The 60,948-nt window shown below is 36.3% G+C and overlaps 5 protein-coding genes across 10 annotated transcripts; 1 reads left to right on the top strand and 4 right to left on the bottom strand.

Moving 5' to 3' along the window:
* The first annotated feature begins 1,431 nt into the window (after nt 1-1,431).
* Nucleotides 1,432-16,352, top strand: eef1da (eukaryotic translation elongation factor 1 delta a (guanine nucleotide exchange protein)). Of its 6 annotated transcripts, none has more exons than XM_030159997.1 (9): nt 1,457-1,523; nt 1,914-1,944; nt 6,987-7,110; nt 10,350-10,403; nt 11,848-11,929; nt 12,765-12,859; nt 12,974-13,174; nt 13,693-13,887; nt 16,231-16,352. In XM_030159997.1, exons 3-9 carry the CDS (start codon nt 6,994-6,996, stop codon nt 16,267-16,269), a joined length of 783 nt encoding a protein of 260 aa, XP_030015857.1. In that variant the 5' UTR covers nt 1,457-1,523; nt 1,914-1,944; nt 6,987-6,993; the 3' UTR covers nt 16,270-16,352. The 6 variants fall into 6 exon arrangements, with proteins under 6 accessions (XP_030015856.1, XP_030015858.1, XP_030015857.1 ...); XM_030159999.1 differs by lacking the exons at nt 1,457-1,523; nt 1,914-1,944 and adding exons at nt 5,132-5,745; nt 9,639-9,710; XM_030159996.1 differs by lacking the exon at nt 1,914-1,944 and having other exon boundaries at nt 1,432-1,523.
* A 112-nt stretch (nt 16,353-16,464) lies between these two features.
* LOC115436963 (tripartite motif-containing protein 16-like protein) lies at nt 16,465-32,603 on the bottom strand. Its single transcript, XM_030159993.1, has 7 exons — nt 31,967-32,603; nt 20,465-20,551; nt 20,143-20,376; nt 19,768-19,927; nt 19,625-19,675; nt 17,898-17,957; nt 16,465-17,817 (listed from the first exon to the last, which is right to left on the bottom strand). Exons 1-7 carry the CDS (start codon nt 32,522-32,524, stop codon nt 17,291-17,293), a joined length of 1,677 nt encoding a protein of 558 aa, XP_030015853.1. The 5' UTR covers nt 32,525-32,603; the 3' UTR covers nt 16,465-17,290.
* A 6,275-nt stretch (nt 32,604-38,878) lies between these two features.
* On the bottom strand, nt 38,879-49,864 carry LOC115436966 (E3 ubiquitin/ISG15 ligase TRIM25-like). Its single transcript, XM_030160000.1, has 7 exons — nt 49,168-49,864; nt 44,142-44,237; nt 43,803-44,036; nt 43,556-43,715; nt 43,376-43,477; nt 39,609-39,707; nt 38,879-39,341 (listed from the first exon to the last, which is right to left on the bottom strand). Exons 1-7 carry the CDS (start codon nt 49,762-49,764, stop codon nt 39,274-39,276), a joined length of 1,356 nt encoding a protein of 451 aa, XP_030015860.1. The 5' UTR covers nt 49,765-49,864; the 3' UTR covers nt 38,879-39,273.
* Nucleotides 49,865-51,491: 1,627 nt separating this feature from the next.
* Nucleotides 51,492-55,021, bottom strand: LOC115437791 (protein THEM6-like). The gene is made up of 3 exons (XM_030161135.1): nt 54,914-55,021; nt 52,953-53,457; nt 51,492-52,768 (listed from the first exon to the last, which is right to left on the bottom strand). The coding sequence occupies exons 2-3, from the start codon at nt 53,451-53,453 to the stop codon at nt 52,661-52,663; spliced, it is 609 nt and encodes a 202-aa protein (XP_030016995.1). The 5' UTR covers nt 53,454-53,457; nt 54,914-55,021; the 3' UTR covers nt 51,492-52,660.
* A 1,611-nt stretch (nt 55,022-56,632) lies between these two features.
* Nucleotides 56,633-60,097, bottom strand: LOC115437981 (protein THEM6-like). The gene is made up of 3 exons (XM_030161406.1): nt 60,059-60,097; nt 57,665-58,170; nt 56,633-57,552 (listed from the first exon to the last, which is right to left on the bottom strand). Exons 2-3 carry the CDS (start codon nt 58,166-58,168, stop codon nt 57,445-57,447), a joined length of 612 nt encoding a protein of 203 aa, XP_030017266.1. The 5' UTR covers nt 58,169-58,170; nt 60,059-60,097; the 3' UTR covers nt 56,633-57,444.
* Nucleotides 60,098-60,948: the final 851 nt, after the last annotated feature.

Below are 60,948 nucleotides of genomic sequence, written 5' to 3'. Positions count from 1 at the left end.
ATAATGCAAAGACTTACAAACACAAAGAAGAATAGACAAATAATAATAATAAAAACTTAAATTATACAGATCTAAGAAAAATAAATAAATAAATACATCAGAAAGTAAGTTCAGTCCATTTTAACCCTTTCATGCATACTGGTCACTACACTGGACAGTTATTCTACAGCTGTTTTCTTGTATATTTATGGGTTTTGTTGTTTTAGTTCCATATCAGCCAACACGGTGGACACTTATGCACAATCCCATAATACGCTGACATTCAGACCATTACTGTCAGTTCGCTGTTCTTCATAAACCTGATCTGCACTAACATGTTTGAGTGTAAATCACCTGTTATTTGTTAGACACAAAGGTTTTTTTTTTTGCATGTAATCTCTATGGAGTGAGTAATAACTAGGACTAGAATATGTTAAAATGTGAGAAAACATCAGATTTTCAGCATTAAAAATGCTTTTATTTCATTGTTCTCATATTACTTTCTTACGGAACAGGATTAGGGACACTGGACTTTAATGTCAGAATTCTGACTTTAAACTCAGAATTCTGACTTTTTCCTCAGAATTCTGACCTTTTTTCTCAGAACTCTGATTTTAATCTCAGAATTCTGACTTTAATCTCAGAATTTTGACTTTTTTTCTCATAATAATAATAAAAATATATACATATATTAGACCTTATTTTAATTTATTGTATTTTTTTCCTGTGGTCCTAATCCTCTTCTGTACTTTCTGATATTAGGTTTTAAACACACGTTTCTTTACTTCAAAAATTAAATGCATGGACATGTTTGTAACTCCATGAAAAAAAAAAATTGATCGCATTGTTTTTTTTTTCATGTTTAAGGAGGAATAAAAACACTCAAGAAATAATATGATAATAATAATAAATAATAATAAATAATAATTCATGCAGGAAAGGGTTAAAGAATTTCTTATAAACTGCCAGAGTGTTAAGTGATTTTTTTTTGTTAAAGATGAATTCCAATGATTAAATATATTTTCAAATTTAATCAGAAAGACTTTAAAATTTGGGTGTGTTTTGGCATAGTTATTTTCGTGTATATGAATTTTTTATTTTTTTATTTTTTAATTATCAAATTAACAATAAATTCTAAATTACACATATCATGTTCTTCCTTTCACCGAAGGGGAAAGGACCACAACCACCAGATGAACTCATCACCCAGACGGTCTTGAGGAATCACGGGAAATGTAGTCTTTGGCAAATAAGGGTCGTACCATTCATAGCTACGACAAAAACACCATCGAAAACAACTTTTAAAATATTGATATTCAATTATTCCTGTCCATGTACATTTATTTTTCATCCAAATTTTCCAAATCGTCACATATATATTGAAATAATCATTGTAGCGGAGGACAAACGGAAGGCCGTCCCCCCCCTGTAGGTACAGAATGGGGTGGGTCCGTTAATGCTAGTCCTCTTCTACTGTCGGATTACAGCCGAGGCAGGACGACACGGACCCTCACTGAGCCATAAAACATCGAATAAAGCCACAAGTAAGTGCCCTAAAGTTGATTTTTACAGCTGAAAACACGATAAAACCTACCCAGCTAATAAACCCGTGTTATATTTGTGAATTAGTAGTTTTATTTGTGCCACGTGGTGAAGTGAACTACAACTTGGCGTGGTTGTCAAAAACTTGAGTAGAGTACAGTTAGTGGAATGTCAGGGTCTGCACGGGACCCTGAACGCAACACGACATCTTTTTAGTGTTATTACTGCACCTGGTTTCTGAATATCAACTGAAGTCAAATAATTAAAAATTTGAGTTATGTTTTTTTTTTTTATGTTTGGAATCCTCTAACAGATTAAATCAATGCCCTGTGTAACGTGAGGTGTTTTATTTTCATAATGTGTCATTTCTTTGTTGGGTTTTGGGTTTAAAGCTCATTCAGCTTCCCATTCCAGTTTCCACAGGTGAGTATTGAAGCTGCTCTCCAGCTGATGTTCTAACACATGCCCTGGTCTACAGCAGCCTTTTGGTTTAGTGGAAGCAGTTCACATATTCACCAGTTTATGGAGAACAGTCAGCTACAGCTAATGCAATGTGGTCCAACCTTTGTGAAGTTAACAGCGTTTATGGAACTATTTATTTATTTATTTATTTATTTATTTATTAACACTTTATTTAGAAGAATAGTTTACATGACAAATACAGACTTCCATAATAACCATACAAAATAAGCAGATGTAAAAGCAGTCATTATATAACTGCTCAGTTGTAATCACTATACAAAAATAGTTTCCTTTTTTTCTTACAGGGTGGGGAAGCAAAATTTACAATATTTTGAGGCAGGGATTGAAAGACAGTGTATGACCAATTAGTTTATTGAAAGTCATGAGAATTTATTTGCCACAAGAAAATTTACATAATAGAAAATATTTTTATTCTATGTGTCCTCCTTCTTTCTCAATAACTGCCTTCACACGCTTCCTGAAACTTGCTCGAGTGTTCCTCAAATATTCGGGTGACAACTTCTCCCATTCTTTAATAGTATCGTCCAGACTTTCTCGTAATAGTTTTGCTCATAGTCATTCTCTTCTTTACATTATAAACAGTCTTTATGGACACTCCAACTATTTTTGAAATCTCCTTCGGTGTGACGAGTGCATTCAGCAAATCACACACTCTTTGACGTTTGCTTTCCTGATTACTCATATGGGCAAAAGTTTCTGAAAAGGTATGGATAATAGTGTTAGGTATGATTATGACATCAATATATGTTTGGTTTCAAAACAGTTGACGTAGTGCCTGCTGAGAAAAAACAACTAAATGTTCATTGTAAATTTTGCTTCCCCACTCTGTATATCAAATACACAAAAGAAAAACATCTGCAATAAAGGACGGTTTACAAACGCTTACCTACAATCATGCATAGAAAGGACAGACGAAAAAGAGGATAGGAAAGACAGGAAAAAGAGAAAGAAGTATGCCAACCTACACCAGGGGTATCAAAGTTCAGAATTCAAATGAATATACCAAGGGAAGTACCAATTTCAACACTTTTGATGGCCTTTCGCTTTTTAGAATACCAAATTGAGAGAATGTATTGTTCGAAATAATTATAAAATGCAGTAAAGCGTGGCTTTTTTGCCAAATATTTACAGTTATGAATGTGAAACTTCGACATCAAAATTAAAAGGTTTTATCAAGTATAGTGGTTCACTCTTGAGCAAGCTACTTTCAGATAGGCCAAACAATACATTTGTCCAAAACAGCATAAAATGTCTTTCAATGTTATTATGAATAAAATCACAAAGTTTTTGCCAAAAAGTTTTAACAATAGGGCAGTGCCAAAATAAATGAACAGTCTCAGGACATTCATGACAAAAGCTACAGTTTATATAAATATCTTTTTTTAAATCTATTTTTAATATAAGATTTAGCTGGATAGAATTTGTGAATGAGTTTAAAGGATATTTCTTTAACTTTATTGGTAATCATATATTTGTTAGGGAGAAGCCAGACCTTTTTCCATGGTATATCATCTACCAACCTATTCCAATGAAATATAACACAGGGTAATGTTGTAATATCTGTTTGAAATAACACACGTATAGAATTGTTGTTATTGACAGGATAACTAGAGAAACCAATTTTTCCTGCTGGTGTTTCATGTGGAGATAAAGGAGTCAGTTCGTGGAACTATTTATTGTTTCCAGTGTTTTATCTAGAACAGTACATTTCATAAATGCTTTCAACTTAAAGGAATCATTACAAACTTCATTTAGGTTGGATCTCTGAATGACTTTGTGTTAAGATGGAATAACTTTGGCTATGCATTCTAGGTTAAATGAACTAACAGTGCTATGTCGTGCATTGGCCTTGTTTGCAAATCAGTGTTTTTATGATATTATGTAGGATTCTTATTTTGTATGCATGACAAAATGCATAATGTATTTTGGTTTGGGATTTGTTTTCCTGTGTAAATACTGTGCATCTCTGGAAGAAGACGGGATTCTTTTTTCTAACATTATAAATAAATAGATTGAATAGATTTGCGGTTATGTAAATATTTTATTTCACCATAGGTAGAGTACATTTTCTTATGGCATGTCAAAAACAAATGTGAGTTGGAGTCTGACACAGATTGAGAATTTGCAGTTTGTTCTATGTCTCATCAGTGCTTCCTTGTTCAGTAGATATGTCAGATCGCCTTGTTCTGCCATTATCTGAGTGGTATTACTTACCCTCTTTTTTTCAAGTTGAGATTGTAAATGCTGAGACTGTAAATCTGAGATGGTTTAAAAAAAAAACAAAAAACTTAACCTAAATATCGGTGATTTTCACATGCTGTTTGTGGAACACTTGCAACACATCACATTTCGCATTGTTTGTCTTGGCTTTGCTTCTTTAAAGTCCAATGTGAGATTGATCAATGACCTGTTTTGCTTGTTACACCATCAAAAAAAAAAGAAGTCCTTTTGCATTTTAACGCTTGGCTGTTTTTAGTATGTCAGCGTAGCTCATTTGAACTTTTGCGCTTATAAAATTGTATTTAACCAGGTAGGGCAGATTTAGAACACACCCTTTAAAGGTCCAATGTGTAAGATTTACAAGGATTTAAGGGATGTAATTAAATAAACTGTATATATTTAATCTTAATTATAGTTTCATCATTCTGTAATCACCTTTAAAATATGAGCTGTTTGTATCTGCAGAGGGAGCAGGTTGCTGTTCACGGAGCCCAGAGTGTTGCACATGTTTCCGCAGTAGCTCAGAATGGCTTTTTCCTCATAAGGGGCATTCAACATAAAAGCACATCACTGTCTCCAACTATGTCTAAGTGTCGAACAGGGTTGATATCCCAGAAAAAGAATTGTACAGTCTGCAGCTTCACTTCTAGATCTTGTTAAATGTTACACAATGAACCTTTAAGAGAAATAAGTTACCATTTCCAACAATAATAACAGATTTTTGATCAGTCTATCTCTTTGTCTTAAAGACCACATTGGCGCCACCCATTTTCAACTTCAAACCTTGCTTTATGCTTCTAACACGCTCCTTCCTTGGTAATCATAACTTCACAGTGAACTAACGGCTGTAGCTTCCACTTTTTGCCTCTTTTCTCTCCTTCTAAACACAAGTGAGTAGAGCGGTGACCCTGTTCACACTGAAATGGATCGGTCTCGGACAAACCCCCAACAAGGAGGAGCTCCCCAGTATTCACTACCTGTTGGGACCCCCAGACAGGGTGCTGTTCCCGTTTTGGAGAGGGGCATTATTAGTGGAGATAACGTTCAATTTGGGAGACTGCGGCGCCGCACACGTTTATCCCAGTCAGAAAGTCAGAGCTCTGGGGCTGAAGAGGAGTGGCTCAGCTCCTCCCTGGAGGCCGGCGGCTCCTACGGCAGAAGCCCCGTCCTCCAGGGAATGCAGGCAGAGCAGGTCTGGTACAACCGCAGCACCTATGAGCAAGCAGAGGGCAGCTACCAACGCCGGCTCGCCTCCGGTGGCAACGGGCCACTGTCCTCGTCTCCCAGGAGCCCGAACGCTAGAGGCCACTTGACCTTCCACTCCAAGCGAACCCACGGTCAAGAGCAGAACCCGTCTCACACTGTGACCACCGTGAAGTCCTCCGGTACCCCCCATCGGCAGATCAGCAGGGGTCGCTACCGCACGTCCTCTGAGAACGAACAGAGAGGCAAAGGCAGCAGAGGGCCGACCCCAAGGAAGAGAGGACTGTCTGAGACGGAAAGCAGGCCCAGATGGGACAAGTATGACACCTCGCACTCTGGGAATGGGAGAGACTTGATGTGTGTCTTTTGGTTTATTTGACATGATGGAATTAGTTTTTATTTGTCGTCTGTCTGCTTCGCCTTTATCAGTTGTGCTAACTTGTGTATCAGGTTTTAGGTGGATGTTGAACCTTTTGGACAGGGATGTTTTCTTCTGCTGTTTTTTTGACTTGTCTCTCTGCCCGTAGTCCATTTCAGCATTTGGACAATAGAAGGTAATTTAACAGACTTCTAATTGAGGCTGTGCAGTTTGATAGTTGGGATTGTGTGGCGAGAGGAAAATGTCTTTTTTTTTTTATCATACAAAATGTGAGATCTAATTTGTGCAGGGCATTGAACTCAGAAGCATTCCATGTGTGGCTTTTCTATGCCAGTATTTCTGTTGCTGCTATAATTTAGTTTTTATACACTGTTTGGTTTTGATATATTTGACCATATCCACATCATAGGGCTATGTTCATTCTGTTTGCAGCTATAGTTGATCACTGTTTTGTCTTTATCACTTTATATTTTCTATTTTGTCTACATTTATCACATGCTAAACTCAAAAGTTTGGAATCATTTCCTCAATAAAAAAAGGAAAGAAAACAACATGCATATGAAGTGACCGATTTTTGTAACGTGAGATTTTGATCATTTGATGTACACATTTGGGATTCCTTTGGCAGTTACACTGTACAATGCACTCTTGCTAATACTGGGGGTGGGGATAGTTGGTTGTTGTTGGGGGGTATTGAGCAGCCTTTTGTTCTATAATCCAGAGTTTGCAGACCAGGCAACTCTGTTTGACTGACTGAGGAATGTGTAGATGCCTTTCGGCTATAGTAACAATCAGCAAAAAAAAAAAGAGAAGTGGAAGTAAAGCATGTACACAGCAGTCTTTTAAAGCCTTTTATGTCAGGTTTTATCCACAAACTGATGCCTGTTACTCTTAACTATAACATTATTGTCTATTGAGTCTTATGATTTGATGTCTGTCTCCCTTTTCCACCCACAACTCCATTTGTGGCTCTGCATGCTCTTAACATATACTTAACGCATGTACAACGTCCTGGTCAAACGTCTAATCACGCTACAGCTCATTCCCTGTCGCTCACTGTCATGGCTGTGAGAACTAAACACCTGGTTGGTCATGGCTGTTCATGGATACAAGTGATAAATACTGCTGAATGTGCTGTGCTTTGTCTTATTTCTTGTACATTTCTTACTGCCCTCTTCAGTACCAACATGAGCGGACTGCAGTGCCTTGCCACGGAGAACATCTGGTTCGACAAACAGCGCTACGATGAAGCAGAGAGGCGTTTCTACGAGGGAGCCAATGGTCCTGCCGTTCAGCAGCAACAGGCAAGAAACCTTATCTTTATCTACTTGACAGGAAATTTCGCATTTGGTTTTGTGTTGAATGTGTGTCAACTTGAGGTAGGGCAACACGTGCTTTTCGGACACCTCTTAATTGCTTTTCATGCAGTGTTTTCTCTGCGTGTCTGCCATGTTGAAACTTCCTCCACATGGCAGCTCCCCACCTCATGCTGCCTTGTCAGCGGCTGCACCATGTCCTGTCAGTCAGCGGCCCGCTGGTCTAGTAAATACTTACATCACGGCGGGTCGCAGTGCTCAGCAGCTCAAAGCAGCTGTACGCATGTGAGTCAAGCCTCTCGATTTAGAAGTGGGTCGTCCTAGCGAGAGCAGTCAGGTGGTTTGGCAGCTGTCTCTGCCTCTCACACTAGAGGGCTTCCACACAGGCCTGTGGCACAGATCATTTCAGGTGTTTTCACTGAGTCACAAACATTGTATTTTCTTATTTTTCTTGAGTTATGTTTAGTCAAGCATGAAGTGTTTGTCTTTGTAACCTCCTCAAAAATCTGCACTTCTTCAGTTTTAGAAGGGTTGAAACTTAAAGCAGCATATGATTTTTGTCACCAATTTTTCATCAAATCTGTAAAACCTGAGTCATAGCCTAAGTATCACAAATCAGTCTTTAGACACTTTAATCACGTCTCTCACGGTGAATAACTTCGAAGTTGACTCCATCACAAGCCGTCCATTTGTTTACATACAAAACTGATATGACACTAGGGCCTTTTCGGAAATTTTGTTGCAAAGTGCATTGTGGGAATGGGAATTCGACGCAGCTGCAGTATGGCCGCAGCAGCAGCAAACACGGAAATGGCTTCATTGCTTCTTGCAGCTGCGTGGAATTCTGAAAAGGCCTGAGTGATGGTTTGATATGTAAACAAGTGGACTGCTTGTGATGGAGTACACTTCGAAGTTGTTCACCATGAGGGAAGAGAGTCAGGTGTGTAATCACGGAAGACTCAGATTTTACAGATTTGATGAAAAATTGGTGACGAAATTCATACGCTGCTTTAATTCTATGAACTTTTTAAGCATTTAGCAAACCTGACATTATGACCACTGACTGGTGAAGCGGTCATGTTCAGTCTTTGGTACCTGTGGGTGGACTATAATATAAGCAACAAATGAACCTTTAATCTTCTGAGCTGATGTGTTGGAAGAAGCAAAATGGGCAACACAAGGACCTTAGTGAGTGTGACATAGGTCAAATTGTGATGGCCATATGTGAGATCAATCAGAACACAACAAGTCTTGTTGGGTGTTTGCAGTCTGCAGTGGTTAGTGCGCAGGTGTCAAACATGAGGCCCGGGGGCCAAATCTGGCCCTCCAAAGGGTCCAGTCTGGCCCTTGGGATGAATTTGAGAAATGCAAAAATTACACTTAAGATATTAACAATCCTTTTAGTTCAGGTTCCACATTCAGACCAATTCAATCTCAAGTGGGCAGGATTCGGTAAAATACGATCATAATAATCTATAAATACTCACAAATCCAAATTTCTCTCTTTGTAAATGTAAATGTTTTCATGTATTTACACTAAAACAAAGTATAATTTCACAAAAAATGTGAGTAACTTGAACAAATATGAACAACCTGAAATGTTTTAAGAAAAGTACAATTTTAACAATATTCTACCTGATATTAAATGTTTTGTGTATTTGTAGTGATCTGTAAGTTAGAATGAACATGTGTAAATGACAAACTGAAGCTTAATATAGTTAAAATTACACTCATTTTTTCAGTTTGCTCATGTTATTCACATTGTTTGAAAGGATAGTTTGTACGATGTAAACATTTTCATTGTTTAGTTTGACTTTTTTCATTCTAAAATATAGAGAAAATTTTGGAGTTGACAGTATTTATATGTAATTATGTTATTATTTTACTGTCTCGGCCCACTTCAGACCAAATTTAGCTGAATGTGGCCCCTGAACTAAAGTGAGTTTGACACCCCTGGGTTAGTGCCTACCAAAGTGGTCTAAGGAAGTCCAACCCAGGCTCAGTTCACCCAGGTATGATGGGATCTCGACACAGTCACATCAAACTTAGGATCGAGCAGCAGTAACCACCATTACCACCGCCCCTGTCACTGATCATAACGCTATGGCTGAAGGGTGTGTATTGTTTTTAGAACATCGATCCCAGTGAAGATGGTTACCGTTTCATGACACTTGCACCACATCATTAGCAGTGATGGACTCATTAGTTGTCAGTATGACCGCCACAGGATGGAGTTGGTGTTGTCCATTTGTGCAGAATAGATCTACTTTGGGCAGACATAATAGTGTTAAGTAACTGCTAATTTATGCTAAGCAGTTTTGTTTTCCTTGTTGTTTTTGTGCCTTCATGTAATTTAAATGAAATTGATTCTACTGATTATGGATTGGAATCCTCCTCCATTTTCAGATTCTTCAGGATACAGTGTTCTCTGTGAATAGTGAATAGGCCAGCTTACTGTCCTGTTTTGTTTGTCACTGCTACCGCTTCATTGTTACTTTACCCACACATGCCTTCAGGACAGAGAAGCTAATGCCATCCTGCAGGACATTGCTAAGTCTCGACAGAATATCCAGAAGTCCCTAGACAGAGTGAGTACCGCATTACAAATGAGCCGCGGGCCCACCCCCTGTAGTGGCAGGGCTGTACTCAATCATGTCCTTGTACTGGCCACACAGCGGGGGCATAGCTGTTGTAATGGTGCACAGAGGAACGAGTCTTGGCTCAGTTCAGTCCCAATAACGGCACAAGGTTATTGTCTGCTGATGACATGAAATGCTAAATTAGTGCTGTGCTCCCTGGTGAGAATACTCATTCTTCTTCTTCTTCACCTCTGCCTGTTCACTTTAATAACTCTGCAGCCTTTTCAGTGAATTGTCTTCACACAAAAGGTGTCTCATTGTGTGTTGTTGTACTGTAGCCAGGCAAGTTGCTCCAGGAGACTGGTTTAATCATAGAATTCTATTATAAATCTAGAGAGCTGTTCCTTGTCACCAGATTACACAGATCAGAGTGGAGCTGATTTGCCATTTCATTCGTCGGTTTAATATTCAGCATCTAATCCTGGCCGTTTCTCCTCCAGTTTTTCTAATCTGTTTCTGATAAATGCAAAGCAGTCCATGGTGTAAACATGTGGCATCTGACTCCTACAACCACCACTCTTTTTGTTCCGTCTTTTCTCCTTCCCTTATTCCTTCCCTTCACCTTCACCCTGTGCATTGTGGGTGCAGGTGAAAACAGCCCTGCAGCAGGCCAAAGGGAAACAGAAGCGCCAGCACAGAAACGTAAGTCTGTCTCTCCCAGCTTTTCCTGCTCAGCCCTGGGGAAACGCTGCATGGCTGTGGCGGTCAGGTGTGCTGGCTGTGTTCATTACTGCCTGGAGTGGAGTGTGCCAGTGTTGTCACAGCACTAAGACGTGTCCTCCTGTACCACCGTATCGCCACCACACAGCCGTTTAATGCATCGCAACACTGCCAGTAACCGCTCACGATGAATAACAGTCAGTCTAGGGCTGTTTCTCAAAGTCAACGATCTTTCCTCGTTAGTCTTCCTTCATAGAGCAGACAGGAGTTCTTCTCTCTGATCAATATATTCATGAGTGAATCAGTCTAGCAGTAGAAAAGGTCCCACTCTCAAATCAGTGAATCAGTAACACACACACATATATGACAGTAGGATTTAATAGAAAACTAATAAATATATTTACAGGGACAGTAATGAAGGTGATGCAGTTTTTTTTCCTGCTCTGCTGTAACATGAAACAAATTCCATTTAACTTTATCCCAAGTGTAGATATTAGTAAAATCCAAGTACAGACATTTCTCTTTTCCTTCAAAGAACTTTAATTATATTATACTTTTATAATGATTTAATCTATTCTATGCTTTCTTTTCTCAATCTTTCTATCACGACTTATGATTTTACTTTCTTCTATATGTTCCATTTATTTTAAGTACACTGAACTGTCCTTGGGTCTTAATTGCTCTGTAGAATATAGATGAGCTTGTCTCCTCTTTCCTGATAAGATAACCTCATAATTATATTCAAATGCATTTTTGCACATTATTCTTTGTAAAAGGGACATTATTTTATGCTATGAGCTCTTTTCATTTGATGGCAAAGGGCTTGTGCAGAGGATTGTGGGTACTTAAACATTGCAGAAGACTTACAAGGATCCACCAGAGTATCTCTGAAAATTGTCCAAAGCAAGGGTTTGGTTCCTAGAAGGATCCTGGATTTAGGGACAGTCCTCTGGAGAAATGTAAAGTAATCTATAAAGGATCTTTCCTTGACTTTGACAAACATCTTCAGTTATTGGGCTATAAGTTGTGATTAAGTTAATGATTATTATCAAAGCACTTTTTTCTATGTTGTATGTTAGTCTCCTTTCGGTGTATCTTTGCTGGCGGTTATGCATACATGAAATTACCAAAGAAAGTAACTGTTGTAATAAACATGAGTTTGTTTGCATGCTTCTGTAATGAATCATTAAATCTCATCTTTAATGGGTATAAAATGGAGCACTGTGTGTGTTTTGAACTTATTTTAATGATTGTTGTGGTCTACATTCTAGCCTTGCATGGCTTTTTCAAACCACTTTTGACCACATTGTTTTATTTGCTTGCATCTTCACTTCAGGCTTGGACTCAACATAAAAGCACTTCATTTATTATTTTAATGCCGTCCTGCAACATGACATTTGCTAACTGTGTACTTATCTTCCCACAGTCATCCTCACATGGAGGAGGAGACCAGGAGTTGATTACACGCATGAAGAGCTTGGAACTGGAGAACCAGACTCTGCACAAAGGTGACAATGTCTTACCTCTTAACATTTGTTCATTAGTTCACGGGTGTGATTCTTACGGATAAATCCAGAATTTTGGACATGCGGTAGGGATGCAACGGTACTCAGGATAGTACTGAACTGTTCGGTCCACACTGCACGGTACAGTCCGCCCTTATGGACCATGGGTTTTCAGTGTTGCAATTGATTTTGCGCTGGCACTTTATATACTGCTTTACAGGCCATGGAGTGTGTGTGTGTGTGTGTGCCTTATCCAAGCAAGCAGAAGGCCTCTGTCTATGAACATGCATGTAAGCATGCAGCGCTGGGAAGCCCCGCCCCACAGTGAGAGACAGCAGACAGAGAGGCAGCTTTAGACTCAACAATACCGTAACACAGTATTACAAGGAAATGCATACAGTAGATAACCGTGGTGTTTTTATACTGCTGTTTTCTTTTACATCCTTTTGCAGAACAGGAATTTATTTATTAAATAAATATAAAAAGGGCACTTTTTTTAACGAGGCAAAAAGGGCAGGGGCTGAAACCCCCTTTGGGCCCTGTGTGTGCACATTCCTGTTTTATACTACTGTATACAAGTAGTCAAGGAATAAGGGAGTGTTATTTTATTCAGTACAGTGATATAATTTGTTCCTACTGTGAAATTCTCTTCACACACGTGTACCGAAACTGTGGCCCAAAACCTGTGGTACATGGAGGACCATGGGCTCCCTGTACCATTGCACCCCTAGTAGGTGCGCCATATATTTTCCTGCTTTTTTGTCCTTTGCCAGTCACACCTATGTTAGTTATAGCAACACAGAATGCATGCTTAAGTTTCTTTTCCTGTGTGTGTTAGTGGTGGAGAACATGCGGGCAGCCCTGGAGAAGCTGGAGTCCAGAGTGGCAATGCTCGAAAAGACCCCCGCGTCAGCAGCTGTCCCATGTGCCAAGGTACTATAGATGAGTAGGAATGGAAAAACTTACCTGCAATCATTAAAAAACAGAATGATGCACAGCTTTGTCTGAAAACATCCAACATACATAGTTCTATTTCACCCTTTCCAGGCTGCTCCAGTTCAGCAGGCAAAGGTGACGAATGGCGGTGGCGATAAGGCAGATGATGACGACTTTGACCTGTTTGGTAGTGATGAAGAAGATGAGGAGGCAGAACGCATCAAGCAGGAACGTGTGGAAATGTATGCAGCCAAGAAGGCCAAGAAACCTGCCCTTATCGCCAAATCATCCATCCTGTTGGATGTTAAGCCGGTACGTAGCCAGACTGTTAATATCATTTGGCAAATTATGTTATTTCCACTGCAGTCATGCTTAATGTCGGAAGCAGAGTTCTGATCAATGTGAGAAAGTCATAGTCTGTCCTTGTAGTTTCAGGTCAGGCCATTAATATGCAGATAAAATGATGGGGCCTGGGAACCAGATGCATTTGCCTCAGAGTAAATGTTCATTTGCTGTGGCAGATCAGTCCGGTACAGCTGCCATTCAGATCAATTTCCACTTAGCCCAGATTGGACTGAACCAGTCACCGCTTATCTGATATGGGGCAGGTCACATGTGGTTTGATACAGTGACTGCTGCCTTTCCAACATTGGCTTTTGTCTGCGAAGAAAAGCCTAGGAATGTTACAGTAGGAGTTACCTGTGAACACAACATGAACTAGAGATTTAGAAATGATTCACCCAGCAAATTTACCCCAAAACTTCTACCCAATGGTCCTAGATGAAGTTTTCGCCTATGCATTTATCTAAGCGTCCACTCTGGTCTTTTAGTGGGACGATGAGACAGACATGGTACAGCTGGAGCAGTGTGTGCGCTCGGTGCAGATGGACGGGCTCCTGTGGGGCGCCTCCAAACTGGTCCCAGTCGGTTACGGCATCAAGAAGCTGCAGATCAACTGTGTGGTCGAGGACGACAAAGTGGGTACAGACATTCTGGAGGAAGAGATCACCAAATTTGAGGACTACGTAAGTAACTATTACATTTGGGAGGCTGTGTAATTTGTAGTTTAATCAAATTTTGTTTATATAGTGCCACATCATAACAAGTTGTCTCATGACACTTAACATTTAGAGCTGATCTAAACCAGATCCTTAATAACCCAATTCAGACACTCAGCAGAATCCTACAGGAGCAAACCCTTGATGACACTGGTGAGGAAAAAATTAGATTCACTGAAAATACTGCAGTGTAGAAGAGGCCACACTAATACACATGATTTATATCGGCTGAGGACTGAGACAATTACTGCCAGTGTTGCAAAGAATGTGTAGCACCATAGCATTTTAAGATACAACACATCTATCCACAGCGGTCCCTCTTAAGAGCCTGTTCCTGTCAACTGTAAGAGACTTATGTTAGTGTTTTTGGTTGGAGCTACAAATGACATAAATATTTCAAATGCTGTTTAAAAAAAAAAAAAAAAGCAAATATTTGATACCTGTAGTGAGTTCTTTTTAAATACACCTCTAGCCACCAGAGGTTGCACTAGACATTTTTATTGTCTGTCATTTTGACAGACAGGGTTGTAAAAATTCCATCATAACACATTATCCATAATTTAAAATTTAATTTTTAATGAGACATATTCATTAGTATTTAATGTTCAAAAACATCTCAGTGATGCAGTTACTGTAGTTCCTGCTGGCTGATGATTATCATAATTACTTGTTCTTCATCCTTCACTGCATCAGTCCCTCTTTTTTCACTGCATTTATGAATGCCATCACATTTACTGGGATTTTTAAAATAACTAAGGAGCAAGGTTCTAATGGTTTTGGATTTTTCATTATAGTTTAGTTTTACTTAGTTTTGACTTTTTTTTTCTCTAATTCAGTTAGTTTTGATTAGTTTTTAGAACAGGTTTGCTAGTTTTTATTAGTTTATTTTCTAAATGCTTAGTTTTAGTTTCTTTATCTTTTCTCTTCTTCTTCGTCATATTCAAATAAATCCCAGACAGGACTCTGCTGCTTTCTCCCAACTTTAGTTTCCATGTTTTCAGGTAGAGTGGGGACCAGAAGACGACTGGAAACCACAAGTGACAGACCCTTAAATATCATATGGTGCCAGCAGATACAGTTGCTTGAGGGAAATAAATCGATTTCATATCAATCCGACATTGACAAAGACGAAAACGAAGGGAATTTTATCCATAATTTGTATACGTTTAAGTTTTGTAATCACACAATACAGTTTCAGTTATCATTTTTTTCTTTCAGTTATAGTTTTTATTTATTTCAGTTAACGCAAATGTTTTTACAATTCTAGTTTTCGTCATTTTGTTAGTTTTCGTTAACGATAACCTTGCTAAGGAGACTCGGCTGTCTTGATATTTTGCGCTAGCAAAGTAGCATATAATTTCAGCTAAAGTAAGCTCAAGACAAGACTTGACAATGAGTGATGAATATGCATACTTTTCTTCAACCAGACCGGGGGTCTACTACAGGTGAACTAAAGTTGACTCATTTGACCGAAGTACCGGTGTTAGTCCTGCATGGGTCCACTTTCCAAACCCGGTCATACCCACGTACATTAGACCCAACCCATGATTAAACACATTATCTACACAGTAACTCATTTTTAAAAGCTTTATTTTTTCTAAAACTCATCTCAATGCTGCTCAATGACATCTGTGGCTGGATGTAAAGCTCACTTAAAAATAAAACAAACCAGCTGTGGATCAACCACGGTTTCATCCATGAGTCTTTATTTTTTCACTTCCTTGACTGCTACCTATCCGCATTTTGTTTAATTTTACCTGTGCCTGTACCCCTGAAAAATTTATTTATTTTTTACCTCATCCTTGCATGTTTTGGCGGGACACCTGTTGGATACCCGACCTGGTTCAGGACTCTGCTGTGTTGTATTCAGCGTAGTTCTGAACAATGGCGCTGTAGGGTTATAAACTGGTAGGATGCCGTTACAGACTGTTTGATTCCTTGTTAAGAGACAGACCAGCAATCCAGTGAGCAGGTTCTGTTCAGTGTTGTGTGAAACTTTCTTTGGTAGATTACCTTCAGAATTTTAATCTGTCAAAATGACAGGCAGCCTTCAGAATTTTCTGTCATCTTTAAAAAAACAAAAAAAAAAAATCTGTCAATGAATATTTTCTCGTAACGCGACCTCTACTATCCACAAGTTTATCTCCATTCAAGACAGGAAAAATAATATATTTTAATAAAGTCAGTTTATTAAATGCTTTGTTGATTACAAATAGGACTTTAAAATACAATCACCATGAAATGATAAGTTCTGTTTACATAAATATGCACCTGTACAAACATTCGCCTCTGTGTTTTTGTCCTCTGCAGGTCCAGAGTGTAGATGTCGCTGCCTTCAACAAGATCTAAGCGCTACCTCCTCACCTGCACCAAAGTGTTGCTGCTGCTCTCGGCTTTGCAAGATTAATAAATTGCTAAGTATTGAGCACAAATACCTTTCTGTCTCTTACTTTCCATTATGAAATACTAAATATTGCACTGCATTTACACGTTTAATCAGACTTAATAATTTGAAAGTGTAATATTGAACATCTTGTCATTAGTTCCTTTTGGTTTCCTTTAAAAAAAAAAAGGTGAATTATCATCAGTGGAACCAGTGTTTTGTCATTTTAGCAAAGTGAATATGAGCACACACAAGCCTAACGGACAACTATTGTACTTAAATACTGGATATCACACTGTAGAACATAAAGTCCTGAGTTACTGAGGAAACATGGTGCAGGAGGATATCCATATGTAGAATCTATTCATTCAAAGGAAATGAATTCACCACTTCTCATTTTCGGGTCTGTATTAAAAACCTAATTATGAATATTATACTCTCAGTAATAAGATTCTGTTAAATCACCTTGAAATATTACACACTGGACCTGTAGGGGAGTGTCTGCAGCTGGACTGGGTTCTGTGCATGGCTCTGATGGATACACTTTGTTTTGCCATGTCTTCAAATGGAAATATTCAAGCATCCCTGAATGCATCACTGAAAACATGAGAAGGATCTGAACATCCTTCACACTCGAATCATGAGTATAACATATTTTGTTGCTGGTCCAGGTCAGGTAACATTCACAAAATCACACCTGAATCGGTTTGCAATCATGCCTGTATCCTAGTAAACTTCAGAAAGACGAATGAAATCAATCGCAGTCGGCATATAAGAGAGGGTAAGTGAGTCCAGCCTGCACCTACCGAAGTCCATTATGTTACTGATTTGTCTGATGGGGTCTTCTTTTACTCTCTGCCCCATATAACTGTATAGCTTTAAGGAAGGCATCTATTTTAGTTCTTACCTTCGCATGAAAAGGACAAATCAAAAAAAAAAAAAACATGCTCATAACTAAGTCATGCACTCACTCTGCCCAGAGTGGGTTTATAGGGCGCACAGCTTCAAAGAAGAGCCCAACCCCACCCAAAATCCTGGGTACAGAGGCTGTGTGAAGGTGGTCTTGGCTTTATGAAGCAGAACCATCGTGTCTGAAACGCTATAGAAAGACAGCGTCCCTCCCCTGAAGTCCAGATACACCCCTATCCTGCTGCAACAGGGAATGCTGACCGCTGTGCTTTCCTTGTTATGCTGAAACGAACACGCGGAGTAAGAACAGTCCAGACTCCAGGACTTGGAGTTGTGCCCCAGCTTGCTGTCGCTCGCCCCTCCGCTCCTGCTCATGTTTTTGTAGCAGACGCCGACGGACACCCCTCCGTTACCGGCCCACTCCACCTCCCAGTAGCAGCGTCCAGCCATGCCGGCCCGACACAGAACCTGAGCCCAGCTGGTGAAGCGGTCGGGGTGGTCTGGGTAGGGCTGCAGGTCAGAACGGGTGGTCACGCCTCGTCGACCGTCCGTGAACCACAGATAAGGATTGGCTGTGTTTGGATCCAGGGTTATGTCGCTGTAATCTGGACAAAAAGATAATTACTAACTTTATCATCAAGAAAACTCACTGTGTTATTAATATGTTTGACTTTTTTTTACTCACATTGTAGAAAATCCGGTCTTGTCTTTGGTTCTGAGTTGTACGGTATATGCGTGTCTCTCACTGTTGGACAGACACATGGGGTGACAAATTAAACTGCTGACAGAATGAAGGATTAACATAGAAGTGTGTATTGTGAAGAATCCACCTATGGTACAGGGGTCAGTCACTCAGTGTACTGTAATACTACAGGGGTTGGACAAAATAATGGAAACACCTTTACCTCAAGATGATAATGCCCCAATCCATACAGCTAGGATTGTTAAAGAATGGCATGAGGAACATTCTAATGAAGTTGAGCATCTCGTATGGCCGGCACAGTCCCCAGACCTCAACATTATTGAGCATTTATGGTCAGTTTTAGAGATTCAAGTAAGACGTCGATTTCCACCGCCATCGTCTCTAAAAGAGTTGGAGGGTATTCTAACTGAAGAATCGCTTCAAATTCCTTTGGAAACAATTCACAAGTTGTATGAATCAATACCTCGGAGAATTGAGGCTGTAATTGCCGCAAAAGGCGGACCTACACCATATTAAATTATATTTTGTTGATTTTTTTTTAAGGTGTTTCCATTATTTTGTCCAACCCCTGTACAAGGAGAGGCTATGGTTTTTATTTTTGCATCATCCTGGAGATCCTGTTTTCAGGTTGTACACTGTCTGATTCTTCTAATACAATATCACAGGAACAGCTTAATAGAATGTCTTTTCTTCTGATGAAATGATCTGAATTTGGCAGTCCTAAAAAAACAAAAAAACATCTGGCTGCAAATCAAGAACCCATGGGCTAATTATGGCAACATTACAAACAAGTGTGAAATAAATTACAATGGTGTGGAAGTGGATTTGCAGTAAAGGTAAACTTCCATAAATGATTATAATGTTTAAGTCTTTTCTGGCTGTTATTTCACACCGCAGTCTGTAAGTGAAGACGGCATGTTTCTCACTTGAAAATATTCACAGGAGTCTTATACGTCAATACAAAAAAAGATAAAAAATACATATAATACCTTTTATTAAACTGCTTTAAAGTTAAAGTATTACATTACACTGATATGAGTCTTTGTGACATCAGTCTGGACAGACACGGATGTAAAATGAAACCTGACTGGCTGGTGGAGGCATACAAATGTAGGGAAATGTATTATTATAGGGGGGTTTTTTTGTTAGTTTTTGGGGTTTTTTCATTTGTTTTTATTGAAAGAGGTGACAAAATATCTACAACATTACCGTTCATACAGGTGTTATCTATTAGAGTCCTTTTCATATTTTATACATACAAAAGTGTCAAAAAACCAAACTGGGTGCTTACAGTTTTGGTATTTCTCACTTAAAATCAATCATAGTATTACAATACCTCTGGGTTCTTTAAACATTACACATGTTTATGCAGGAAAACAAAGAATAAATACAAGGAGATTATAAAAAAGAGGACATTTTTAGAGGAGTAATACAAATTCTGGGCAGCTCGAGGATATAAAAATAGTTTTTTTTTTAAGGAAAATTTTGATTATATAAAGAACATACCACTGTATACATAAAATCTGATTTAAAACAGTGGCGAAGTGGTCGAGGATCGATTATGATTATATGTTGCTGTACGAGCCTTAAAAACAATGTATTATGACTGAATGTTTCCCATGAGTCTTTGCACTTAATTAATGAGCTGATCATGTTTTTAGGAACTGGTGCAGTATCACTAAACATAACCACAGAAATTCTTAACATACCTTGTGTTTTTTCAGAAATACTCTGATTGCTAGATTCCTTCAGGGAAATCACTAGAAGGACACAAAAGCAATGTTTTATGAATAAATTATAAGGTCTAAAAACCAATTAAGGATCTTTATGGACATCCAATATAACTCCTTACCCTTATCAGAGATTCTATTGAATTCTCTTTCCAGTGCCTGGTCCAGAGTGTCCTTGAGGTCGGCCAAGGCCCCTCTCATGGACTTATACATCATATATGTGAGTTTGTCAGTGCTGGGCATCTCCACAGACTTCACAGGGAAATGAAGAGACTTGCACTTCTGCAATTCAGTCAAAAAACACACGAAAGTAGCAGCCAAATTAGAGAGCTACTGTCATTTGAATACAAAAAAAACAGCACACAGGGATCATATAGTGTCATGGAACTGTCATGCTGTGCTGCATCCCACTGACTGCTGGGTCTGAAGTCTTCCTGCAGGGATAAAGACACATGAACAGACTGTGCTTTTGTTCTGAGGGAGCACTAATCTCCTACCTGGAGGAAGTGGATGTGGTCGTCGGTGTGACGGAGCTTCTCCAGCTCAGCGTCAGTCCTCCGGAGCTCAGCCATTTCCCTCTGTATCTTCTCCAGCAGCTCCTCAGCCTGAGTGACAGCCGCCCTCTCCTGCACCCTCATCAGCTCCCTCAACTCCATGCTTTGTTTCTCTATGCAGTGGATCAGCTTGGAAAAAATCCTCTCGCTCTCCTCCACCGCCGCCTCCGTGGAGTGCTGTGGGTGATAAGGCCCTTTGTGCTCTTCCTTTACTCGTTTTAACTGGATACTGTACGTCACTGACGCTTACTGAAAACAACCTCACCTTGATGTATCTGACGGCATAGCGAAGTTCCTTCTCCACATCCTTCATTTTCTGGATGGACTTCAAAGAGGCATCTTGTAGCTTTTTCTAAGAGAATGATGAAGATGAAAGATGAATATCACACAGTGTGGTCCCTCAGGCTCCCGGCTCAAATTTCATCACAGTTGACTTTCATGATGGAAAGTTTTGATTTTAAAATCAAAGAAGCGGGTTGTGCCGGAAGGCCTTTGGACTATCGGCGTAAACTTTCAACGCACATCTAAGCACGAGATAAGACGGCAGGACAGGCGCTCATTCAACCTTCCCTGTCTTCAGATTTCTGGAAAGCACAACCCTTGTTATGGTTTCTCTGAAAGACTTGTCCTTTATCTCAGACGCCAGAAATGCTAAGAGTGTCCCCTGTGTCCCACTGTTTCTTTCCACAAAGATGAGGACTTTCTAAGGCAGATAGTTTTGGGGCACTTGAACTCTTTGGTTTAGATGAAAAAAACAACCTAACAATAAAAAAACTAGATTCAGTCCCATAGCGCACAACAATACTGTCTTGTAGACGGCTCTCTGGTTTTTCATAATTGTAAATTTACAGTCATTATTAGACTTATTTACTAGTCAACAGGAGCAAGTGCTCAAATACAATATATTCACATGCAAAATGCTAAAAGTGTCCCTTGAGTCTGACTGTTTCTTTCCTCAAAGTTGATGACTTCCTAGGGCAGATAGTCTTGAGGCACTCCAACTATCTGGTTTACACACATTTTCCATGTTTTCTTGATAATAACTAAGGGTGTTAGAAAATATCGGTTCTGCAATATATCGCGATATTTCATTTCACAATACTGTATCGATATTAAAAAGTACTGTATCGATATTTTTTAGATATTTATTCAAATACAGATATTGTGGAGGTTCATTTTTGTTTTTTGGTTTTCTTTATTGTTTATATCTTATTTATTATTATTTAACAGTGTTTATTAAATAATGGTTGTTTGAAGCATCCTAAAAGCACTTTTTACTGTCTGAGAGGCAGATGTTAGTTTCTTCGTTGGGATTGCACAAAAATAATGTTATAATGTTAGTTCTGAACTAATAGAATATGAACATTTGAACAGGATCTTAAACTGTAATGTCTGTAAAACATAATTTCAGTTTAAACACAGGAACATTTTGCAATAGTGTTAGATCCTGTTCTGATCAAATAAAAATCTGTTTAGTATTTGTGCAGATTTCTGGTGTAATTCAATTCTTCCAGGAAATAATCATTTAAAAAAACAGAAACAAACAAAAAATTCCCTTTAACAGTATCATGATTTATCATGATATATCTTATTGTGATCCTAGTATTGTGATTTGTATCGTATCGCCAGATTCTTGTCAATACACACCCCTAATAATAACCAAAATCACTTAAGTTCTCACATCAGTATCTATGGCACTGTACTGCCACAAACAGTGCTTTTAGGCATTCCATGTTTTTTTTCCTGTCTGTTTTAGTCACATGATACACACAGGAGTTAGTACTTGATTGCATTATCATTGTTTTTGATGACTTTGGATGGTCTAATAATTTTTTCCACAACTGTATGTTAAGTGCAAAGGGAGGTCACACCAAATACTGTCACTTTGCTTTATAGAAGCTGTTTTTTGCCTGAAACTATTGTTTTTTGTGGTCACTGTAACTTTACTAAATCATCGAACCTAATGTTAGCCTCAGACTTTTGCACAGAACTATACATGAAATTCTACTATTGGTATTTCAAATAACACTTCATGTATCCACAAGATTTATATATGTGACAATATTTTGACTCATAGATAACACGTGACATCACCCCTCATATGGTGGCAAATATGTTGTGTATTACATTTCCACATGCTGCCATTCAACCATCTCAAGTTGTTTGACTAAAATGTCAAGTCATAAACATGGGATTTATTCCATATTTGAGACCCATCTGTTATGTGTGCGTTTAGCTAAAGTAAAAAGACTTAGACATGTAAAAACCAGCAGAGCGCCCTTATAAATATTCATACTGCACTTACATCTACATCCTCCAAATCTCAGAGCAGAATCTGATGAGACGTTCTCTATATGTACTATCATTTTACATCAGTCATTTTAATCCAGTGGAACATGCAGTCAGTTCATTTATCTAACGAGCACTTAAAAAGGTCACGACGATGGTATTATCAGACCCTGAGTCTATCGGAATAGACAGGATATGTTGTTTTTTGTGTCTAAATCAATAAAAGTTCATGCTTTCATGATATGAGAACATGACCGTCAGCCAGTCACAATGAATACGACCCAAATGGAACAGGATTTACAACTACTATCAGGTGATGATGCCTAAAATAAATCTGAAGAATATGTTATTTTATGTTTTAATATGTTTGTAGTCATCAAAACTCATTAAGTTTGCCATCCCATAATACTTCAGTTTCTTCTGCAGGAGGTGCCTCCAGTTTCTCTATGGCACTCTAAGGCTGTGTTAGTGTTCTATTCTGATTTATTGCTCATATCTGATTTTTTTTTTTTTTCCGTCTCTCGTTCCCTTCAGTAAAAGTACTAACAGACACAGTGGAAATAATCTACTGTGAGCAAAGACTGAGCATTCAAAACTTCACTTTTATGCAGAAATTCAGTATCAATCAATTGATCAAATCTTATTTATATAGCACCACATCATAACAAAACTGACTTTATCTATTTTTAGGACTAGACTGACTGGGACCTGTGAACTCTGATAAAACTTCAGTGTATGGACCATGAGTACGGTACACTACAACCAACAGCATAGGCAGTTTGGCTTTGGTTTGGGATCTATTTATATATTGGCTAAAATTTACTTAGAGGTCTTATTTATGTCTTTGTGCATAAGAAATCAATCTAAGTGAATCCCCAAAGGAACTTTGTGTTGGTAAATACAAGTTCTGCAAATGTACAGGATTTCAGTTCTGTTCAACATGTTGATGCTCATATGAACTATGTTTTCAGCTCAAAAATGTCCAATTTCAGCACAATTAATGCTATATTTTCATGTCACAAATGGCCAAGTTATATTTGAACTGAATTTACCTGAAAAACAAATATTCTATTCTTTTAGATTACCCAATTTTTCTTACCAGATTCTATCCTACATATCACGTTTTATTTTTACAGGTTCAATCTGGAGTATGGTGCTGATCCATCCTGCTTATGTTACACCAATACATACATGAAAAATGTCACACATCACTTTTTAAATCAACAGTTTTCTAATAATAAGCATTTTTATAAAGAAATAACAATTCTGTAGTTATTTCCTCTTTAGTCTGATGATAAACTATGCAATAAATAATAGTGCTCCTAGTTTTTGCACAGGGATCATTAGTGTAAACAGTGACATGGCTGCAGAGCATCAGTATGATGGGATCCACAACAACCATGTCATATCCGTCCACTGACACATTTAGTGTTTTTGTGTCAGCTGTTATTGTTTTAGATCCACAATACTAACATTTATGAAGAAGAGGAGAATTAGCAATAGTAAGTTTATAAGTTTATTACTAATAAAGTACTGGTACTGACCAGAGCATCATGGGTAATGTCATGTCCGTCCACCAGCAAAAGTTTTCACATACACGTGTTATTCCAAATCCAATATTTCTGAAAATAGAGCTTCCACTGTCAAATAATATCAGTAGTCTGTGCACAAATGGATTAGCATTATTTCAACACAGTTCTATACATTTCTCACAACTTTTTTTTGACAAAAATGGCCACTCATTTGACCCCCTAAGTAAATTTTAGCCGATATATATATATTTATTTGTAGAACTGAATTAAAAATGGCTGCGACTCCCCCTCCTCAGTCCGAGTCTCGGAGAATGTAATAATTTAGGTGAGTAGCAGCTTCATTTAAGGTCACAAACTCCTCCTCCTCCTCACAAAGCCCGGTTTCTGTCAAACAGAATAAATCTATATGATAGATCGGATATAATGTCATTGATTAATACAGTTTTGGATGATGAAGATCTAATGTTCAAGAGGCCACATTTTATTTTCTTGTGTTTTTGGACTCTTGTACTGTGAAAAAGTCCACATTAGGTTTGTTGGTTTAGTGAAGTTTTAATGACCACACATTTGCATTTCTCAGTATCTGTATTAAGACCCAGTCTGGATATATGTGAAGTATTTCAGTAAAAACAAACATTTCAGGGGAAAAACAGCTTCTAAACCAAAGTGATAGCATTTAATGTGCACTTCCCATGACTAACCCTTTTATTCAGTGGCCTGGCCAAGTGAAAGTGGACATCAGGGTCAATTTCTTTTTTTTTTTTACTAAAACAATATTTTTGATTACTCAGCATGAAAGACATATCTGTAGTTTCTAAAAATGTGTTTATTTAATTTGTACCTGAATTACAACTGGATATATAAGAAAATATAAGAGAATACAGTGTAAATTAAGAACAGTAAAGGTTGTAAATGAATGTATACAGCATAAATTCAGAATGTAAATAGCAATGTGTAAATAAATATATCCTGTGTCTAATCTTATATTTAATAATAATCAAATACAATAATGATTTTGAATGTTATTTATTATAAAAAAAACAGCACAGATGTTTATTAAATATAGTAATGAAATATATGTTGCCAAAAACTGATAATTCTATCAGTATCTTAATAAAATCTTTGATTATTATTCTGGTGCATCACACTCACACCTCACTCCGTTACTTTTTTGGATTCTCACTCTGTTACCGTGAATTAATGTCTTTTAAAACTAAAATAAAAATGATATCAGTTTTATTTCTTTGCATTTGATTCAGGCTCATGTATGAAAGTGGAATTAAAAACACCACACTGTATGGTATGTGATTTGTACTGTTCACATTGTTATGAAAAAGACACAACTGGGTAATATGAGTGAAAATATCAGATTTGGAACACTTTAAGCTGCAGTGTGAACATAACCTACGCCAATGAAAAACAAGTAAACCTAACTCCCTCTGAACGTATCCTCAGTTTGCACATGTAACATTAAATATTTACTGCATGGTTCATTGAAAGGTGTGCAGTTGATAGGATCAGATGTTTACCTGCTAATTCTGTCACTTGTTTCATCATCTGCATCCTCTCCTGAATCCAAAAAGCCAGTTTTTACCACTGGTTCAAGTTTACCGCGTCTGTCACTGTAAAATCTGAATCCATAATGGGCCTTAGTTGTAATTCATAGTAATCCACTGCAGGCCAATTTGGATTCAGATGGTCATGCTTCATTGAACCTGTGGTAATCCCTGTCTTTTTGGATTTGGGAAGGGAGGCAGATGATGAAACAAGGGACAGAATTAACAAAATAAACACGTTGTCCTCTCAAAAATATTCACATATGGATCTACTTTAATAAAAACATGATCCCTCCTATAGATTTAACATCACTTTAGCTCAATTGTGGCGTCTAGTAAACGATAAATCCAGTCCAAAAATGATAGATAGATAGATAGATAGATAGATAGATAGATAGATAGATAGATAGATAGATAGATAGATAGATAGATAGATAGATAGATAGATAGATAGATAGATAGATAGATAGATAGATAGATAGATAGATAGAAAGAAAGAAAGAAAGAAAGAAAGAAAGAAAGAAAGAAACAGGACACTTCAATATACAGTTACGGAAAAAATTATTAGACCACCCCTTGTTTTCTTTAATTTCTTGTTCCTGGTACAACTAAAGGTACATTTGTTTGGACAAATATAATGATAACAACAAAAATATCTCATAATAGTTTAATTTTAGGGGTGATATCTAGCCATTTTCCATGTTTTCTTGATAACCAAAATCACTTCAGTTCTTACATCAATATCTATGGCACTGTATTCCCAAAAACAGTGCTTTTAGGCATTCCATGTTTTCTTTTCTGTCTGTTTCAGTCACATGATACACACAGGAGTTTGTACTTGATTGCACAACTATTGCTTTTGATGACTTTTGATGGTCTAATCATTTTCTCCGCGACTGTAGATGCAGATATTTTGTGTTTTTTCCAGATCACTTGAATTATATTATATTACATTAAATTACATTATATTGAAATGTTATTGTGGAAATTTTGCCCAGTGATGCTAAAGAAATACCACACACTGCAGTTTCAACCAAATGAAATTAACCCTTTATAGGGCACTCATAGAAATACTCTGAAATTCAAATTTCAACGATACTCTGTTACTAGAGGACGTAACAAGAATTTATTACCTTTGTGAAATTTTTCAGTTCTTACAAAGTTCTTACATCAATATCTATGGCATTGTACTGCCAAAAACAGTGCTTTTAGGCATTCCATGTTTTTCTTTTCTGTCCGTTTCAGTCACACGATACACACAGGAGTTAGTATCTGATTGCATAACCATTGTTTTTGATGACTTTTGATGGTCTAATAATTTTTTTCCGCAACTGTATTGAAGGAAATAAGTCAACCAAAGAAAAAAAATTTCATTGTGGCTCTTTAACACTACATTATGTCCAAAAAGGGGTAGGAAGGAGCCGAGCTTATATTGTCCTATACCCCAATTTTACATGACTTATCTAATCAACTAATATATACAGTCCATGAAAAAGAATAGGTCTGGTATTAAATTACTGGAAAAAAAAAAAAAAATTAAAACATACCATCAATAATCATTACTGTTGTACTTAAGACAAGACAAGACAAGACATGGGCATTTTTAGCCCATTTTTGCCCAAAATTGATTCCCAGCACCCCTAAAATATTTTATGTTGCTGAAATTTTCCTTTTTTCTTGTTTTCTTTATGTCCATTCTTAACATTCTACAAAAATATTAAAACCATATACAGTACATGGTTGAAACGTAATATTTTAGCAACAAAAATACAGCACCCACCCACCCATCTAGTCTGGAAAATGGTTTGATCCAGTCCACACTGAGAGAAGCTGCTGTTGAGTCTGCGCATGTGTTCAGATTAAAGATAAGGAGATACTGACTTTATCTGACTGGATGAACATTAACTCCTACTGTGCGTGTGTGTGCGTGTGTGTCTGCGTGTCTGTGCATGCGCAGACAGGAACATGTGATTGTTTTTTGTTTTCTAAATAATTTAAATAAAGTAAAAAAAAAAAAAAAAACAGATTCAGGTAACAGATCAATTCATTTAACCTAATTTCCCACAACAACCAAATATTCTATTACTACGATGTTGTCAGTTTGATAAATGTACCAGTTTATATCTGTTATTAGATATAAAACACATTGTTTGGTTATTTGCCTTTTGGTTAAAGCACAAATACAGAGAGGAGCAGAGACACTGAACATACACACTGGTCTACAGTTTATTAGAAATGATCTGCCTCAGATTAAATCTGATAAATGTTACGTATTTTAATCAGATTAATTGGAAAACAAATGACAAAAGTGCTGGTTTGCTGATGTTTTGACAGTGTTTGATTAAGTGTTATCACACATATATGTTGGTTTATCAGATTTGATGGTTTAGTCACAGTTTCTCATACCCACAAAATGTTATGCTTTTCTTTCACATATGTTGGAACAATGATCTGAAATTTCATTAAAATGTACAAAACAGTGAAATTTCTCTTGCCTGGGCAGCCAGCCCTCTGGATGTTCAGCCCCCCTTAAACCTCTGATCCTAGAGATACCCCTGAGATAAGATAAGATAAGACTCTGTCTCACCCACAGTGGGGAAATTCCACAGTTAACAGCAGAAACATTCAGCAAACAAGTGCAGAGAAAAAGACATGTAGAAATAATACAAACGACTGAAAAATGAAATATAAAGAGAAAAATCAGTAATTTAGTATAAATATGTGTATGTTGAGTGTAGGGATGTAATGATATGAAAATTTCATATCATGGTTATTGTGACCAAAATTATCACGGTTATCATTATTATTGTGGTATTATTGAAATTGTGCTCAAAATGTTCAAAAAGTACTAATACACACACTGAAATAATTTAACCAAGTTGTATTTTGAAAATTAAAAAAAAAAAAAAAAAAAAAAAAAAAGAACAACTATTAAAATAATTGGCACAATGCATTTTCTCTTAGCGGAAACATTCAAGTATTAAACCTTAACCCTTAGTGGTCTGAGTCTATTTTGTCTGTTTTTCAGTCCTTTTGATTTTGCCTTTATATACTATATAAACAAATGTTTACTATATCCATGTTTGGGATCTTTTTTTTTCAGCACAACTTCATTTATATCATCTGCCTGCTATTTTTTTCACTTTAACCTACTATATCTACATGAAAGGCCAGAAAACAAAAAAAAATATATATAAAATCTGATTTGAAAAATGTATATACTTTATTGCATAAATAACACACAGATGCTTAACAAACCTTTTCAAAGACTTTAAAAGTGAATATTGGTTCCAAATATTAGGTATATACAATTAAAATTGTAATAGATTAAAACTATACTCAAATATTTGACATAAAAGCAGATCTTTACATAGGCCTTTTCTCTGGAAAAGTGCAGTAATCAAACATGGTTATCATGATAATTAGAATTTAAACGGTAATACTAATACCGCGGTTTATCGTTATACTGGTAATCATTACATCCCTAGTGTTGATATAGTAGGTTAAAGTGAAAAATAAAAAATAGGCAGATGATATAGATGGAGTTGAGCTGAAAAAAAAGATACCAAACATGGGTATAGTAAACATTTGTTTATATAGTATATAAAGGCAAAATCAAAAGGACTGAAAAACGGACAAAATAGGCTCAGACCACTAAGGGTTAATATTTGAATGTTTCTGCAACAGAAAGTACATTGTGCCTATTTTTTTATTTTATTTTTTTCAAAATACAACTTGGTTAAATTATTTCAGTGTGTGTATTAGTACTTTTTGAACATTTTGAGCACAATTTCAATAATACCACAATAATAATGATAACTGTGATAATTTTGGTCACAATAACCGTGATATGAAATTTTCATATTATTACATCCCGAGCAAGGTTATAATAGTTTTGGATTTTTCATTATAGTTTAGTTTTATTTAGTTTTGCCTTTTTTTTCACTAATTCAGTTAGTTTTTATTAGTTTTTAGAGCAGGTTTGCTACACTCTCAAAAATAGAGGTACAAGATCAGAACATTTATGTACCTATAAGTCAATTTTTTAAGAATGTTCTCTCAAAAGTACAGTATTGGTCTTTAGGAGGCCATAATTGCACCTTTAGACTATGAAAAAGGCTCCAAAGTTCTGTAAAGTACAAATGTGTACTATAAGGTACCCTGCAGCATTAAAAACTGTGTGTAGACCATGAGAATAGGCTATAGGCTAGGAGAACTGAACAGTAGGACTAATTATAGTTCAAACATTAGGCTTAGCGAATTATTTATTATATATCATACTGTAATTACTCTATATTATATTTAATAATAATTTGTGTTTTAATTTAATAGCCCAATTAGCTCAATGATAATAGCCTAATATTTTTTTTTTGCTTATTAGAACCTCTGATTATTGCCATAATCTCTGTTTTATCAAGTTTTCATTCACACCTCCATGTCTTGATGTTGTAGCTTGCCTATGTCGTTTTTTTTTGTTTTTTTTTCTCAATTAGGCCACCGGTTCAAACTTTAAACATCATGGCATTATCAACTATATGAGAGTTTTCTTTCTATATAAAGTACTTAAGGTACAAAAATGGACCATTTCGAAAGGGTACAGAAATGTCTCTGAAAAAAATACACCCCCAGAGACAAGCATTTGTACCCTTTTAAGTACAAGCTGGTACCTCTGTTTTTGAGAGTGTAGTTTTTATTAGTTTCATTATTTTCTAAATGCTTAGTTTTAGTTTAGTTTTAGTTTCTTCATATCTTTTCTCTTCTTCACTGTCGTATTCAAATAAATCCCAGACAGGACTCTTTCTGCTGTTTTCTCCCAGCTTTAGTCTCCAAACAATAGAAATGAAACAGAAGCATCCATCACACATAAAGTTAGATGTGATTTAGTTTAAGGAATGAGAAGCTGAAAATACATGTTCTATCATTTTTAAATACAAATTAAGGATATGTAATGATGGTTAAGTTCATTTAAAATGTATTCCAGATGGATTAAGTGATTCAACAACCAGTAAAATGTTAAACCCAACCTGTCCACTTACAGTACTGTGTCATTTTATTGAACTAGAGGTGAGTTTATGAATGGACATGAACAGGACTACAGTTTCTGTTACTGCTCCCTCATACATCATCAACCTGATTTGAATAAATTACCCTGAACTTTCGGGTGCAGTGGAAACGCAGTTACCAGGAACTCTTTTACCCCAAAAAGTTCCTGGTAATAAAGTTCCTGGGCCTTTTGGTGGGAGAGGGCCTCATGTTTCCAGGTAGAGTGGAGACCAGAAGAAAAAACCACAAGTGAAGGACCGTTAAATATCATATAGTGACAACAGATAAAATTGCTTGAGGGAAATAAATTGATTTGATATCAATCCGACGTTGACAAAGATGAAAACGAAGAGAATTTTATCCAGAATTTTTATACACTTTAGTTAGTTTTGTAAACACACACTACAGTTTCAGTTAGTTATCGTTTTTTTTTTTTTTTTTTTTCTTTTAACTATAGTGTTTATTTTTTTCAGTTAACAAAAATGTTTTTACAATTCTAGTTTTCGTCATTCCGTTAGTTTTCGTTAACCCTCCGGTATCCCGTCCAGCAAGGCCCTTACTAAGCACCAAGTGTGCCTTTTTGGCACACTTGTGGAATTCTGTCAAAAAAAATTTCATACAGTTTGTTTTTAATTCTTTTACACTTTTTTCTATTTCATCAACTTGAGCTGTAAATAAAAATACCAAATACTCAATAATTGTCACATTTTTTAACCCTTTAAATGCTGTGTTTGTAATGTAAACAAACCATTTTTTATTTGGATGCAAAAAACAAACAAACAAAAAAAATTTTTTCTATATACTACATAAAAAAGTGGATCACATATTATTTGATTTTTTCATCCTGGCATATGTCAGTGATTAACTCCAACACTAGTTAATTTGCATTATTATTTTTGGCGCTAGGTCAAATGTTCAAAAATACTAGCATCTGTCATCAAGTGTGCGTAAAATGCACACCTATAAACCAAACTATTAAATATTATTATTTATTTATTTTTCTGCTCTAATTTGAATTTATTTTGGTAAATCAAAGTCAGCCCTAATCATACATATCAAATGGAAGAAATAGTGCGTTTTAGGCACACTTGGCAGACAGATGCTAGTCTGGTAATTTTCTTTTGTTTACAATGTGCACATTTTAGTTGGTGGACAGAATTTTAAAGATCATGCAAAAATGAACAACTTTTGAATTCTAACCTTATTTAAATTGTGAAAAATAATATGAAGTTTTTTAAAACAAAGTGCAAAGTGTGCATAAAAGGTGCACCTGGATACTGGAGGGTTAACCATAATAACCTTGGTCCCCAGTTGACTGGTACTAGTGTGCTGGTGCTCAGTACCCACCTGCTGAGCCCCCCTCTCCTCCTCCAGGTCCACCGTGTCGTGTCCTCGGTGCTCCTCTTTCACACACTGGGAACACACCGGCCTGTGGTCCGTCCTACAGTACATCCTCTGGGCTTTGTCGTGTTGTGTGCACAGCTTCTCCTTGTGGTCCCTTCCGTGGAACCTCTCTTCGTGGGCCTTGGCGTGGGCCGCACAGTAGTACCCGGAGCAGCTCGCACAGGACCGGACAGCTTTGGCTTTCCTCCCGCTGCACATGGAGCACCTGACCTCCTCCGGTTTGGACGGAGCTGGAGCTGGAGGCTGAAGGCCGGTCCTCTGAAACTTATCCACCACCTCTGCCAGGACGGTGTTCCTACAGAGCAGGGGTTTGGGGTTGAACAGCTGCCGGCACTGGGGGCAGCTGTACCGGCCCCTCTGCTTAGGCCGGTTCCAGTAGTCTTCGATGCAGCCCAGGCAATAGCTGTGTCCGCAGGGGATGGTCACCGGGTCCGTCAACACCTCCAGGCACACCGAACAACTAAACTGCTCCTGCTCGATAGAAATAGTTGTTGCGGCCATTTCCTCCTGTTACCGACCAGAAATAAGAAGATAAAGATAGGCGGAGCTCCAGGTGTGTTCAGGTTTCAGCAGGTGAAACACACACCAGGAAGTAGACGGACCCACATGGAGAGAGCAGGGCCTGGGAACAGAGCTGAGTAAGCAGTCTGTTTACTGAAAGGACTTCCGGTCACAGGTGTGTTCAGGTGCACTGTGTAAACCACACTCACCACAGAAAGCAGGGGTGACAAACATAGGGCCCGCGGGCCAAAACCGGCCTTCCAAAGATTCCAATCTGGCCCATGAATGAATAATGATGAATTTACGAAGTACAAAAATTACTAGTGATGTGACGTTCATGAACGAATCGAATCTTTTGAACAGCTCTTTGAAATGAACGATGGGAACCGAGTCTTTGTAAAGAGCCGTTCGTTATTTATTTATTTATTAAGGAGGGAGTGTCCCATAGCCTGTCAATTAAGCGTCACTGGGGAGGCATTGGCTTTATATACAGAATAGAAGTGAGAGGACCCCTGATGCGGTATCATTTTGATATTTACATTAGAGATATCAGGTATTTTGCAGTGTTACTTGAAGTATTTTAATTGCATTACAGTTTTTTTAGGTATTTAAGTACTGTAATTGTAGCGACTAATCACTGTTGTGTTTTGTGCAGTTTTTTCCATATGTTTACACACATTCATTGTTCTTGTTTTGAGGAGAACAAAATGTTATTTCATAAGAAAATGTTTTATTTTCTTCTTCATTTTTAGGCTACAGACTAGTCCACATAATGTACTGTGATGTTTTTGGTCCATTTCCATCATTTGCCTAATGTCACCTCTCATGTCATGGATTTAGCCCACACATTTGAACTAACTATTCTTTTTTACGGTAAGATAATATTTACTGCCGCTCCAATGAAACACCTTTAAAATGTAATGTCAATCATCACATGTAGCCTATTTAGTCATTAAAACATTGGTGTTTCAAAATAATGCAAAAAACATAAAAGAGCCAATCTTTTGAACGGCTCTTTTCAGTGAACGACTCCTGATTGAACGGCTCCCTTCAAAAAACCAAAAGTCCCATCACTAACCGAAAGGACTTCCTGTCACAGGTGTGTTCAGGTGCACTGTGTAAACCACACACACCACGGAAAGCAAGGGTGACAAACATAGGGCCCGCGGGCCAAAACTGGCCTTCCAAAGATTCCAATCTGGCCCATGAATGAATAATGATGAATTTACTAAGTACAAAAATTACACTGAAAGATTAATGGTCTAGTTCAGTGGTTTCCAACCTTTTTTGGCTCATGACCCCATTTTAACGTCACAAATTTCTGGCAACCCCAGACATTCAAAACTGAGACTTTTGTTTTGTTTTTGCTAAAATTAATTTGTTTTTGATCATGTAATAGTTTGCTATACTATGTTGCAAATAAACATTAATTTTAGATGATATTTAGTCTATATAATATATATTATTATGGACAGAGGCAGTAAATCCAGGTGTAGATTACTGCACAAAGTGAGAATTTGATTTTCCTTGGTCAGGATATGTACAGTCAGTCCAGCTGTGATTTACAAGGCTGACAATTAATACTGAACAAACAAGAACTCAAACTATGAATTATGAAAGAGCTGCAGCATCTGAAACTGACCACAATGAACATTTGACAGATAAACAGAACCACAGTGCTTCAGTTTCAGCTTCACAGTTTGTCATGTCTGTTATGGATTATGATTGTAACTCTCAATTCACCATATGTATGTTTTATTAGTAAGGTTTTTTTTTTTTTTTTTTTTTTTTAATCAATTACTAGAAATTTCAGGTGACTCCATTTGAATTCCAGGTGACCCCATGTGGGGTCCTGACCCCAAGGTTGAAAAACACTGGTCTAGGGCATGGGTCGGCAACCTTTACTATCTAAAGAGCCATTTTAGAACAGAAATAGAAAAACAAAATATTCTTGAGCCAAAATATATCCCTATGTTTTACCTCATAGTGGTGATTGTTTAAGAAGCTCTTTAGGATTAGTTTGCATAGAATATGTTGAGAATAAATCAAAGTTTTGATTCATTTACAGAACTACACTAAAGAAAATGTTATTATTGTGTTGTGCAGCAAAAATTTACGGGTCTGTGAATGCTTTCTTTGCAATCAGAATCAATGGAGAATACAGATGAGTACTGTCAGTGTCATACAATAAAAAGTACACTAAAAAGTACTATTACCGCTTCCACTGCTTCTATTTTTAGATTCATTTGGAGTATAGTCTACATTTTTACAGCTGCATAACATCAGATTGACTTTATGGTTTCGACAATAATAGCAAAATGTGTTAAAAAAAAAAAAAAAAAAAAAAAAAGCCTTAGTGTTATTCATTTCCATGTATTTTTTGACAAAGCCACATGGGGCCACTAGAAAAGAGCCCAAGAGCCAAATGTGGCCCCCAAGCCACAGGTTGCCTACCCCTGGTTTAAGGTATCAAAGTGACTGTAGTTCCAAACTCCAAAATTTTAACAATATTATGCCTGTTACTAAATGTTGCCTGCCATTATAGATCCACTGTGATCTGTAATACACATGCATAAATGATAAGTTCAGGCATAGTATTGTTAAAATTCCACTTATTTTTATTAATATCAGTATTTTTTGATTATTCATTTTTCTTATATTTTTGCAAACGTAAACATTTTGCACACTTTTTTGCAGCAAAACAAAGATACATTTTTGGAGCTCTCATTATTTACAGGCTCATACTGTAATTATACTATTCTCTGTATATGGCCCCTGAACTAAAATGGGTTTGACTCCCCTGATGTAAATAATGGACAAACCCTCTGTAAAGTCGCCCTTGGTTTGTGAGCTGCCATTCTGAGGCCTAAAGATGTGCAACATAGACCTCATGTTGGCTTTAACCCTATGGGACTGCTGTTTGCATTTCATTCTGCATTTTTTTGGGAACTGCGTTCATGCGTATGGCATGAATTTTGGGAAGACTGTGCAATTTTATTTGATTCTGTTATTTATGTCTCAGTTCCTATGGTGAGTCAAGTTCCACTCATAGTGTTCAGTGCAAAAATGTGCCGGTGAAACCCATTTAAACTGCAATTTTTGATCTCACTTCCATAGTGTATTACAGACATTTTATTTTTTCATGGATGTCAGCCTGGACTTTTGCCTTGAAATTGATCATTTTTACTTCTCTTCACCTGATGGCATCATTTTGACCATATTTGACATATAGAAAAAAACATGCTATTTCCACTAGATGGCACCACCACCCCCTTCCTGTCCCCTATGGAAAGAGCCTCCACACATGAAGTGAAGGACATACAAATGCAGTTGAAAAAATCCGTGCTGCAACTAATCATTGACACATCCTAGGCTATAATAATTCAACATTTATTTATTTATTAATTTTGCTTCTAAAAACATATCATACCCCAATTTCACACAAATGTAGCTGGGATAGGCTTTAACACCCCACAACCCTCACAAAGTCTAAGCGGCTCAGAAAATGTACGCATGTATGGATGGAATCATGACAAAAACCTGGCATTCAAAGAGTTAAAATCTTTAAAAAAATGATTAGTGTTTGATAGATAATTAGGTCATATGTAGGTGAAAACATTAGCTCATTACATTAGCTGAAAGTAGACTATAATATTAATATAGATCAGGGGTGGCAAATATGCGGCCCGGGGGCCAAATGCGGCCCACCAAAGGGTCCAGTTCGGCCCCTGGGATGTTTTTGCCAAGTGCAAAAATTCCACAGTCTTGAACTGAATTAAGCAAAAAAAAAAAAAAAAAAAAAAAAAAATTGCTTGAATTAAGGAAAAAAATCTTCAATCAAGCCAAAAAAATCTTTAATTAAGTATAAAAAAATCTTTAATTAAGCAAAAAAAAGAAAAAAAAAAATCTTCAATTAAGTAAAAAAAATCCTCAATTGAGCAGAAAAAAATCTCAAATTTAGCAAAAAATCTTGAATTAAGAAAAAAAAAAAAAAATCTTGAATTAAGCCAAAAAAATCTTGAATTAAGACAAAAAAAAAAAAATCTTGTATTAAGCCAAAAAAAAAAAAAAAATCTTCGATTAAGTTTTTAAAAAAATAAATCGTGAATTAAGCCAAAAAAAAATCTTCAATTAATTAAAAAAAATCTTCAATTAAGCCCAAAAAAATCTTCAATTAAGTAAAAAAAAATCTTCAATTAAGCCCAAAAAAATCTAGAATTAACAACTTAATTTTTTGTCTTTGTTTTAGTGCAAAAAATAACATTAAATTATGAAAATATTTACATTTACAAACTATCCTGTAACACTAAAATGTGAAAAACCTGAACAAATATGAACAACCTGAAATGTCTAAAGAAAATTAAGCACAATTTTAACATTTAACAACAATTTTTCTTCCTGTTCCTCAGTGTTTAGTGTCTTTGTAGATCTGATCCATAATGCACATGTAGAAATGATAAGTTGAGGCAGAATATTGTTAAAATTGCACTAAATTTTCTTATGTTTTTTAATTGAAATTTCATTTTTTTCAGGGTTTTTTTTTTTTAATAGTTTATAAAAGTAAGTATTTTCATAATTTAATGGGGGGGGGGGGTTACACTAAAACAAAGGCAAAAATTTGGAGTTGTCATTATTTATATATTATTATGTTATTATTTTTCTGGTCTGGCCCACTTCAGATCAAATTTAGCTGAATATGGCCCCTGGACTAAAATGAGTTTGACACCCCTGATACAGATTATTTTTTATGCTCTGAATGTTCTGTTATCAATCACAGTGGTCACTTCCTTAATTATAAGACAGATAGACAACTCTTTGATTTAATGTAACATAAGCAGGTGAGTAATATAAAAAAATGAGGCCCACACAGTTGTCACAGAGGGGGGAAAGACCTATAAAGACAAAAACTATTTGTTACCAGGCTGTAAATATGTTTATTTATGCTGTAAAGTCGTCCATTTTGACATGGGGGTCTATGAAGAATGACCCTCTCTTCAATCCAGCCCCCTAGTGGACATTCAGGTTACTACAGACTTTGACACTCATGTTGAATATGTTATTTAACACTTAGACCACAGGTGTCAAACATGTGGCCCAGGGGCCAAATCTGGCCCGTGGGATGAATTTGTGAAATACAAAAATCACACTGAAGATATTAACAATCGAGGATGTCCAATAAGACCAGTTAGATATCAAGTGGGTCAGAACCAGTCAATTACTATCATATTAAAACTATAAATAATGAAAACAGCCAATTTTATCTTTATTTTAGCGTAAAAAAAAAAAAGGAAAATTACATGAAAATGTTTATATTAAAAACTTTATTTTACAAAAAATGTGAAAAACCTGAAATGTCTTAAGATAAGTAAATGCAATTTAACCAATATTCTGCCTGTTATTAAATGTTTTGTGCATTTGTAATGGTAATGATGTAAGTTGTAGTGCACATGTGTAAATCATAAACCGAGGCATAATATTGTTAAAATTGGATTTGTTTTTCTTAAGATGTTTCCAGTTGTTTGTGTTATTCAGATTTTTGTAGATGTTAAAAAAAATCTTGAATTAAGCTAAAAAATAAAATAAAATAAAATAAATAAATCTTGAACTAAGCAAAAAAATAAAAAAAAATAAAAAAATAAAAAAAATAAATCTTGAACTAAGCAAAAAAAATGTTGAATTAAGCAAAAAAAAAATTGAATTAAGCAAAAATAAATAATCTTGAATTAAGCAAAAAAAATCTTGAATTAAGCAAAAAAAATCTTGAATTAACAAAAAAAAAATCTTGAATTAAGCCAAAAAAATCTTGAATTAAGCAAAAAAAAAAAAAAAGAAAAAAATCTTGAATTAGGCCAAAAAAATGTTGAAATAAGCAAAATAAAAAATCTTGAATTAAGCAAAAAAAAAAAAAAAAAAATCTTGAATTAAGCCAAAAAAATCTTGAATTAAGCAAAATAAATTATCTTGAATTAACCAAAAAAAAATAAATCTTGAATTAAGCAAAAAAAAATCTTGAATTAAGCAAAAAAATCTTGAATTAACCAAAAAAAAAAATCTAATAATAATTATATATTGTTAAAATTGGAGTTGTTTTTCTTAAAAACATGTTCATATTATTCAGATTATTGTAGATGTTAACATTATCATAATTTCTTTTTTCCACTTCTATTTTTTTACTGGTTCGGCCCACTTGAGATCATACTGGTCTGAATGTGTCCCCTGAACTAAAATGAGTTTGACACCCCTGACCTAGACAGTGTGTTTGTGTTACCACGCCCCACTTTAACTGTCAGCTCTTATTTTCCCTGTAAGTACAAAAGCCAAAACATGCATTAAAACACAATGCATGAGAACGTCTACTTTATACAAGCCTTTGTTTTTAATGGCAGCATGTAACAGAGCTAATACATAACACAGCAAAAATAATTAGAGTTGACTAAACATGTTTAATTAAAAAAAAGGATAGCTTCATAAAAACTATAAAACTGAAATTATAAGGCAGCTCTTTTGAAAATACTGAAAAATTACAATAAGTTTAGGCCATCTTTGACATGCTTTATACAATAAGGAAATGCATTGTCATCATTAAGTTGATTAAGTTAATTGGTAAATACAACTAATACCAAATGATAGACAGTTCGTAGTGCGTATTAGCCGGTATAGATGTGTGAGGTCAAGATAATCGCAGAAAGCACTCAAGTATAATCACGTCTGTGTATTTCAAATTCTGATTTCGATGTCTGCTACGAATCTCATTTCCTCCTGGGGTGAGGGCGTCGCTGAAAGTGCCTCTGTCTGGATCCCGAGGACAGTTTGGAGCCTGGGGAAACAGCGAAAATTAGTCGGTTGTACCCTGAGGCGCAAAATTGTTAGGATTAGTGTGACATGTCAGAGAAAACCTCAGCGACGCATTCATGCACTTACTGCGCTGGGTTGAAACTACATATACCATAATATAACACCAGTATTTCACCATCAACTTCAGTGTTCCTTTATCATACGTACCTGTCACGTCGTTATCTATTTTATACATTAATAAACACAACACGCACCGTACATAACGAGACATAAAATGTGTCACTTTTACCTAATGTGCTGAAGACAAAATTAGGCACAGCAGGTCCTGGGTTGAGGAAAGGGTTGAGAGGGTTCACAGGGCTTTGATCTAGACCGGGTGAAGGGATCGCTGAAAGAACAAAGAACATAAACCTTTTATACCGGGCCTCAACTGTCAAAGCTGTCAGAATCTGCAGCAGCATCACTTGCCCGCGGTGCACATTTAGCAAACTCAAACCTCAACTATAAACAACAACAGTGAGTAAGAGTTTTTTTTTTTCTGCATAATGATGTTTGTTATGCAAACACAGTCATTTACACTGAGGATGAAGTTACTCATATGTGTCAGTAATAACTGTGGCAGAGAGGTTTAATGTTGAATAGTACGCTCGAAATTTTCTAAATCTGCTTTTCCCAAACTTAGGGTTAAGACAAAAACATCACTCTGCACAGATTAAAAGTTACTTTACTTTTATAATTGCATATTTTATTATATTTATATGACTTCACTCCTTAACCCATAAAGACTCAAACAGCCACTGGCAACCAAAAGCATCTATTGATTGTTCGGCAACCGTGTGATCTCAAGATTCGGTAACGTTCCCTGGCCCCCTAGATCGCCAGATTTGTCCGTTTGTGATTTTTTCTTGTGGGGCTATCTCAAGAGTAAAGTGTACACGACTCGACCAAGAACTCTGGATGAGTTAAAACAGAGAATTCAGGATGAAATTCACAGTATCCCAGCTGAGATGTTGCAGCGGTCAATGAGGAATCTCAACAGCAGATTTCAAGAATGCATTCATACAGGAGGACGCCATCTACAGGAAGTAATTTTTAAACTAGAAAAGCACTCGGAGAGCGCAGACCTCCGCCAAGCGCAAAAATTCCCCACATAATCGGTGATACAAATCCTACATTTATTTTTACCTCCGCCAAGGAGGTTATGTTTTGCCAGGGTTTGTTTGTTTGTTTGTTTGTCTGTTTGTTTGTCTGTCCGTTAGTGTGCAACATAACTCAAAAAGTTATGGACAGATTTGGATGAAATTTTCAGGGTTTGTTGGAAATGGGATAAGGAAGAAATGATTAAATTTTGGTGGTATTCGGGGGCGGGGGGGCCCACTGATCAGCCTTGGCGGAGGTCTGCGCTCTCTGAGTGCTTCTAGTTTAAAATAAAATCCGCCTTCTGGATCAGATCCGGATCAGCCTTTGAAATGTGATAGAGGACCCCATTGTCAATTCCTGAGTTAAATTTCATGAGTTTTGGTCAATAATTAAGCGAGATATTGGGAAACGAAAATTTTGGCCCCATTTACCACAATGTTAACGAAAATTTCAAAGTGATCCAGGATCCAGGATTTCTTCCGGATCACTCCCAAAAGTTAATCATTTCTTCCTTATCCCATTTCCAACAAACCCTGAAAATTTCATCAAAATCTGTCCATAACTTTTTGAGTTATGTTGCACACTAACGGACAGACAAACAAACAGACAGACAAACAAACCCTGGCAAAAACATAACCTCCTTGGCGGAGGTAAAAATGAAAATTCCATCATTGTTTCTTAAATGGCATGTTTTAAGGTTTCAGTTACTATGAATAAAATATTTTTCTTCCATCACTCTTGGTTTGATTGGATTGTTAAAAAGTTCCCGTTTTTTTGTGTCACCCTGTACATCAAATGTCTCCCTCTCTGTAATACCATGCCTTGTTATTTTGTGTTTTTTTGTATAGTATCGATGGGTTTTTTTTATAATTGTGAAGTCATAGTGGTGGTATTAAGAGGTGGATTAAGTCTAGTAAGTCCCCACTGCAGGCCCAAAAGCACAGCCGGCCACTGCTCAGCTGTATCGTCACAATAGTCATGCATACTTCATTAGCACTGTTCTGGAGTAGGGGTAAAAATGAGCTTGGTCGCCTCTGGGCTGTGATAATGCACTCGGAAAATAGTGTTTGGAGAGGAGTTGTTTTAGTGGAACGTGTGCACACGAGGAAGTCTCATGGTATTAAAAGAACTAAATCCTTTACAAAAGGAAACAGCATTTACAGGGTGTAGTCGCAGCTCTGTGCTTGTTCTTCCATGGACTGAAGGGAACGGAGAGATATTCACTCTTAAGGCTCATATAGAATAGAACAGAATAGAATAGAATAGAATAGAATAGAACAGAATAGAATAGAATAGAATAGAATAGAATAGAATAGAATACATGTAGAACAGAATAGAAAAGAACAGAATACATGTAGAATAGAATAGAATAGAATAGAATAGAATAGAATAGAATAGAATAGAATAGAATAGAATGAACAGAATACATGTAGAATAGAATAGAATAGAATACATGTAGAATAGAATAGAATAGAATAGAATAGAATAGAATAGAATAGAATAGAATAGAATAGAATAGAACAGAATACATGTAGAATAGAACAGAATAGAATACATATAGAATAGAATAGAATAGAATAGAATAGAATAGAATAGAATAGAATAGAATAGAATAGAATACATGTAGAATAGAATAGAATAGAATAGAATAGAATAGAATAGAATAGAATAGAATACATGTACAGGGTGTCCCATAAGTCTCCATACATAGGAGACATAATACATATGGTTCTAACATGTATTTCTTTATATTTCTTCTTTATAGTTCTTCAGCAGTGGAGGACACACATTGAAATGTGTTCCCGACAAAATGGCAGTCATATAGAGCATATTATATAAACAAAAATGGTTTATGTCAAGAAACGTTTATTTTTCCTACGTATGGAGACTTATGGGACACCCTGTAGAATAGAATAGAATAGAATAGAATACATGTAGAATAGAATAGAATAGAATAGAATAGAATAGAATAGAATAGAATAGAACAGAATACATGTAGAATAGAATAGAATAGAATAGAATAGAATAGAATAGAATAGATGTTGTATAATAGAATAGAACAGAATACATGTAGAATAGAATAGAATAGAATACATGTGGTATAGAATAGAATAGAATAGAATAGAATAGAATAGAATAGAATAGAATACATGTGGTATAGAATAGAACAGAATAGAATAGAACAGAATACATGTAGAATAGAAAAGAATAGAATACAATAGAAGAGTATGTGTAGAATAGAATAGAATAGAATAGAACAGAATATATGTAGAATAGAATAGAATAGAATAGAATAGAATAGAATGTCTTTATTGTCATTGTACAGGTATTTATGCTCGCTGTATGTACATTAACAGGTACATCTGTTTCTAACATTGTCTACTGTCACTGCCCTCATACTTCTGTGCGTCCAGTGTGTTGGAATAAGCATTTCTCAATCAATCCAACAGAGGGTGCCACTCTTAATGAACATACTGGCCAAATACCAAAAAGAAGAGTAAAGTTTTTTGAGAAGAAAAGAAGAAAATAATAATAACAAATATGGCGACGACAGGGGAGGTTTTACTAATGTGGATACTGAGAAGGGAAGTTGTCATAAATATGTCGGTAGTTTTTCATTAACTCACGCAGTGGCTTTATGAAAAGTTTTGCTATTTCTGGAAATTATTCTTTTCAAATCTCAGGACTTCCTCCATGGTTCCCAGTGGTACTGCTCCGTATTCTCCGTCTGGGTTTGCATCTGCATGCTCACGGAAAACAGATGAGAATTATGCACGTAATGTACACAGAGGACGGACAGCTCTGTCTGTATACGTATGTGTATTTAACCTAGAGCATAAATGAGCCCTTATTCTGTCCGAGTAATTCCAGTGAACTGAACTACTGTCACAGATAATCAAACCAGACATGACTTACCTAATGTCGCACCCATTTGTGCAGCTGATTCCCCCTCGGTGGGCTGTGCAGTTTCTACCTGCATACCAGGATTTGGAACCCCTACAATCCCTACATCTCTCACTTTAAAAAACAAGAGGAAAACCATCAGAATATATTATTACAGTGGTGATAATTCAGTGTGACCGTTCATATCTGTACCTCTCTCATAGATGCTGACAAATCCTCCTTGGCACACCTCTTGTAACAGTCCTTTAAAATCTGACACGGCTGTCATGGCGGGGCCAAAGGTGAAGCTGGGGTCGGCGATGACTGATGGTAAAGCTGACAACACTGGTGGGGGTTGGATAGACTGACAACTCTACAACGACAGACACAGATTAGATGTAAGACTGCAGACAGATAGGCCAACTGGTGTGTCCTATTGCATCAGTCTGAGCAGTATTACCTGCAGAAAAGCAACATGATCCTCAGTGTGAGAAACTTTATCTATTTCAGCCTCGTTCTTCTTTAGTTCTGCGATTTCCCTCTGGATTTTGTCCAGCAGCTGTTCGGCCTGACCTACAGCCGTCTTCTCCTGCGCTCTGATCAGCTCTCTGACCTCGAAACGCTTCAGCTCGATTGACCGAATCAGTTCCGTAAAAACCTTGTCGGTCTCCTCAGATGCTGCCCGAGCAGAACGCTGGAAGAAAGCACGCACAAAAAACAAAAAATAGCAAAGTAATAACCCTACTAAAAAGCTGTAATGTATGATCGGGATGAGGTTTAAATCGACTTCTTTACTTACAGTGAGAGAAAAAATGGCCTGCCTCAGCTCCTGGGCCTCTTTTTCTCTTTGCTGGATTTTCAGCTGAGAGTTCTGCTTCATCTCACCAAGCTGCGTCTGAGGAACAAAATTGAAAATAATTGGAAATTAAAGCTATGTTAATTTCACATGAAGTATCTTGAGGGTTCAGTTTGTAATATTCCCAGACAATTAAGGGTTATGCAAATCATCAACTGAGTCCTTCTCCCCCCAACATCACCTACAGCCAGTTTTCACACTGAACTGGAGGAATCATTAATAATAAGTACTACCAGAGTTCTCTCATTTCAGCATTGAGAGTTTTTAATCATGGCACACAACTCATCTGATAATGGTAATGTAGTTTAACAAAAGGGGAAGAATGGGGATTTGTGTAACTGTATGTAAAGAGTTTAGGATTTACCCTTTAACCCCTGAGACATTATTTCAATGAAATGTGCTGCTGTGAATTTGCGTCTGTTTCAGTGTCATAAAAGCTGCTGTGAGTTTGTGTTTGTGTTCCTTTTCTTCAGTGGTTTTGTTTTACGGTGTGTTTTAGGGTCAAAACAGGATGGAATAACCGAAAAAGACAGAGAGGAATTGAAGTTTGACAGGTTTTTACTAAATAAAGCGCTCAGAATGTACATCAATAAGAGATTTAGGATGTCTAACATGAACTGTGAACTGGAACACACTGAACAACAGCAGGTATTTGAATTTTTAAATCAGTTCAGCTGCTTTTTGGCACCTGGTTGAACTCCAAAAAGCAGTTATTATTAATTAGTTATTAGTATTATTATTTTCAGTTTAGTATTTCTGTTGTAACGCACAGCCTGAATTGTTAAAATTATCTTTAAAATCATTCAATCTACACAAACAAACATATGGCAACATAAAAGTCATCACCACAATTATGATAAGTTTGTTTTCTTACTTGGTTCCAGATAATTTTCTTTGCTTTAACTGACCTTTAACCAAGACCTGGTCTAAGTTAAAGGTCATTTCACCTCTACACCCTGGATTAGATCAATGTGAGTCTTCATATGCAAACTGACATGGTTAAACTCTATAACATACAAATTATAGCAAAATACAATATATCCCATAATATCTTAAAGTTACCAGTATCTAGTTAGTTACATGTCATGCTACATGTTACATAAGTTATATGTCAGTTGTTTGCATTCTTTAATTTGACGTTACTTGAACACTAATGTATTTCAATAAAGTTTTGTGGTGGATTCATTCTACAAGTTGATGCTAAATTTATATTTTTTATTGGTCTAGCCACAGTGGCTGTTTATGCAATGTCACAAAGAAAAAAAAAAAAAAAATCACAACTTCTTTTTCTGTCCAGACTTAATTCTGGCCTAGATCTTGTATTGATAATGGGATAGTTCCAGTCTTCTCCAGCACATCACAGTACTCTCAGTCCAGCAGGTCTGGACTCTGTCTCATGCTCGCTGAACCACTGCCTTAAAGCCTGAAGATCCTGATGAATCCTGGCACTGGACATTTTTATGCTGTCTGGGAAACTGACTACAAGCTACTCATTGCATCAGTTTGGGTTGAAGAACTTATTTCCAGCTGACACATGGTAAATACTACTGTAATTATCCAATACTGAGCTCTTAACTGTTTGCTTTCTCTTTGTGATCACAACTGCATTTTCCAATTTTTTTATTTTGATTTTTTTAACCTGCCTTTTACTTTTTACTCATTTTTATACTTGTTTTTATACTCTCCTTGTTAACTGTACAGTGTCCTTGAGAGCCAAGAAAGGTGCCTATAAATAAAATATAGTATTATTATTAAATCCAGGTGGGGGCATTTTTTGGCCAGGCAGAGAATATTAGTGTTGATCTCCTTTAATAACTGGTATCAGCTTTGGAAAAAAGCCATACTGGCCCATTTTGACTATAGTGTAGTAACTTACAGCAGGATACTGTTAACATGTTCTTTTGTTGGAAGCTCCAAGAATAAGATTCTTTTTGGTCTCATTTTTATAAATTTAATTATTGACTTGATCTGATCACAAACAAAATATATCTCAGCTGAGGATCCACACCCCAAGCAGGGAAATGGATCCAGACATTCCAATGCACATCACTTTTATAATCCTTGTAAACGGATCTCCAAACTATGGGCTGACCCCCTTGTGCTAGGTGGGCTGGGTCACAGAAAATGGACTGGTGTCATCTGACTCTAAAGTCAAGCAGATGTGATACCCCCATTTTGACAGTGTTTTCCTCTTATCTCTTGTCATTTATGATTGTCTGTGAACATGTATAATTAAAAGTGTGCCTAAGTCCTGTGATCATAAATCTGTCAGTTTAGTTCAGGGGTGTCAAACTCATTTTAGTTCAGGGGCCACATTCAGCCCAATTTGATCTCAAGTGGGCCGGACCAGTAAAATAACAACAGTGAAAAAAGTAAAATTATATTATGATCAGGTTTACATCTACAAAGTTTCCTTAAAAATCTGAATAATATGAACACCTCGAATTGTCTTAAGAAAAACAAGTGCAATATTAACAATATTATGCCTCAGTTTATCATTTACACATAAGCGTTACAATCACACAAAACATTTAGTAACAGGCAGAATATTGATAAAATTGAGTTTACTTTTTTTAAGACATTTCCATTTTTCATTTTTGTTCAGGTTATTCACGTTTTTTGTAATAGTTTAGTAATATAAACATTTTCATGTCATTTTATTTTTTTTACACCTAAAAAACAAAGAGCGAATTTGGGGTTGTCATTGTTTATAGGTTATAATGATAATATTTTACAGCTTCTGACCCACTTGAAATCTAATTGGACTGTATGTGTCTGTATGTGGAACCTGAATTAAAAGGATTTTGACACCACTGATTGTTAATATCTTCAGTGTAATTTTTGCATTTCACAAATTCATCCCAAGGGCCAGATTGGTCCCTTTGGCGGGCCGGATTTGGCCCCCGGGCCGCATGTTTGACACCTGTGATTTAGTATGTGACCACAATGAGACCTATCCTAAGAACTCAAGTGACACAAAGGAATCCAAACTAATACTGACTAATACTAATAGTAAGTAAGTAATTAAGTAAAGCTTTATTTATATAGCACTTTTTAAAACAACATGTTACAAAGTGCTTCACATAAAGGGGAGACAGATCAAATCAAATCAAATCAAATCAAATTGTAAGCCAATTTACAGAAACCCAACAGAATCCTCCTAATACTGACTAATATGTGATTAAACTTAATTCAGCTATCTAAATTAAAATAATATTTCAGTACTACAGGGTAACACAGTCATTTTTAGTCAGAAAAGGGCCCATTGTATTAAAACACTGTACTAACTTTATCAGACTATTCCTACAACCTGAAAGACATGAAAGACATAGAAAGGGTGAATCAAAACAAGTTTCTGGGAGTGATAATTGATGATAAAATTTGCTGGAAACCTCACATAAAACATGTACAAAACAAACTGTCCAGAAGCATCTCAGTCCTGGCCAGAGCAAAGGGGATATTAGATCAAAAATCCCTTCAGATTCTGTATAATTCATTGATCTTACCCTATTTAGGTTACTGTTTGGAGATATGGGGAAATACAAATTCATTACAAAGACTTTTTCTACTGCAAAAAAGACCAATAAGAATCGTTTACAATGTTGGTTTTCGTGAACACACAAATCCACTATTTTTACCATCTAAAACTTTAAAACTCATTGACCTTGTGGAATTCAAAACTATTCAAATAACGTATAAAGAAAAGAATAACTTACTGCCTGGCAATGTTCAAGAAATGTTTAGTGAAAGAGAGGGAGGCTATGATTTAAGGGGAAAGTTAAATTTAAAGATTCATAAAGTACGCACTACGTTAAAAAGTTTCTGTATCACCATCTGTGGAGGAAAATTGTGGAACAAATTGTGTGTGGAGATAAAGCAAATATCTAACATATTTCAGTTTTAAAAAAGATATTAAAAAAATTATTCTTGAGAGGTCCAGTATTTAAGAACGACAATGAGGCCTGTTTGTTTATGGATGATGTACTGATAAATCTGCTGGAATTATTGAAGAAAATGGCTGAATTGTTGAGTCTGTTTGTATGACTGTTCTGCCATGATTATATTGTTGGGTGTAATTCAGTTACTGCATTATGTACAGGGTGGGGAAGCAAAATTTACAATGAACATTTAGTTGTTTTTTCTCAGCAGGCACTACGTCAATTGTTTTGAAACCAAACATATATTGATGTCATAATCATACCTAACACTATTATCCATACCTTTTCAGAAACTTTTGCCCATATGAGTAATCAGGAAAGCAAACGTCAAAGAGTGTGTGATTTGCTGAATGCACTCATCACACCAAAGGAGATTTCAAAAATAGTTGGAGTGTCCATAAAGACTGTTTATAATGGAAAGAAGAGAATGACTATGAGCAAAACTATTACCAGAAAGTCTGGAAGATACTATTAAAGAAGAATGGGAGAAGTTGTCACCCGAATATTTGAGGAACACTTGCGCAAGTTTCAGGAAGCGTGTGAAGGCAGTTATTGAGAAAGAAGGAGGACACATAGAATAAAAACATTTTCTATTATGTACATTTTCTTGTGGCAAATAAATTCTCATGACTTTCAATAAACTAATTGGTCATACACTGTCTTTCAATCCCTGCCTCAAAATATTGTAAATTTTGCTTCCCCACCCTGTATTTGTTGTGGTTTGATGTTAAAATTAGGAAAATAGTATTGTTTGACTCTTGTATCAAGTTAGTGATAAAGATGTAAAAGCACTGAGGGGTAGGATTAAATAAGTTTAGACTTCTTCCTGCTTCTTTTCGACCATGCAAAATTCAGACTTCTATGTGCTTGGAGATAGATTCTGTCCATTTGAATGTTTTATTTTGTTTTGTTTTTTTGCATGTTCGAAATAAATAAATTCTCAAAAAATTACTTGATTTTTTTGTGCTTGTCTCCTGTACTCATGTGTTGCTGCTTTCCTCCCAACTAAAGTCAGTTCTTTATGTGATTACCTGTTTTTCTTGTATTTCTTTATCCACCAGCACCGTGTCGTGCCCTTTGTGTTCATCAGTCAGACACAGGTAGCAGATACACTGGCTGTCGGTGCGGCAGTACACCTCCAGCAGCTTATCATGACGGGGACAAATGGTCTCCTGGAGTTTTTTAGAGGCCGACACCAGCTTGTGCTTCTTGAAAGCGGCAGACTCGTAGTGGGGCTGGACGTGGAGCTCACAGTAGGAGGCCAAACACACCAGACATGACTTGACAGCTTTGTTTTTCCTCCCTGGACACACGTCACATTCCACATCGTCCGCCTCCGCAAAACTTGGGCTTACGGGAGTCGTTACGTCCTGAAGTCCGGTGTTTTTAAATTTTTCCACCACGTCGGCTAACATGGTGTTCCTGGCGAGCACCGGCCTCGGGTTAAAGCTCCGCCGACACTGCGGACACACAAAAATGCCCAGGTAGTCGTCCTGGTCCCAGTAGTTCTGGATGCAGCCTGAGCAGTAACTGTGCCCGCAGGGGATGGTCACCGGAGACTTTAACACGTCCAGACATATGGAACAGTTAAACTGGTCCTTGTCGAGGACCACTCCTGCCTGGGCCATCGTCGGAAACGCTGAAGTAGATGTGGAAAATTAGCGAAAACACAGGAATCCCCCCTGACAGCTGCTTCTGCTTTGTTTACAGGAAGTGGAAGAGGGAGGGCGTGGCTTCGTTTGCGTCACCGGAAACGGAAGCGGGGGGATTTAAAAAAACAAAAAACAAAAACACTTTAACAAATTAAAACTCATATTAACCCATCTACTTCTTTCTCAGGCCTCTTTAACCCTGTCATGCATGAATTATGAGAAACTTAATTGAGATTTTTTTCCCCGAGTCCTCTTTAGGCATGAAAAAAAAATAAAGCATTGAAATTGTTTGCGTGTGCGCGTGCGTCACCGGAAACGGAAGCGGGGGGGGGGGGTTAAAAAAAAAAAAAAAAAAAAAACACTTACAAATTACAACTCATATTAAACCATCTACTTGTTTCTCAGGCCTCTTTAACCCTATCATGCGTGAATTCTGAGAAACTTAATTAAGATTTTTTTTTTTTTTTTTCCTGAGTGTTTTTATTCTTCTTTAGGCATGAAAAAAAAAATAAAGCATTGAAATTGTTTGCGTGTGCGCAAACAATGGTCATTACAGTGGACAGCTATTCTACAGCTGTTCTCTTGTATATTCATGGATGTTTTTTTTTATTTTTTTTTTTTTTTTTACACATACCTTTATTAAAGTTTTAAGACACTACATATCTTTTCTGACATGAATTGGTGACATTATGTAGCTCTCTCCTGATCATAAACCCCCAGAATTACAAGCCCTCCCCATACTTTTCACACAGTTTATCAGTAAATACATGTTTCTGTGTGTCAGAAATTAAACATGTGGTGTCCAGCTGAGTGGACATTTTTGCAACTTCATGAAAAATAGGTTCATAAGATTTTTTTTTTTTTTTTCATTATTATTTTTTATGTTTTTTATATATATATATATATATATATATATATATATATATATATATATATATATATAATTTTTTCAATTATTTTTATTTTATTTATTTATTTTGATTTATTTTTCAGAAGAAAATTTTCAATCGCATTGTTTTTTTCATGCCTAAAGAGGAATAAAAACACTCAGGGGAAAAAATTTTGATTAAGGTTCTCATAATTTGTGCTTGAAACGGTTAATATGAGCTTTCAATCATTACAAGCTGGACATTATGAATATATAATACAGCTTTTAATATGAGCCAGTTCAAGCCTAATTTGTGGTCTATGGCTAGTTCTTTATCATTTGTTCATACTCAATTAACCTTACTCTTAAGTGTAGGTCTTCCCAAGTCTATGACATAAAACACCCACAGTAAGAACCGAGTAACTCTGACATCAATTATGGTACAGCTTTTGCATGACAGAAATTGTTCTCGTCTCGATATGTGAAACACATGCAGTAAGTGGGTTCTTTCATTGTTGAATCAGAACTGATTGTTGATTGATGAGTCTTGCAAAGAAGTTTTAGACAAGTGCATTAGACTCATAATTATGCAAATAACTTCCATATGATGTGAAGAGATTTTCCTTTCTTTCCTTCTGACAGCTATTCCAGTAGTTTTGTATGTGGATCAGTTTTAAAAAATGGTTTGAACTAAGTGTAATGCCATTTTCAGGAGTCATGTTTGAGCTATCTAAAATACACTAAGCAGAAAAATTCATAAAGAACAAAGGGGGTGTGAAATATCAGTCACTGGTCACTCATATTGCTGCAAAAAGTTACATCAAGCAAAGAAATATAGGTTTCAAAGCATTTTTAATTTAAAATGCATTTAAATAATTATCAAACAATAAATACAATCTGATACATAACTCATGTCAATAAGTTAAAAATAAGAGGAAATTAAAAGACAATACATACTTAAAAACTTAAGCAATGTCAACAGGATTTAATGGTCAGTGCATTCATTTACATAAATAAGTAGACATACAATACATCGTTATGAACTGACTTCTTTTCAAACAGAGAAATACATTACTTTGGTCACAAACTAAAGCTTCGATGCATTAAAGGGAAGGTTCCAGATTTAAAATGCTGTCGCAAGATCCTGACACCTCTGCAATCCTGACATTCAGTTTTTCCCTTAAAAGTGCAGGTTTTTAAGAAGTTGCCACCACAGTCATAAATCGATTCAAGCACTTCACATGCAGCATCAACCAAGCAGACCACCCTTTAAATGCATATATAATTAACTAGAAAAAAAAAAAAAAAAGAATACTGAACTGATAAACACATCCAGCTGCTCAAAATCAAATATTCCCTTTCAGAATGTTGATCTGAATTCGGTGTGTCTCCTAACCTTGGAAAGTTTGTGCAAGTTGCTGATGGGAAGATTAAAATAGCTGTCAGTACATGGTCATCATGTCCATTCAAGTATTTCATGACATTTAGCCTTTTGTAAAAAGTTATTATTCTCTGAAATGGTTAGAGTCTAAACTACAGCTAATTGAGAGAAACAGGCACAAAAAAATTCTGTTTGTTCCAAAACATGCATTGATGTCAGTGTTACGGTTAACTTTTGTTCTACATGCTTACCTAAAAGTAGGATTTCTCTAAATGTAGATGATGATGAATTGTAAAGCCGGTTTATTCACAGTCAACTACTGAATAAGCTGCAAGAATAGTGCTACATTCTTGTCCAACTTTCTATTTGATCCCAGTGCATTTTGTGCAGAATACCTTAATATACAAATCAACACCTATTTATAGATGTGGATTTCCAGCTTTCTTCTTCACATTTTACAAAAATACACCACAGGTAGGGTTCACTCAAAAACAGAGGTATGTGGAATTTTGGAAGTCAAACAAAAACTCTAGGATGTGCGTATGTGTGTATGCTGTATATGTGCGTGCAATGCGAATGATATGTAGGACTACACTCATGATTCGAAGGGTCAGAGCGCGGCTTCACTTGTTCTTCTCTTCCAGTCCACTCTCTGCTCTCAGGGCTTGGCTGCTGGCTGAAATGAAGCTGATCCAGTGTTTAAGGTCCTCAGGAAACGCAGGGCATTCAATCTGGATACAAAAACATAGAACAACAGAAAATAAACAGCGATATTTTTTTGGATTGTTTGTTAAACCGAAAAAGAATCCACCTTAGAGTTTTAATATTTGATATTTTAGAGACCAAATGACTAATTGCTTCATCTAGGTAATAATCTTTACACTAAATGATACCATTCATCCATCTAGAGCTCACCTTTCTCTTGCAGACAAACTCAATGATCCTATCTGGGCTGCAGTGTACCACATTCTGCCTGCAGAGCATCACTGCAGAGACAAAGCCATCCCTTTTGGATACAAAGCGCTGCTCCAAGTAAAAGGCCTTCTCATCCCATCCCACAACTTTGGTCCGAATCTCAAAGGCCTCCCGGAAGGCCAAAGAGCGGCGATAACGAATAGTGGAGGCCCCTACTACCATTTTGGCCCCCAGTTTACGTGAAGCCATGAACAGCCCGTTTCGCATGTAATGATGGAAGCGGGCAAAGTCACACTCCCTGAGGTATCGGGAGTTGTTCATGTGACCCATGTAGTCCAAATCATGGGGAAGGACCATGCCATCGATGCTTTGCTCGGCTAAAATGTCCCATATTCTGGGTTGAAACCACGCCTCGAAAAAAACCTGGGCCCCCCGCAGGAAGTACCACACATCCAGACTGCAGAAGAGCAGGAGGAGGGCACCAAGCACCAGCAGCAGCATCTCTCTGAAACAACACCACAGATGTCAGAAGTTATGCATCAACACACCTTCAATTAACCCTTTCATGCATAGTGGTCACTACAGCGGACAGCTGTTCAAAGGTGTTCTCTTGTATATTCACGGATTTTGTGGTTTTAGTTCCATATACAATGGACACTTATGCATCATCCTATACGCTGCATTTCATACCATTACTGGAACTTTGCTGTTCTAGATAAACCTAATCTGCAGTAACATGTTTGAGTGTAAAAAAAAAAAAAAGCTAATTGTTACTAGACTATAATTAACAGGATTTTTCTTTTTTTTTTTCTTTTTTTTTTTAACCAATTTTTTTTTTTTTTTTTTTGCATATTATCTCCATGAAATGAGTAATAACTAGTATTAGAGTATGATAAAATGTGATAAAACATCAGATTAGCTGCATTAACCCTTTCATGCACAGTGGTCACTCCAGTGGACAGCTCTTCTACAGCTGTCAAAAATTAAACGTGTGGTGTGGACATTTTTGGAACTTCATGAAAAATAGGTTCATAAGAAATTTTTTTTCCATGATTATTTTTTGTATGTATTTTTTTTTTTTTTTTTTAATTTAAATATTTTTTATTTATTTATTTATTTTTTATTTATTTTTCAGAAGAAAATTTTCAATCGCATTGTTGTTTTCATGCCTAAAGAGGAATAAAAACACTCAGGAAAAAATTTTGATCAAGGTTCTCATAATTCGTGCATGAAAGGGTTAAACATGTTTTTATTTCATAGTTTTCACATAGTATATCTGTAAATACATGTTTCTTTGCTTCTAAAATTAAACACACGGTGTCCAGCTAAGCGAACATTTTTGTAACTCATGAAAAAAAGGTTCATAAAAAAAATTCAATCTCATTGTTTTTTTTGTTTTTCATGCCCAAAGAGGAAGAGAAATCACTTGGGGGAAAAACATCTTGATTAAGGTTCTCATAATTCATGCATGAAAGGGTTAACGACACATTTTGGAACAGCATCTCTGCATCTAATTTTAACAGCTGGATTTTTTTTTTTTTTTTACTTGAAAATGCCTGGTTAATGCAGGTGGTGTTTCGTTAGCCCATTACCTCTGTGAATACTCACTGAATGCACCTTTGACCTCATCAATGACAAAACAGGTATGAACACATAAAACTCAAGTTAAGTCCTTTATGTTGCTGGACATTTAGTAAAGCTATAGATATGTGAGCAGCATTCCTATAAATATGCACTTCAACCTTGAACAGTAGGCTAACGCTACAAACAGATGAATGCATGGAAACCTGCTGTCACAGCCAAATCCGTTAGCTTAGCCTTTAGCTACCGGCAGTTAGTGAGTGGCCTTGGTGGATCCGGTATCGGTCACACAAACAGCCGTGGCTTTCACATGTCGTTAACAGATAAATTTAATTTCTCTTAATATTATTGCATTGTGTTCATATGGCTCTAACACTTACCGAGTGTCCGAAAAAGAGAGCTACCATGGGACCCGTTTCAACTTGAAGAAACCGGTAGAAAGAATGAACACTACTTCCGCATCTGTGACGACACGCAATGTGATTGGCTGTTGAGTCTACCATGGTTTCCACTGATGGACAGCATGACATCAGTCTGAAATAGTTGGAGCAGGAAAATGAGTTCTTTTATTTTGTGTAGAAGAGAAATTATATAATATGCAATATATTACAGTATTGTTGAAATAAAATTAATTACTTCACCATTTACAAAAGAGACATTGGAGTATCCATCATGTTAGAAACACATCTATAAGTGACTAAGTTCTCATTTTCCCCAGTCAGAGTTCATCCTTATTTGTTTTTGAAGTTCAACTTGAATAAGACAAAATATTTTCAAGAACAAAACCAGTCCTGTTAAACTTCAAAATCAACTAAGGATCACATATCTCTAAAATGTCACATTTTAATTTACTCAGAAAAGAGGCCCATTTCTAGCTCACTGACCGACAGGCCATGAGCTATTATTAGCTTTGTGACCCTGAGTTTTCCATCTTCCCCAACAGGATTTCTTATTTAACTTAAATAAGAGAATTTCACAACCAATAAAGGAATACTTCGTCCTTTAGTTTATTAAACATTCACAATTAACATATTTAAGATATAAAAGTTTAACCCTTTCATGCATACTGGTCATTACAGTGGACAGTTATTCTACAGCTGTTCTCTTGTATATTCATGGATTTTATTGTTTTAGTTCCATATCATCCAACACAGTGGACACCTATGCATCATCCCATACATTGTAATTCATACCGTTACTGTAACTTTGCTGTTTTTGATAAACCTGATCTGCACTAACATGTTTGAGTGTAAATCAATTGTTTGTTATTGTTAATAGACTGTAATTCACCATTTTTCTTAAACAAAAAGTTGTTTTTTTTTTGCATATTATCTCCATAAAGTGAGTAATAACTAATATTAGAGTATGTTAAAATGTGACAAAACATCAGATTAGCAGCATTTTAAAAAATTATTTCATAGTTTTCACAGTGTATCAGTAAATACATGTTTCTTTGCTTCAAAAATTAAATGCATGGTGTCCAGCTGAGTGGATATTTTTTGCAACTCCATGAAAAACAGGTTCATAAAAAAAAAAAAAAAAAAAAAAAATTCAATCACATTGTTTTTTTCAGGCCTAAAGAAGAATAAAAACACCCAGGAAAAATAACCTGATTAGGGTAAAAAAAAAAAAAAAAACGGTATTCAAAATCTCTCTGAAGGGACATTTTAGACACAATTTGACCCACATTTTTATTTTTAAATTCATTTTTGCTTTAGTTGGACCATAAGGGATTATCCAAAACAAGGAGCTGCTTTATATTGAAATAAATGTTGGAATAACAATCAATTAAAGTTCGCTCTTTGAATGGACATGACTGCGTTTTGACCCATTAAGGTTCTCATAATTCATGCATGAAAGGGTTAATGAAAAGAGAGCATACAAAAATTATAATCTGATGTTACATAATTGTAGCACTGTAAATTAATCAGTATTTTATGAAGCTGTGGTTTCATGATTATCAGTATTATATGTAGTAAATATTACGTTGCACAACATGGACATTTCCATGTTTGGATTTATGTGCTGCCAAAGCTTTCACAGCCACTTTACCATGAGAACTGATCTTCATGAACATAAAATAAAGAGACAATAACCTGTAAGAGGCTTTGAGACAACTTTTTATTGCTAACAGTGTTAACTGTTTTGTTTTTTGCTTTTTAAATCATCATTTTAGTTATAATCAGCATGCCCTTATAAATCCCTGTTTTCAGCTAGTTGGTTATCAACTTGGTAAGTGCAGGCACAAGTGTGTTAAGAAAAAGTTTGCATTTTGGGAAACAGACTTATTCATTCATGAGTGTGGTGGATAAAAAAACAAACAAAAATACACATTTGAAGTATGTCATGTCTGTGTGAGGTAGAATTCAACCCTTGTTTAGCTCACATAATAAAAACTAAATCTAAGGGGACATTAATGCAAATTTACAGTGAGCATTAGCTTGTACCTTCAATCTATACAAGAACAAAATGTCTATGTCAAGCAACATGTGTATAAGCACAGTGACTGCTTACTGTATCTTACTGATCTTCTTCCAGTTAGCTTGCTAGGCTTGTTCTATGTGTACAGTAGTGTCAAATTTAAAGACATCATAAACAAATTCATACTCAGATATACTTTTAAGCACTGATGATTTTGCCAACAAGTTGAGGCTCAAGTTTTGCTCTAAACATGACATATTACAAATTTCAACTGCATCATTTGTCACCTTATTCTCAAAGGCAAAGAACATAAGCATGTTTTCCAAAAAGCTATTCTCACCAACAGAACAGAAGAACATCATTTCTTCAGAAGACACATTTCGCTCACAGGAGTTCGTAGATGGACTGGTAAATTAGTTGGCTTGCAAAAGGCCAAACTTTAAATTTACATGTGCTTATGTTTACTCCCTTGAGAAACTAACATCCAGTCTTATTTGTTCTTCTCCTCCAGTCCACTTTCAGCCCTGAGAGCCTGGCTGCTGGCTGAGATGAAGTTGACCCAGTGCTGAAGGTCCTCTGGAAACTCAGGACACTCGACCTGCAAACAACAGACAAAAGGTTCAGTATTCTTTAAATATATACACATGTATCATTGGTCAAACAGAAGTTTCAACCCTCTATGACCGTTTCCACAGCCCTTCCCTCCTTACCTTCCTCTTGCACAGGTGCTGCATGATCTTATCCGGGCTGCCTCGTACGACGCTCTGCTTGCAGTACATAACAGCACACACCAGCCCATCTTTAGTTGAAACAAATCTCTGCTCCAGGTAAAAGGCTTTATCATCCCAAGTGACAATCCGACTCCGGAGCTCGTAGCCTTCACCAATGCACAAAGCTCTGCGGTAGCGGATGGTGGTAGCTCCAACTACCATGGAAGCTCCGAGGGCTCGCGCAGCCTTGAAAACCCCATTACGAGTGTAGAGAGAGAAGCGGGCAAAGTCACACTCCCTGAGATACCGAGCATTGTTCATGTGGCACATGTCGATGTCATGAAGGGTGACCCGGCCTGTCAGGGTCTGCTCTGCAGTGATATCCCAAACCGGAGGCTGGAACCAGGCCTGGATAATCACCAGTGGGACGCGCAGGAAGTACCACACATCCAGGCAGCAGAATAGAGCCAGCAAGGCGGCGAGCACCCACAGGACCCACCACATCTCTCTGCAGGGAGGAGAGACAAAAGCAGAAATGTTTAGGTTAATTTAGGATGCAACAAGGTGAGAAAATGGAACTCTAATGGATTTGCTTAAAGCTGCTGGAGTTGGCAGCAAATATAAAATTAACTCATAAAGACCCAAACAAACACCATCCATCAAAACCATCTACAGATATAAAATGTTTAATACCCATTGATCCACTAATCCTATCAATACATGTAAATAATTGATGAAAATTACAGTTTTTCATCTTTTTGTGGTCATCAGATATGACCCATTTGGATGTTCAGAGGCTCCGTAGTGAACGTGGAAACACCATCATCTTCTACAACATTGATTCACCATTAAAACCCATGGAGTTTGATAAATGACAGTGGATGGAGACGCTTGTTTTATGTTCTGTTATCTTTGCTGAAAATGTTTTTTTTTTTTTTTCCCCTTCAGTTTTCTCCGATTTGAATTTACACTGAGCTTTAACCCTTTCATGCATTGTGGTCACTCCAGTGGACAGTTCTTCTCCAGCTGTTCTCTTGTACATTCATAGGTTTTGTTGTTTTAGTTCCATATGAGCCAACACAGTGGACACTTATGCAACATCCCATAATACACTGCAATTCATGTCATTACTATAACTTTGCTGTTCTTGATAAACCTGATCTGTAGTGACATGTTTAAGTGTAAATCACTTGTTATTTGTTAGACAAAAAGAGTTGTTTCTTGCATATTATATGAGGTAATAACTAGCATTAGAGTATGGTAAAATGTGAGAAAACATCAAATTAGCAGCCTTAAAAATGTTTTTATTTCATCGTTTTCATTTTACTTTCTGATATTGGGTTTTAAATACATATTTCTTTACTTAAAAAATTAAATGCATGGACATTTTTGTAACTCCATGAAAAAAAAAAAAAAAAAAAAACTCAATCGCAATTGTTTTTATGCCTAAGGAGGTATAAAAACACTCCAGAAAAAAAAAAAAATCTTGACTAAGGTTCTCATAATTCAGGCATGAAAGGGTTAATGAACATCTACATGGTCTGTGAATTAAATATAGAAAAAATATTTGATTGACACTGAAAAAAGCAAAATAAAGAAGATAATGTTATAATAAATGGTAATAAATCACTTAAGAAAGGTTAAAAAGAGAAACATTTTTTTTGGGAACTGCCACAAAAGTAATACTAGGTCTTTATGGGTTAAACAAGAAGATAAAAACAAAGCACATTCTCAGCAAATTACTTAGGAAGACCATAAGCTTTTATTTAAGCTAGTATGTACTAAACATAGCATCTGTAACTGTAGACAGGTTTTGTTCAGTCAGTTCATGAGGTAAATGTGAACGGATTTCACAAAACCTGTCAAAGTGAACAGGTTCTGCAGGAAAGGCCGGTGGATCTACCTCTGTTTAAAACACATGCATTCAAAACAGGCACTGGAGAAGAACCAGTACAAGTACATGTTGCACTAAATATAATATGACACTGCAGCTCAAAGTGCTAATATGTTAAATGAAAGGTTTTGCATTTAATGGAGTTTCATTAGTTACTTAAACATTATTAGCTGTTGTTATAGTGCTAACGCAGATTACTGCTAGCTTGTTCACTAACGTATAAATAAGGGTAGTCTCCAAATATGTAATAAGCCTCAAAACCATCGAATCTGAACTTATATCATAGTTTACTAATAATAATAGATAATAAAAGTCATTCATGACAGGTGGAAACAGTGCCATGAGTATCAAACCTTAACATGGGTCCGTGGTAAAACGACCTGTTGTGGTAGCTCTAGCTAGCATATACGGCTATAAATGCGTCAAACAAACAAACAAGCATCATGTAAAAGTAGAGTTAATATATTAAACTTTTTTTGGGGAGTGTTCAGTGGTCTCACCTGCTGTCTCAGTCCTCAATAATCCTCCCCAAACCTGTCGAGTCCACAGCACTAACTTTAGATCATTGTTTAGCCGACATATTTCCGGTTAGAACCGTCAAAATAAAAGCCGCATCAATGAATACGTGTTTCAGTAGTCTGGAAAAAAACAATAGCAAACACTTTAAATGACAGGAAATGTTATTAAAGAGACTTATTGTTGTTATTTGGCCTAAATAAAAAGTAACAGAGTTAAAATAATAAATTATTTGTTTACTCTGAGGACAAGTAACCCTCGCGTTGTCTTATTTTGTCTCCAACGGAAATACGGACGTGACGTATGAGAAAGTCAACAGCAGAGATTGGCTCCTAAAAGAGCTTTTTATTAATAACTACAAGATAAGGGCCGGACTTTGGAAATAATAATAATAATAATAATAATAATAATAATAATAATAATAATAATAATAATAATAATAATAATCTTTTGCTACCATCTTAACATTCACTTTCAGTCATAACGATATTGCAATTTTTTTTTTTTTTTATTAACTATATACTTTAAAAAATAAGTAGTTGTAACTTTTTTTTTGTTCTGACTTCATTACAGATACTGGGCTCATTTATCTGAGACGCTCTGCCAGTGTACTGTGACAAACCTCTACCTGAAAATACAGCAGTTCCAGATACTGAAGGTATTTGACATCAGTTTTTGCAGCTACTTTGGAGTAAAGCCTGTGATATATTTTACAGTTTTAGTCAGATAGTTGAGGGTGTCCAGATTTTATTTTTTGCAAAAAACAAAACATTAAGATGACTGTTAAATAAACAGATATTGGCAAGTGAATGAGTCTGAGTCTAGAAATACTTGGATTATGAAGCAGCTGCAGTGATTATCTTAAGATCCTTGA

This window comes from Sphaeramia orbicularis, chromosome 17 (assembly GCF_902148855.1).
Source record: "Sphaeramia orbicularis chromosome 17, fSphaOr1.1, whole genome shotgun sequence".
Taxonomy (NCBI): domain Eukaryota; kingdom Metazoa; phylum Chordata; class Actinopteri; order Kurtiformes; family Apogonidae; genus Sphaeramia; species Sphaeramia orbicularis.
The sequence above is the reverse complement of the archived record's forward strand: the minus strand, read 5'-3'. Positions and strand labels throughout refer to the sequence as shown.

Bases quoted from the DNA above. Each gene is read 5' to 3' on its own strand.
- eef1da (XM_030159999.1), top strand. From the start codon at position 5,147: ATGGATCGGTCTCGGACAAACCCCCAACAAGGAGGAGCTCCCCAGTAT. The intron at 9,711-10,349 runs GTGAGTACCGCA...TTGTGGGTGCAG, and splicing joins TCCAGAAGTCCCTAGACAGA to GTGAAAACAGCCCTGCAGCA. The intron at 13,175-13,692 runs GTACGTAGCCAG...CTGGTCTTTTAG, and splicing joins TCCTGTTGGATGTTAAGCCG to TGGGACGATGAGACAGACAT.
- LOC115436966 (XM_030160000.1), bottom strand. From the start codon at position 49,764: ATGGCCCAGGCAGGAGTGGTCCTCGACAAGGACCAGTTTAACTGTTCC. The intron at 44,037-44,141 runs GTAAGTAAAGAA...GCTTTCTTCCAG, and splicing joins AGGCCATTTTTTCTCTCACT to CGTTCTGCTCGGGCAGCATC. The intron at 39,342-39,608 runs GTAAAAGTGACA...CTGTTTCCCCAG, and splicing joins TTTTGTCTTCAGCACATTAG to GCTCCAAACTGTCCTCGGGA.
- LOC115437981 (XM_030161406.1), bottom strand. From the start codon at position 58,168: ATGTGGTGGGTCCTGTGGGTGCTCGCCGCCTTGCTGGCTCTATTCTGC. The intron at 57,553-57,664 runs GTAAGGAGGGAA...TGTTGTTTGCAG, and splicing joins AGCACCTGTGCAAGAGGAAG to GTCGAGTGTCCTGAGTTTCC.
- LOC115436963 (XM_030159993.1), bottom strand. From the start codon at position 32,524: ATGGCCGCAACAACTATTTCTATCGAGCAGGAGCAGTTTAGTTGTTCG. The intron at 20,552-31,966 runs GTGGGTACTGAG...TCATTCTCTTAG, and splicing joins AGGAGAGGGGGGCTCAGCAG to AAAAAGCTACAAGATGCCTC. The intron at 17,818-17,897 runs GTGAGTAAAAAA...CTTTTTGTCCAG, and splicing joins AAGACCGGATTTTCTACAAT to ATTACAGCGACATAACCCTG.
- LOC115437791 (XM_030161135.1), bottom strand. From the start codon at position 53,453: ATGCTGCTGCTGGTGCTTGGTGCCCTCCTCCTGCTCTTCTGCAGTCTG. The intron at 52,769-52,952 runs GTGAGCTCTAGA...TTTTGTATCCAG, and splicing joins AGTTTGTCTGCAAGAGAAAG to ATTGAATGCCCTGCGTTTCC.